A 60,935-nucleotide genomic window follows, 5' to 3' on the forward strand; every position below is an offset into this window, starting at 1 on the left:
GGCCATATCAATATTAGGCCCTATATAAATTTTATAGGCCATAAATAATTTAACACTAAATTATATAGCTATTAATAAAGTACTAATAAGGTAACATAATACTAATAATAATAATAATAATAATATAATAATATGATAATAATAATAATAATGATAATAATAATAATTATATAAAAATAATAAATAGGCCTAAAATAAAATAAAATAGAAATGAAATAAAATAGGCCTAAGTAAAATAAAATAACAAATCAAAAACATAATGAATACCAATCTTCAGTCGAAGCACATTTAATATATTGTAATAATATAGGCCTATTAAATTCAATCGAACCGGAGAGTCCATCAACACATCCCGGGTAAACATACTATTTGCTTTTGTACACGCTGGACTCAGTACCGGTACTGCAAACACAGACAATCAACACTAAACAGTCAACCAATACTATACACATACAACACCCCACTGTACCGCCGGGAGTTGAAGCGATCGATCATCAATCAACAGCAGCACATTACCCGCGGTTTAAAAAGGGGGCGAAAGTGCACGGGTGCGAAATTGAAAGGGGGCGAAAGTGCACGGGTCCGAAATTGAAAGGGTGCGAACCGTCCTGTTTCCGTCAAAAAGTATGTCTATAGCTGAGACGAATAACGTACCGTATCGTCTCAGGTCTATAGAGGGGGTGCGGTCAAAAGGTTTCAGGTTCTCTGGAGGGGGGTCAAAAAGTTTTGACTCCAATTAGTGATTTGTACTAGGGCCTATGAATGCCCAGCCTCTCATCGGGTCTAACAGTGACTCCCGGCCTTTAATAATGGGATCCTTAGGCTTTAGTTTTACTTCTTATTTTCTTTTTCATTTTTTGTCAGAGGGACATTTTTCTCTTCCTTATTTGTCGAGGCACTCACTACCCCACGCTTCCTTTTTTTTTTTTTTTTTTTCTTTTGCTTTCTCTCGCTCTTTCAGATTTGTAGACTATTTGTGACTGATACGCTCTGCGGTATTTTTTTGACATTATACTGCCCCCAACTGTTGATTGGGTGGGGTCATGTCAAAGTCGTGACCCCTGTCATCATCGACGGAATTAGCACTCGTAATTTTGGTATAAAAAGGCAGTTTTAAAGTAAACTACATGATATAAATCTTTGATTTCACGGGGTTAGTTTCGTGATGTGGCGTTGATTGATTTGAGGACAGTATGAACATCCCATTCTCTCTCCCAGGAGAGATAATCAAACTAAATGTTGGAGGAACAAGGTGAGTAAGCTTAAATCATGTCAATAAAAACACGAAAAAAAAATCGACATTGAAGTTGATTTCTAACTCGCTGAACTAAAGTAATATTCAGATTTCTTTTGACAGCAGGGCGAGATGGCCGAGTGGTTAAGGCGTTGCGGTGCCGGCCGGGAGATACGATCGACGAGGGTTCGAGCCTTGGTGGGCTTGCCTTTGGTGAAAATTCTCTTCCCTCCCAAAAAGTTCCTATATCATTATATGTGACTCCTCGCCACAACTGAGCCCGGATGTCGCCAATCATCATATTTGAGATATTCAACCAAAATATTCTGCTTGAAATTAGCTTTAAAATGATGTATATCATGTCTATAGTACTTGACATTTAAGTAGTGAAAAATCAATAAAACAGTCAATAAATCCTTTCTTTCCTATTGTTTATTGTTAAGTTCGATGGAGCATATCTCAATAGTGGCACTGGCGACATCCGGGCTCAGTTGTGGCGAGGAGTCACATATGGTCAGAATCCTTCAATTCAGTTCAGAAATTTAATTTCAGAATTTAATTGAAGAATTTCTTCTCGCCCCCATACACTGCTTATCACGTGCATATAGGTAGTGTATGTGCTATGCGTCGGAAATACAACCAATACAATATACAACAGAACAGGCGTTTCTAACAGTGAACAATAAACAAGAAATGGAATCCAATGTTAACATATCTGCACAAGCGACTGATAGCCTATCTTTAGTATTGGTGCTTTCAGGCTTTAAATGATAGCAAGAAATGGAAATCGCCCCAAAGGAAAGATTTTAATCGTGAAATTGATTGCCACATCTTATGGATTCACATTATCCTCCGGCGGAAATGTCAAACTGTCAATTACAACGTCTACTAGTGGACTGGTTTTGAAATCCACTCTCATCAAACTAATCAAAACTGTAAACTACAATTTTATCGAAAAAATCAAAAGAAGAAATTCCTAAATATTGCTTAGTTTCAATGATGCTTACCGATCGAGTCGCCTTGCTGGTGTATTTCCGATCATTTTGCAACGTGGTTGAAAAATATTTCCAAGACGCAGTATCGACATTAGAATGGCCCGGTAACCTGGATAAAATTTAACGCATAATCGATCGTCAATCCTAGTTCACCTGAGTGATCACGTGGTTTGCGAATGAAACCGAATGAAGCCGAATGAACGGTATCGGTGTCGGAACAAGGATTGTTACTTGTAAACAAATCGTGTCGCCGGCACGTTTCAAGAAATTAAATTTACGATCTTTTGATAATTAGTTAGGGATCGTTTTATTTAAGGCAGTGACTCAAGCCCGGATATTCGGGTACCCGCCCGTTTTTCCCTAACCGGATACAAATTCCATTTACGGATTACCCGAATTAAAAAAAAAAAAAAAAAAAAAAAAAAAATTTTAAATTTTTTTTCAAAGTTTTTTCGGTTTTGCAGGTCTCTGGACCTAGACCTAAATGCTAGGATCATGGTTGACCTAAAAAAAAAAAAAAAAATTGAATTTTGCACATTGTTTTGTAATTTTAATATGAAAATTAATACATAGTTTTCATGTCATGCTCTATTAATGATATCAAAATGCATTCAAATTCAATGCATTTTGATATCATTAATAGAGTATGACATGAAAACTATGTATCAATTTTCATATTAAAATTACAAAACAATGTGCAAAATTCAATTTTTTTTTTTTTTTTTTTTTTTTAGGTCAACCATGATCCTAGCATTTAGGTCTAGGTCCAGAGACACTACAAAACCGAAAAAGGAAAAAAAATTAAAAAAAAAAAAAATTTTTTTTTTTTTTTTTTTTTTAACAATTCAGGTACCCAGGTACCTGCCTGAAATTTACCTCGGGTACCCGAATACGTCATTACCCGATAGGTCACAGCCTTAGTTTTATTTAAACCTCTGGCATGAGAGATTGAGAATGTGGGTTAAAGATTGGACACTCTGTGTTCTCATTTTGCAACCGAAATAGGCTTCTCATAAAGCTTAAATTTGCGGGACATTATGCTGGCCTCCCATGTATTTGAAACATGGCGGAGATACCAAGCACCCTCACTACGTTCGGGTCTGTGAGGGACTGAGGGTGCTCGACCAGGCATATGTGCTTCGTCCGTGATTCGGAAGTCACGTAAAGCCGTTGGTCCCGTGTACAGGAAGAGTCAAACCCTGTGTGCACGTTAAGTGTCAGAGCTATTCGAAAAGAGAAGGGGGACCATCCCCGGTTTTGATATCTGCAATCAATCCTAGGTTCCAGGATCGTGCATAGGTAAACTGTGCTGCGTAAAGCTGTGCGCGTTGATACTCAACCATTTGAGGTAAGCACGTATGGAAGGAAGGAAGGAAGCATAACCATCGCGTATGCGCACGCGACGTCAAGCTCGTGCATTGGAGCTTGTGCAAAATACTACGCGCTGGACGGCTAGCAGTACGCTTAATTTGTAAAAGGAAATCTGAATATTACTTTAAGGGAACAACCCAAAAGTTCGATGAAGCCCTACATTGTATAAACGAAAGTCCAGGGAGGGGAGTCAAAAAGTCTGATTACGTTTGAAAAGAAGTAGTTAAAACATCGGTCGAAGTTGATCTTTTTTTGAGGATTTAGTACTGGTATATATTATAATTGTAAAATTTTAGTATTTTCTGAAGTACGATATTGACATTCTCGGTTGCTTCAAAACAATTTCAAATAAATATAGAGTAGGTATGCCAGGCAAACCTTAGTTATCATTAGTCAGCCAAATTCGCCTAGAACACAATACATATTTACATAGAAATTTAAAAGAACAGGCAGGTCAAGGAAACCTACATAAATATGTTGTCTATTCTGTCGGTCCAACATCCGGGCTATCTCTAGTCTCGGGCCCAAACTGCATGTGGCTCACGGTTTGTTATGAACAACAGAAACTGACTGTGAAGGAGGCTACATAGCGATGTTGTTGGAGTGACATTCAATTTCGGAAAAAACAACACTCGACCATGGAATTTAATTTTAAGGGCCATGATGTTTCGGGCTAGGTTCGATAATGAACCCCACAAAACTAACCAAGTAAAAACATATGGAAAATGCCATACGGCCGAGCGGTTTTGCTGGCTCTCTCCGACCATCATGCCACCCGCCGCCTGCTGTGTGTACTACTACGGCGAACCTAATCGTTTCAGCGAAATATGGTCGCTATCATAATTTTCACTCATGTTCAAATTGTGCATGTACTGATGACGTGATGTAGTTACACAAACAGAATGGCTGTGTAACGTAAGGATCGAACATGGTCACATGTCATGAATTGGTCCTCTTTTGTGTTTATGTTAAATGATAAAAATATCACCAATTTTGATTCATTTCAACACAACTTTTAATGAATAGATTTTAGACCATTAGTTTATATTTCTGGAAAGCTTATATTACAAGGACGACAAATCAACAAAGTATACATGTCATCATATTACAGGGTGGGTAAGAAATCTGCAGGGTGGAACATCAACAAAATTAGCATCTTTCTTGTCATGGTAAACCCCATATTTTCTTTTTCTGAAAGTTAAGTAGCTCAAAATAAATATGGATTCAGAAAGACATTGTATGGGCCCTTCAAACAAGGTGAAAGATGGATTGTTCCATTCCACGAGCCGGAATGTAGGACGAAAGAGTTTGGTATCCCTTGCGTTAAACATACAGAGTGGTCAAAAATTGTAAAATAATTTTACAATTTGTATGACATTATCAATCAAAACTTTTTCCTCCATGTCTGGCACTAAAACTAATAGTGCCATTGACACATCTTACATAATTATTGAAGTATAAGTCTCAACGTATTCATTCCAATAAGCGCCCATGCCCCAATAAGCGCCCACCGAGGGTATTTTCAATTTGCTAAAGGGTACCATTAATGTTGAAGTGACAGATAGACGTCGATACAGTGAAATAGCTGGAGGACTACAAGTCCTGTGTAAACTTGCAATACATTTTCAGCATCAGAAAAGCTACTAGAACGTCTCAGGACCCCCTTACGTCAATTTGTCTCTATTAAACGCCCCTTTCGAAAAAATAGGTAAACCTGGTAAAAAACAAGCGCCCACGCAAAATGACTTTGTTAAGCGCCCTGGGCGCTTATTGGAATGAATACGGTACAATAGTTGTCCAATAGTTTTTGTATTTGATAAAGAACATAATTACATGTATCTACAAATGACACCAAACTTTCTACAATAGGTATTACTTTAGATACTTTTAGAATAAACCGAACTTGAAGTGCGAAGAAAGCGTTTTCATGTTACGGCCCCTCCATTGTTGGGTGACCTATTTGTGACATGCGACCATTTAACAAGAATTAAAAATAAAGAAAATATGTCTTATTAAAAAAACAAATTGTGAAAAAAATCTCCCCTGAACAGATTTTTTGCAATTTCTCCATTTACGATCCTGCCCAAAAGTGTCTGCTTTTGATATACCGCATCACATTTGTTGACATTTTTTTTCACAAAACACGAAAGCTGAGAACTTCAAAATTTTGCTTTTATCTGGAGTTTGCACCACGCTTAAAATCATATAATTTTCAAATTGTAACACAATAAGGATATAGATTAAACTCTGCTTATCTGTTATTTTATTTTCTTGACAGATTTTCTACATCAAAGCAGACTTTGACTTGGATACATGATTCATTCTTCTCCAGGTAAGCTTAAAATACAAAATTAACAAATCAAGTATTTGGTATCACATTTTTTTATACAAGTGGTATAATTTACATTGTCACATCATTGCGTTGGATCACAATAATGGTCAATTACCGGTATTTTAAAAAAGATGCAGTTTGGAAAGTTGCACTTTGGTCCATTCAACTAAAAACACTGAATGGACAAATGCAACTTTTAAAACTACATACCGTACTACTATATATATTTTCCCAATTACATCAAAATGTTCTCCTATTAAAATTGTTCACTAGGGTGGGTCCCTGGACCATCGCCCGTTCAAGGCTTTGCGCCAAGGCGCTCGCAGTGCATGCTCGTCTACACTAGGGCTCACATTATTAATTAACTTATTTTACTTAAATTATTATTTTTTTTTACTTCAAGTTTGGACTGGTAACTTTTAAAATCATGCCTAACACCCTGCTGACTGTCCTGATATCCATCCCATGCTGTGTAGATGTTCATAATCTTACTGACATAAGGTGGACTGTGAGGTGGCCATCCTGGTTTTTTTTTTTTTATTATTATTATTCTGATATTGGACCAGAGTAAGCCAACATTTGCAGGCTTTATTGGCTTATCCAGGATTGTAGTAACAATCCACATTTCAAAACAAACTAATAGTACAGCTATTAAGTTCCCAAACAGGGAGCCATTTTGCACTTTCTGGTACATAGAAGCATGAGCATTTCCACACATGCTGCCACTGTCAACAGGGGTCAAATCCAAAATGGCTCCATGTTTTAAAATCAACATTGGATCTTGAACTTGATGTGTGGAAACTAACAAGTGGACAATTGATGCCTTAGGCTAGCAGCTGTAGTATACGCTGTAGTCGCTGTAGAAGTGACGTATTAAATCAGATTAACTACCATAGCAATAGATGAATACAATTTTGACTATATCACCCGACACTACAAGCAGGTTGCACTCTTTTCAAAGATACTAATCTTACAGGTGCGAGTGATCAGCATGATATGGTATGGTTCAATGTATAGGTACTGCGTGAACGTTGTAATGCAGGGCAATATATCGTAAACGCTCGCCTAATGGTGCTGTGGGCTTTCATGACATAACTGAAATTTTAGACATAAACTAAAAGTGCCTTGCCATAAAAATCCCACCAGCAAATAATGGCACATACATGTACACTTTAATCTTGTTGGGAATTTTAGAGGAGGGAGTACATGAAATTTACCCTGAGGCAAAGGAGCCCAGGTGCGCCATTAGGTGAACGTTTACGGTACGGTAGTCAAAAATTGTATTCATCTATTGCTATATGGTAATTAATCCGATTATTACGTCACTTCTACAGCGAATAAACCAAACCGTAACCAAATATTTTTTTTACCTCTTTTGCAGTTTATTGAGTGGCAGGATATCATCAGTGAAAGATGAGACTGGAGCGGTAAGTATTGGGGTATTCCAGTTGAAATCCATACACCCCCTATGGTAGACATGACCTTAATCTCCACACAGGGGGTGTGAATTTCAAATGAGTTGCCTAAATGGGTGATTCCATTTGAAATATACAGCCCCTGTATGGGCATGTATTCCATTCATGTAGGGAGTTTATGGACTTCAAATTTAGAACAGATATGTAATGTTTCAGAAATTGTGCAAATACTGGAAATGGTGTCAGATAAATCACACCAACTTGACGTGGGGAAACAAGTACAGATTAGACAGTATGCGGGGGACAAACACAGCAAATGTAGGCATTAGAAGTAGGTAAAGTTCAATAGCCAAAACTTACCAGTTCCAAGGCCCACAGAAGTGCTGGACCTGCAAAAACAACAAGGATCAATTGGAATACAAAAGTACACTAAATTGATGTCATTAATTGCTTTATTTTTTTTTTCTTGAAAGAAAGTGAAGTACTTGTATTATTGAAGTGGGAAACAAGTTTTGTCTTGCTGACTTGGTATCAAACTTTCACAGACCCATGGGTGGAGAAGCTAGGCATCCCGCTAGCCCTCATCACACAAACATGAAATCTTGAAAAATTGATAATACTTATATGTGATGCGATCAAGCAAAATCAGTCGGGACTCGGAAATATTGATTTTGAGATATAGCCAAACAAAGGAAATATATCCTTTTGTTTCCTCCTGTTTTGGAAACTCTTTGCTCATATCTTTGGAACTGGTTGTTCAATTTCAATGGGGTTTTCTGCAAAATCCAGCTTTGTAAATTTTTTTTACTATCCTGTAAGAAACTGAAAATTTATTATTGCCGAGTTCCGACTGATTTTGCTTGATCGCATCACATATCACGACCGTTTATTGAGATATACCTATGTCCACCAACAACTATTCCAGAAAAATGTTCTGATTTCATCACATGAGGTTTTCACCTTGATTGAATTGCCTTGACACTTGCTTCCCATCTATGAAGTATCATGATTGCATTTGAAAGGCCAACAGAATAGGTCACATGTCATAAGTTGGGTACAATTTCCATTACATGGAAAAAAAATGACAAAAAATGTATTTTCTGATATGTTGTATATATTGACAACCTCTACCAATTAACACCACTTTTAACCTTAGCACATGCTTAATTTTTGAGATAATGCTTAATTACTAATTAATTAATACACAGGCGTCTATGTAAATCTCAATTTTCAAATGCATTTTTCTCAAATCGGACCTCAATTACAAAAATGACTGTAAATTTTATGCAAGAATGTCATCAGATTTGGAGGATATGTTCTCAATACGTTAATGCTTGAAATGAACTTTTTAAAATAATTGTACGTATGTTAATTACATTGTGGAGGTCAATGACCTTTTTACGAGTAATTAGCAAGATGGTTATTCTATTGTTGAGGAAATTAATATCAAGAAGAGAAATGTACATTAGCATATTGCTAAAAATACTGAAATTCAACTAGGGTTTCATTAAAAATGAAAAAAATGGAACATATAACCCTTTAAGGTGCGTATTACACCCCTTGATAAATTTGTGACTATTTTTGCATTTTTCTCTAAAAATAATATCACACTGGTAACAAAAGTTATGTATATTATAGGGGTAAGGAATCCAGTTACTACACTGGAATTTCAGTGACTCAAGACAAGCGGTATGTTATTTATGAGAAGAAAAGAGGTACTGCTAGAATGTACCTCATTTCTTAACATATAATGAACCCCTTGTCTTGAATCACTGAAATTTCAGTGAAGTAATTGGATTCCGTGCCCCTATAATATACATATAACTTTTGTTATCACAGTGTAGTTACTTATTTGAGAAAAATGCAAAATTAGTCACAACATTTATCAGGGGGTGTAGTACCACCTTAAGTAGTCAGTAATTGTTATAGTTGTACAAATTCAACATTCAAAGCTATCAATACATCATACCCTCACTAGATTTGAAAAAGTAACCAGTAGTTTTGACATGCTGACATGTGAATTTTCACATAGGCCCTATTGCACACTCCCGCATCGGCCTGCTCCACATCCGCCTGCTCCTCCACCCCTGGCATTTTTCATTTCAACTGATGTGATTTTTTTACTGAATAATGTATAATTATATGCTTCAGTAGACTGAAAGAGTATAAAATTAGGCTTAAAATGAGGTATCAATCACTGCTGTAGGATATGAGGTTACGGAAAGCCAATCAAATTTGTATCGCAATTTTCAGAAAAGTGTAATCCCTCCACCCTTTTTGCATACCCAACTTATGACATGCGACCAATAGTAAGTTAATGACCGTAAGTCAGTGGGAACTAACCAATTTAGACACTTTATCGTTGCTGTTCTGTCAAAACCTCATGACTCCATAGCTGCTGGGTGCTAATTTTGTACAATATAATATATATTGTATTGTACATATACAGAGCAGGTATTGGAGTTTTGAGGTTTGTATTGTACATGTACATGTACATATTTAACACCTAGCAGCTATTTGAGTTACGAGGTTTTGACAGAACAGTGATGTTATATTTAAAAATCCAAACCAAGACAATCCAATCCAAACCTAATATACTAATTCACAAAGTCAGTGAGAAAATATGGGCTTTCATTAATTCTTCTTTTTAAACTTTATAGCACTAAAGTAAGACATTTTGTGTCTAGATATTTATTGACAGAGACCCGGCAGCGTTTGGACATATTTTAAATTATCTTCGCACCAAAGAACTCAATTTACATGGAGTGGATGTGGAGTCTCTGAGACATGAAGCAGAATTCTATGGTATCGGACCACTAGGTAAGCTGTAGTAAAAAAAAGTTCTTGATTTGATCATAGATGTGTAAATTGAAATCAAAACCTTGCGTGTTACCATCTAGAGGTCAATGACTGCTCATCGGGTATTGTGAAATATCTAAATATTTTGCTTTGAAAATGAGGAACATAACCGGAAAATTTTGGGAATTCAGGAATATCACTGCTGGGAAATTTGGTAATCTGGAGGGAAATTATATGCTTTTGTTGCCAAGGGGATAAAGATATACGTATGAAATGGTGGGAAATCCTGATATGTTGGAGAGAAATCGGTCTACATTCCTGGGAAATTAACATTTTTCTAGGCCTGCCAGGAATCTACAGCGTCCAAAGCACCATTTTTAGATATTGCTTGAGAATGCTAGATTCAAGATTGCCATTGACAACAGTAGAATGTCATTAAATTTACTAAAATTATGGAATAAACTGGATGGTTTATTGTTGTCTCTTCTACTTTGCAGTGAAGAAACTAGCTTTATGTGAAGATTTAGAGAGGTCGTCATGTGGAACAGTGCTTTTCCAGGGATATCTAGCACCACCAGGTAAGATGTTGTTTCAACCAAGTTAGTGCTTAAGCTAAACATGTTTAACCTACGTGGGAAAGTGCTTTTCAAAGGAAATCTGGCATCACCAGGTTAGCTGTTGTTTAAACTAAGTTATTGATTAACCTAATCATGTTTATCCTAATGTAGAACAGTGCTTTTCAATGGATATCTGGCATCGCCAGGTAAACTGGTTTTCAAGTTGGTGTTTACCCTTGACGTATATAAGGAATACATGAGTCCCACATTGTATGGTTAACTTTTAAAACCAAATTAATGTGTTTAGTTAAACCTAGTTAGCCGTACAAAGATTTTGAGAAGCTTCATGTGGGATGTTGGTTTCCAGGAATATCTGGCTTTGGTTAAAATTAAAACCATGGTTAGTGATTAAGCTAAACACGTTTAGCCTATAATAAAACCTGTAACAATGAAGCGTGTATTCATCTTTCAAAACCAAGTTAATGCTCAAGTTCAACATTGTTTTTCTTCTGATGCTGAATTTATCTTCAAAGCTTAATTTTATATAGTATGTGTCTGTATATAAGTGGCTTATATATTATAAGTTAAAAAAGGTTTAGCAAAATTTATCTGTAAAACTAAATTGTTGCACACTTGCATGTACGTTTATACAAACAACTTTCTTTGATGAATTTCAGATTCAATCGTACTCCAATATTATTTTATCTGTAGCATTCCCAGCCAGGCCAGACAGACCTGCAGCAGACCACAGATACAGTATATCCAGTGAAGCAGAATTAAGGCCCAAACCAATGTCGAGAGGACCATCATTGAATAACAAAGAACAGAGACCAGTCTCGGCTGTGGAGCCTAGACATCTTAAGTCAGACTTGGACATTCCACTAGGTAAGGGGCTAGGGGCTATGTACGTGTGCATGATTCCAAGAGGAGGGGGAGATTCCGGAGTGAGGGGTGGAGTTGAGTGGTTCATCGCTGAATAACGAAGAACCAATTTTGGTTGTGGAGCCTAGATACAATGTATCTTAAGTCAGACTTGGACATTCCGCTAGATAAGATACGTCCAGGGACTATGTATGTGTGCAGGATTCCAAGTAGGGGAGTGCTGGAGTGAGGGGTTGAGTTGAGTGGTCTATCGCTGGCTAGCAATGAACAGAGACCAGTATTTGCTGTCAAACCTAGACAGGTTTGTAGCTAGGATGTTTAGTGCTGGGTGGCATTTAATGAAAATCTTGCATATTTAGCAATTTTTTGCTTAAACAGACCAAATTCTTGACTTAGTTAATAAAACTGAGCCATTTTGGCCTCTGAGTGGTGGGCTCCAGTGCTTAAATTGAAGCTGAGTGGTGGGCTCAAAAACCGATTGGTGGGCTCTGCTGCCCACCACTCCCCACTGTAGCTACATCTTAAGTCAGACTTGGACATTCCACTTGGTAAGTGGTGGAGTGAGGGGGTGAAGTTGAGTAGTCTATCACTGAATAGCAAAGAACAGAGACCTGTCTCAGCTCTGCGGAGCCGAAACGTCTTTAAAAGTCAGACTTGGACATTCCTCTAGGTACAGGAAAGTCAGGGCCATAGAGGTGCACAAGATTTCAAAAGATCTGAATAACAAAGATCAGAAAACAGTCGTAGATGTTGAGCATAGAAATTTCAAATTAGACTTGGATATTCCACTAGGTACGAAGGCTAGATATGTGTACAGGATTTCAAAAAGGGCTGGAAGGAGGGGGAGTTGAGTTGAGCAGTCCATCACTGAATAGTTGTATCGGTTGTTGAGCTAAAGTCAGTCTTTAGACTTGGACATACCACTGGGTAAGATAAGGTCAGATATGTATGCAGTGTTTCAGTAAGTCTAAACCACAGCAGCTGAAAGGCGTATCTCATCAAGCATTGCAGTATATCTGCATGCCCCATAGCAAATGTATACAAAATATAAACAAGAGCCGCTTAGATATTGAGACCTATGGATATTTTCACAATACTTTAGGGGTCATATTTTTGCAAACAAAAGTCTAAGCTCCCCTGATTTAAGCGAGTTATTGAAAGTAGAAGTGAGGGATATTGTATTCATTTTCTATGGCACATTCAGTTCTATTATGGTATCGCAATTCCGCAAAGCATAATGAGATACTCCCTTCAGCTGCTGTGAGTCTAAACATACATTATATAGTAAGGGATCCATATGCAATGACATCAAACATTTTCTTGTCTTTTTGACACAGATATGTATCCAGACCCACGGAAAGTGCTCATAGCAACCGGACATCACAATTGGATCGCATTAGCATACGCGCATTTCATATGCTGTTACCGCATCAAGGAATCAACGGGATGGCAACTGGTCTTCACATCGCCGTATCTTGAGAGGACTGTAGAGCGTCTTGCGCTCAACTCGCGGGTGGTGATGGTGAACCAACCCGATAACAAGGAGAAGATGATTGCCATCTCGTATGGCAGTCAGATTCGCCTCTGGAGTTGCCACGATGAAAAGAGTAGTGAAGTTGGTGAGTAATAATCGACCCTGGGACCCCTTGTGTGCCACACACAAGATAACCAACTAGTAGCCATGGGGGTTCCGCTGGCCCAGTTAGTGATTTGGTGCATATGACTAATAGGATGATTGCATCATGGCATCAACATGGGAGGCATGCTTGCACAGTGGTTCTCCTTGTAAGATTTTTCATGGTTAGTGTTAACATAGGCCTAATAATTGAATAACCCTAACACGGCCCATGGTTTTGTTGTTATCGCAAGGCAAAGATGGAGCGAAAAAGGAGAGAAGATGAACAAAGAAGTCACTTACCCCGTTATTGATCCTGGGATCAATCGCTGCCCTGCACAGTATCACCGACCGGTAGTTCCTTGCGTGTAGGACATAGGGTGAATGCATCATGGCATCACATGGGATACATGCTTGTGCAGTGGTTATCCTTGTAAGATTTGTAAGATTTTTCATGATTAGAGTTAATGAAAAATAACACGTTGCAGTACATAGTGTATATCTAGAGATGCAACTTCTCTGAAATTTCTTGAATTCCGGAATTTCTGTAAATAATTGTTTTTTTAATTTCCAGAATTGGATAATATTTCAGTTTCAAAAGAGCAACATAAGTAGGGCCCAGAGGTGATGCCCCATAGCCTTTTCCACAGACAAGCTCCCATAAATGTTCACTTCTGTGCACAAGCGCTTGACCATCTGGCCATGGGCCAGATCAATTTTCAGGACATTCATCAACACCTGTTATATTTAGAGAATAAAGGTATTGTTTTTAGCCGCTGTCGTGCATCGATCGTCTCATATAACACAGGCGACATCATTATTTTAAGTCGAATTGTTTTACGCCAAAAATAATGATGACGTGCGTGTTATATGAGACGATAGATGCACAATAGCGGCTAAAAACAATACCTTTATTATCATTCTTAAACACTTCAATTCAAATAAAAATATCATAAGAACACCAAATTATAATCAAATTAAATCCTACATTTTACACGGAATTACATAGGGCTTAAAATCGACCAGTCCCGTTGTTGCTATGCACCTCTGATTGGTTCTAATAGCATGCATGAGTATCGCTCGACATCCACATGCTAAAGTGTGTAAGAACAAGGGTAAGAACCAATTAGGTTGCAGGAAGCGTTCGCAAATGTTTCAGAATTCTGTATAGTTTGTTTTGCCACTGAACTCTTCCATACAATGTACATGTACGTCATGCTTTATTTCCTGGTATTGTCCATGTCTTTGGGAAATGCAGTATTTCTTGATAAATTTCCTTCCTTTTCTAAAGGAAATTATTATTGAGTATACCTGTGTCTATTTCTCTAATTGCCTCATGTTTTTTTTTTTACCAGGTACATTTGATCTTGGTGTACGGGTAGATTCTTTATTCTTCATAGGCAGTCAACTTGTTGCTACCAGTCATACGGGTAAAGTAGGTGTATGGCATGCCGTCACACAACACTGGTGGGTAAGTACACTGACCTGCATGGATCATATGATCAAAAGCACATTTATTTGTGAGTCTTAGGCAAAATTCATTTGTGTTTATTAAGGCTCAGTGCATGTGAAAATGTTGGTAAGATGGGAAATTATTTATATATTACCTTTGTACATGGGGAAGAAGAACCGTCACACACTAGCACAAATTAACATGAAATCACAATAGAAACATATAACATGCATAAGCAGATAAATCAGAGAAAACATTCCGGACATACCTGCCTGTGCAGGGACATACCTGCCTGTGCAGTGACTTGAACCCCAAACAAGAAAACAAACAAGAAAAAAAAAGGGAAGAGGCCTATGCATTGTACAAACAAGGGAAGAGACCTATGCATTGTAAATTGGAACATAAAAACAAATCAAACATTACAAACTAGCGCACAAGATCAAATTAATGATGGTTAATAATTATTACCTTTGCCTTATTTTGTTGTTACAGACCCAAGATGTACAGCCTATAGCTAGTTTTGACACAGCGGGTTCTTTTCTACTACTTGGATGTACAAATGGTTCTATTTATTATATTGGTAAGAATTTATCACACCATGTATAGGGAAATATTGCTAATATAAGGGACTTCTTAGTTATCAAAGTGTGCATGTAAATGCTCTGTAACTCATAACTATAAGATTAACATTGCTTCATTATATAAAATTACCCTTATGAGGGGATTTTGGCTGCCAGTCCACCATGATAAAAACTATTTGAAGTATTCAATTGTGTAGACTCTCAGTCATAACCATAATCTACAGGGTGTCACTAGTAGTTTCAGTAAGGTTGTAATGTTGTAGACCTGTTCTTCTGGGAGATGACATCATTCAGCGAACAATGTCCTGGTTTGAATGCGGTGTCAATTGCAAGGAAGACATGTGGGTGAGGGCAGAACAACCTTCCCTCAATATCATTTTTTCACATTTTTGCCTGTTGTTCCAAAAAAAATCAGAATTTAGATGCATTTTAGGGTGAGTGTTCTGGTCCAGCAAATCACTCAATAAGCCTTTAATTTCTTATTTTTGTTTGTTACAGATATGCAAAAGTTTCCTCTTCGCATGAAGGACAACGATCTCTTGGTGACGGAGCTGTACCATGACCCTGCCAATGACTCAGTCACAGCTCTTAGTGTTTACCTTACACCTAAAACAAGTAAGATGTCACTTCTGTTTATATCAATTTAGTGGGCTATTCCAATTTAAAGCCATGACCCCTGTGTAAGATGTCTCTTCTATTATATGTTTGGTAGGCTATTCCAATTTAAAGCTACAACCCCTGTGGAAAACGGCCTTCTATTGGTATCAATTTGGTAGGCTATTCCAATTTAAAGCCCAAACCCCTGTGTAATTAAGATGTCACTTCTGTTTAGATCAATTTGGTAAGCTATTCCAATTTAAAGCCATGTCCCCTTTGTAAGATGTCTCTTCTATTATATGTTTGGTAAGCTATTCCAATTTAAAGCCACAACCCCTGTGGAAAACGGCCTTCTATTGGTATCAATTTGGTGGGCTATTCAATTTAAAGCCCAAACCCTGTGTAATTAAGATGTCACTTCTGTTTATATCAATTTGGTAGGCTATTCCAATTTAAAACCATGACCCCTGAGTAAGATGTCTCTTCTGTTTGTATAAATTTGGTGGCTATTCCAATTTAAAGCCATAACCCCTGTGTAAAATGTGACTTTGTATCAATTTGGGGGGCTATTTCAATATAAAGCCACTACCCCTGTGTAAGGTGTCTCTTCTATTTGTATCAATTTGGTTGGCTATTCCAATTTAAAGGCACTACCCATGTGTAAGAAGACATTTCTATTTTAATTCCAATTGATTGAACAATTATGATCAATCCATTTGGAATTCTTAGTATGTTAATTTGTTATAATATAATTATATGAAAATCTAATTGAAAACACTAAAAAATCTACATGATTTGGACCCTATTTGGGACAATTTTGGTTAGGAATTATGAAACCTTTTCCACTGTTCTCTGATGAAAATTAATGGAGATCTGTATCGATTAACCTGTTGAATATGGTCTGTATTGTGATCACACATTTGTACTAGGGGCTCACTTTTGCTTTCTTTCTGCTTTGCCTATCCTTATCTATAATCTGTGACTATGTAGCTAATATGTGGCCTGAAGATTTGAGTGGCAACTAGATACGGATAGCCGACAAGTTTACGAGACAAATATGATCTTTCTTTGATTATAAATCTAGCCACCCACCATTAACAATCATGCATTTATTGATGCTTACTTTTTTCAAACACCCTTTTCGCTGTCGTAGTGCATATTAGTATCCATTGGTTACTGGATCAAGCCTGGGCTCATACACCTGTTCTGAATATTAATATGCTATAGGTTTTGTGTTATGATCGTTTGGATCAGTGGTTCGTAACAAAGATAGCGTGCGCCAGTTGACCTAGCAACGGTCATATTCTAATGTGCTCTACAACAGCGAATACTATCTGCTTTTTCAAACACTATACTGTCTCTGCTATCCTTACTTATAACCGTAACTCTGTGCAGCTAATATTTGGCCTGCAGGTCTGAGTGGCAATTGGATCGAGATAGCTTATGGGACCAGTTCGGGAAGGTACGAGTCATCGTCCAGCATCCGAGACCGGGGACAAGGACCACAGCTTTTCCAGACATTCAGTGTACACAGGAATCCTATCACGAAAGTGATGCTGTCTGAGAAACACTTAGTTTCTGGTAAGTTGAAGATTATGTCACTGGTCTATAAATCATTGAAAGGATCTACTATGGGCAGATATAAAAAAAATTATGAATTGTCAGATCGGCAAACAACACTATTTTAGTTCACATCTAGATATCAATACAGCCAGAGTACATGTTTTCGTATATTTTTCTTTTCCCTATTTACAGTTTGTTCTGAATACAACCATGTGAGAACATGGGGCGTGACACGATTCCGTGGAATGATATCCACTCAGCCAGGGTCCACACCGCTTGCATCATTCAAAGTGCTTTCATTAGAGGATACGGATGCACATGTCAGCTATGCAGCTGGTAATGATATAGGTAAGTTAAAAAAATGAGTCTAACTTGCATTTTTTACAGCCGGAGAGTAATTATAGGCCAGACTCCACCGTGAAATGTTGCTGTGGGGGGATCGCCATACGTCCTCCACAGTGAGACTGTTACCTTCCCAGCATTTCACAATGCCGGTAAACATTTATACACCTGGGTAGAGAGGAGTAATCGTGATGAAGTGTCTTACTCAAGGGCATAGCACAATGGTGTCGCCAGGGCACGAACCCGCAACCTTCAGATTATGAGTCTGCTGCCTTTCTGCTAGGGCACTTTTCAAAGAGGTATTAGAGTGATTTGATGAGACAGGTGCCCTGTTTGATTCATAGGAAATCAAGTCTGTATTGATTGCAGATTTATTTGCTCCATTGCATTCACATACACACACACAAACCTCCTGTTACAGTGAATGGAATCTATTGAGTGCTACGTCACAAGGTGTCACTGTAGCTGGAATGTATAATAGTATGTAGGATGGTGTGTCAGTATGGTTGTGGGTTGGTTGGTTGATGCTAAAAAGATGCATATATCAGCTCAGCTACGTGTATTTTGCTGCTGTTAATATTTGGACCTGCAGAACAAAATTCACTTTTGAACAACTACTTGTACTGGCACAATATCGTCAGCCTACGTCATCATAAGTCCAGATTATTTAGCCAATAGGACCATTGCGAGAAATATTTTTCTTACCATATTGAACAGGTTTTTCAGCCAGTTCATCAATTCAAAATAAGTCCTATGAGCTATTCCATTTGAAATTGTCCATACACCTGTGTGGAAGATTTCAAGAAACATCATCCACAGAAAACTGGGTAGGGTTAATTATTTTGAAACCTGTACTTCCTCTGTATGGTTCTTCTTAAATCTTCCACAACTGGAGTGAGTATTTCAAATGGAAGTTACCCAATTGTCTATTCTATTTGATACCCATCATCCCTCTGTGGAAAACTTTAGCCAAATCTTTCACAGGGGGAGTATGGATTGCAAGTGGAATAGCCCAATGAGGTGCCATTGATAATTGTTTTCTTTTCTTATTAAGGTCCATTTGGTGAGCGAGATGACCAGCAAGTTTTTGTGCAAAAAGTAGTCCCAGAAACGGACCAACTATACATTAGATTATCTTCAACAGGACAGAGGTAAGAAGTATACAAAGATTGATTTATCAACAATTTGTTACACCAGAACACCCTAATATTAATAAAAATTCAGATATTTGTATTTTTTAGAACAATTATAGATGTGCTAATGCAGCAGACATATGGCTACCATGAAAGCAGTCTGGCAAAGACAAAATTAGACATCAATACAAAGATAGAACATACTTTTATTAGGGGTAGACATAAGGAGCAATAATAGCTGGGAAGGTTTCAGGCTGGACCAAGGGCAAATCCACTGGCCCAGACACTACTTCATTGTGTTTCTAATATTGTAACATGTCATAAGTTCATAATCATGCCAAAATCCCAACTGGCCCAGTGGACCATGATAGGCGAGCAATTAAGGCGAGCAAGACCATCGGTGAGCAAGCTGCCTATTCAGCATAGTACAGCTGTAGGAGCAGACGATTAACATTTTCAGGGTGGTTTGTTTGCTTGTTTTGATTTGATCAAATCAGCCTATATGATTTTTAATCATTTGGTGGTGGATTTACATACAGACAAAATATTTTGCGAAGAAAATCTCTGATAAAGCGTTTTAACTGTCTATGAGTGCTATGTTGTTTACAGATAGAGATTATCCACAGTTTGTAATTTGTGTCATTTTTGCTTTGCGCAGGGTGCATGTGATTCGATCAGTAGATGGCTCAGTCATAACATGTTTCTGTGTACACGAATGCGAGGGATCTAGTCGTATGGGGTCACCTCCCAGAAGGTACCTCTTCACTGGACATGCTAACGGTGCTATACAAGTAAGTTATTACATATACATAATATACTCCACACACCCATAAGCACCACAAAATAAGGATATCAAATTTGAATTGCTCCCGCAAAATGAATATAAAGTCGCAAGTTGGCTGCTAAATTGATGTTCTTTGTTTGATTGTGTATGCCATATCCTTTGTGAATGGGGCACAACATTCACAATAGGGCATTCACAAAGGACATACACATACTACTTTTACATGTGTGCATCGAACAAAGAAGATCAACTCAGTAGCCAGGAGGTCTCAAAACTACAAATTTGAAACTTTACGCCCATTTTTTGTGGAGCAGGTCACAATTTTGAACCGGTTGTGTTTTAGCCAGTCATAAGCTCGCAATCCTGAAGGCAATCACCATACCAAGGACTTACACTTTGCACACTTGAATTATATCTGTTCACAACATGTCCATAGAAACACATAAGCTTAACATCACCATTATTTGCCATGAAATAACTGCACCAGTCTTCTATTTCATTAGTAAGTGGTGCAGATTATCTTTCCATTATAAATTCCAATATTCTGATGATGCAATTGCGTATATGGGGTACAATCATATATGGTAATATTTTGATGCAAAAAAAACACAAAATAATGCATAACGTGGTCGCTGAATTTAATATTTTGACTTTATTGTTGTATTGTTTTGTCGACAAATTGTTGACAAATTGCCATCGGATCTTGAGATTTGATGATTGGCGACAACGTAAATTCTACTCAACAACAGCCCTAATAAGTAATGATATAATTTGTATTTCAGATGTGGGACCTTACAACGGCAATGGACCAAATCACTAAGAAAAATAAAGAAGGAAAATTCACTGGTGAGTACTACTGTGAAAACAGGCACACAAGCCAAAAATTGATGTCATCCCTGATGGCAAAGGTCAATAACCTCCATTCAACATGCATAGGGCAAGAATTGACCTCAAGTTGTGGAGTATGAGTTTTTGTACCCAATACACTCAAAGTGTGACTTTACACTAGATTCGTTTAGACTTGATCCACCAGTCCTTCAACTGCTTACGCACGGTCATCGGGTTGTGCTTGCAGGTGAGGACTGGTAACGATTGCGTTCGAAAATTGGAGCATTTATTAGCTCATGAATAATTAATTATAGTTTTTATCACGTGGTCACAGCATCTCCTTTTAAGGATGTAATACTTTATTATGAATGAAATATTTGCATTGTTTACTACATGTTTATACAATCATGACATTTGACATGAAATGTGACGTGTCATGTCAAAAGGAGACACTTTTGGGCAGGTTATGAATTTTGAGTTTTTTACATATCTTAAATAAAGAGATAATTTGCTCCACAATGCCGTTTTCCCGAATGAAATCGGACATTCCTAAGCGAAGATATTGAGATCGAAAGTTTTGGTTTTATAAAATTGGAAACTGAGATATCGGCCTTTAAAAATATTATTGACAATGTTGAGAGTAGGAATTAACTTGAAAAATGTCTCAAAAACTACAAGATGCCAGTTATATTCCGGTCTGAAACTATCAGACAATATTTTAAGCATTATAATAACATCATAAATTCGCAACAAACCCAAATTGTGAAAAATTCACCCACCAAAAGATTTTTGGCTATTTCTCCATTTATGATCCTGCCCAAAAGTGTCTCCTTTTGACATGACACGTCACAAATTATAAATAAAAAAAAAAAATTGTACTGCCTGAATATTTATTCATTCTAATTTCACACATCATTTTCCAGCCCGTTTTCCAGGCATTTTTGAGTTGTCACTCGTCTCCCCATGCTCTTTGACTTGCAAAATAAGCATTATTTCATAAAACTTTTCGACTCGATATTAGGCTTTAATAAGGGGCTGTGCAATAATTGGGGGAGAAAGAATTTTTTGGCAAGCCGAAAGGGGGGGGGGTGCAAACCATTTTTGGCAAGCCGAGAGAGGGGCGGGGGAGCAATTTTTGGCACACATTCATGGGGCACCTTTTTAATAAAATAATTATGCAAATTGTCCTGCTCGCTGCGCTCGCAACATACATCTAGTCCATTTAAGGTTTGCAAATTGGGATCCCAAAAATTTTGAATGTTCAAGAGGTAGGGGGAAACGATTTTTTGGCGGGCTGAGATGGGGCAAGCGTTTTTTGGCGAGCCGTTTGGAAATTTACCCCCGGCTCATAATTATTGCACATCCCCTAGGGGGGTGAAAGTAAGCCAGCGATAGGGGGGTCCTAAAAATTTACTCCGGTCACCGACATGTATGTGACCCCCCTTTCGAAGAAAATGACATCCCCCTTAGATTATACCATTTGTAAGTCATGTATAAATGAGCAGTTGAGAGTGGGCCTAGGAATACGGTACGGGATTGGTAGTCAGTATAGTGGTACGGTACGGTAGTCATAATGTTACGCAACTTACGTCACATAACGTTGCGTAACTTACGTTGCGTTGCATTGTTAATTTACGCAACGTAACGTATGTTACGCAACGTAACTTACGTTGCTTTGCGCAACTTACATTGCGTAACTTACGTTGCATTGCGTTGTTAAGTTATGTGCAACGTAACTTACGTTATGCAACGTAACTTACATTGCGTTGTTAATTTATGCAACGTAACTTACGTTTATACGCAAAGTAACTTACGTTGCTTTGCACAACTTACGTTGCGTAACTTACGTTGCATTGCGTTGTTACGTTACCCAACATAACTTACGTTGCGTTGCATTGTTAATTTACGCAACGTAACTTACGTTTATACGCATTACGCAATGTAACTTACGTTGCTTTGCACAACTTACATTTCGTAACTTACGTTGCATTGCGTTGTTACGTTAGCCAACGTAACTTACATTGCGTCGGTAACTTATGTTGCACAACTTACATTGCGTAATGTAAGTTACGTCACGCAACTTACGTCACACAATGTTACGCAACTCACAATGTTACGCAACTTACGTCACAATGTTACGCATTTATAGACTAATGTATGATGCATGAGGGCCCAGCCATAGACTACGGTAAGTGTAATGCCTAAATGGTGAAATGCGTGCAAGGCCCAGCCGTAGACTTGGAAAAAGGTCAGGTAAATAGGATTACATGTACCGTACATAGTCATGGTACTACTACTACTGCTAGGCCTAGCATGACCAGTATTTTGTCCTACATTCATGCAAAATCATTCTTCTAGGCCTACTCACATTTGAATACTTTGTGGGTAAGCCTAAGCCATGAAGCCCGAGCCTAGGCATGCTAGGCCTAGTCATAATTTTGGGACTCCGTTTTTGGATCGAGTCTTTGTCTTGTAAAATTGAGACTTGAGATCCAACCCATGATTGGCATGAAGACATGAACTTACCTTTTTTAATATGAAGAATACCATCCATTCGATTTCAAGTGCAGTGCAGCGTCTGATGTAGGAGTCGTGCAGTTGCACATCACAGTTCTCGGTGATGCAAGTTACAATGTATGGAAAGGTTGGCACTAAACTTTCACAGCCATGACAGCGGGACTGACAGTCGTGCAGTGACAAGCATACTCAAATTCAGACATGACAAACATTGGGACATCGTATTCGTAATTTAAATTTGTAAACCAGCACCATCACGATCACACTGTTCATGAGTGTTCATGGTTTGATTTAATATGACATGAAGACCCGGGCGGGTTCAAGAACATGACAACATTCTGCTCTTCGTGCAGCATATTTGTCAATTTTGCATGTCTGAATCTGATGTCTATGGTATGCAATCATCATGATCATCACGACTATGAATTTCTTTGTCTGTCTTGAGACCGTGCATGACTGAGTAGTTTTCTTAGTACTTACATGCTTAGCCCGTGCCTAGCCTGCACTGATCAATGAATAACGTACAAATCACGGTGTGTGTACAATCCGTATAGTTGAATTTATCAGGCTGCTTGTTGACAGTAATGACAGTGCACATCTAGAAAATGCCGATCGCCGTTTACATGGCACAAAAATGCCTCCTATTTTGCTCTAAAACAACCCATGACTTCAGATAAACGGTCTAAAAGATAACCAGCAACGTCACCTTCAACTTCTCCAGCCAAAGTTTCAGCATTGACAATTAGGTTTGAAATTAAACATGTTTTGTTGTTTTTTCTATGCACTTTCACACAGACAAGCTGATGGCATCTCTCTGCTCTGATTTCACAAAAAAAATTTAATTTCATGAATAATTAATCACGGTATCATACAAGCCCTTACTGGCCGTACAATAAGTATAGCGCAAGCGTCAACGATAATACTGCTGATGAGATTGAGCTAGTTTCTACGTCATTGATTGAGCTACTGCGCATGCACGCAGGATCCTGCGTAAAAACAATACAATACAAAAGAATTAATCGCCCCACTTTTTTGCGTTTCGTTCTCAGGCCCCGAGCGAGAAGCGGCCATTTTATTCCGCCATTTTGAATTGTTTCGAGATCGGGGCCGAGGGACTCGGGCTAAGATTCGTTGTGGATAGTCGCATATCAAAGGTTTAGGACCAGAAGGTCCTATCTGCAGTAGCTGCCAGATGTCATATTGTTAGCTGTATACAAGATATAATACAGAAATAGTAAAAATATATACAGAGCAGCTATTGCAGATAGGACCTTCATGCCCTAATCCCTCGATATAGGGTTTATAGATTTCAAAGGAATAATACATTTACCTTATGAACTTTGACCCTCCTGGTCAACCCTACAAGGAGATGGGCTTAATTATGACACAAATAGAGTACAGATAGAGAAGGGAGATAGTTTTTTAATGTTTTTTAAGCCACCAAAGTCTGGTCTACCGTTCAGAGATCTCAAAAGCTTTAAAGTATTGATGTACAAGCCAAAATATAAAGAAAAAAAATGTTGTTGGGCAGGAAAAACCTCCCATGTGTCATTGGCCCCTGAACATGTTTAAAACAACACTGCCAAACAGTTACATAAGGGGTTTTGCTTTAAACATGTTCAGGGGCCAATGACACATGAGGTATTTTCTGCCTAATGATGATAAAAAAAAAAGATCAACAAGAATGGTCTTTTATCTTTTTTATTTTTTATAGATGCAGATGCAGCAGCCGGTGGCCCATCGGAAAGAGAACTCATCAAACTCCTGGGTCAGTGTGACGTGACTGCCTCACGTTGCACCACCCCATCCATGAGTCCAGCTTCCTCCCAGATGCTACCGCTACGAATCAACCAATTGCGTGCCTCCTCCAGTACCCATCTGACCAATCAGAGCAGCACTGAGAGCCTTCCACTTGGGGCAGAGGGGGGACAAGAAGAATTTGAGGGGTATTATGAATTGAAAATTACTCACTGTTAATGTTTTTTGTTGCTGTGACTTTTAGTGGTTGTGTTGTTTTACCTTTTCATAGTTTTATAGACATTTATAGACAGAGAGTTATGTAGATTATTTGAGATTCCTTCATGTAGATTAGTTTCTATATAGTGAAGCTTACAAAAGTTGCAGGAGCCAATGTTGAAAAGTTGTAAAAAGTGTTTTCTTTTTCTATGGGATAGGAAACAGTCAAAGAGTTGCAGAGAAAATCTTCAAAAGTAGCCCAAATCTAACCAGACTGGGTTACCAAATCTGCTATTGGGCTGTTGCAGTTGAAATCCATACACCCCCTATGGAAGACATGACCCTAATCTCCTACACAAGGGGTTGAAGATATCAAATGTGTCACCCATTCAGGTAATTCCACTTGAAATCTACATTCCCTGTGTGGGAGATTAAGGTCATGACTTCTTCAGGGGATGTATGGATTTCAACTGGAATAGCGTATTTGGTATAGCCCAATTGGACTACTTTTGATGATTTTCCACACGTACAGAGTCATCGCCTTAAGCCTTATAAAAATTGAGGTAGGTTACCTTAAAAGAAATTTTTTATAAGACCAATGGATGGATATATTGATAGTCTGAGACCTCAGGATTATGAATTCACAAGATTGCAAAAAAATAGATATTTTTTTGGCAATCCTGGTAATCCATTTAAATAAAAGTTCTTTCAAGGTAACCTAACTCAAGTTTCAGAGCTATTTTTAAGGTCTGGGGCTCTGCAGGACTAACAACTATTGACCATTTCCTATCCCATAGAAATCAAAAAGTAAGAGAACATATATTGACTGACTTTCTGACAGAAGAATTCATTGAATTTTTGACATAGACCTCTGCAATTGTCAGAAATGTCCTGCCCCATTCGCAGTAGAAGTGATGACACAATAGGATTAACTACCATAGCAATATGTGAATACAATTATTGAATATATTGCACTGTACTAGTATGTTCATGTGGTACCTCTGCATTGAATCATAGATGTCAAAGAACAGGGATAAAGACCTGGATCGTAATTCTATAGAATATTAATATCATGCTAATCACTCGCACCTGTACGTAAGATAAGTGTCTTTGGAAAGAGCAGTATTGTATTCAATCTATGATTGCAGACATACATACGTGATGAGTGCAACCTGTTTGTAGTGCAGGACTGCAGGGCGATACATTGAAAAATTGTATTCACCTATTGCTATGATAGTTACATCATCACTTCTATGGCAAATAGAAACCATTCGGTCAGGAGATAAATTGGGCAAACTTTTCAGGTGATTTGACTTAATTGCGATTCGGGCCTCCCTGATTGGCTATTTTAAGAGCCCAATTCTTAAAAAAGAAGTCACTCTCTAAGTGCCTTTGTAATCCTTTGTTGTATCCGTTCTAGGAATTCTCCTTTGTTGTACCTTTGCATGCAAAAGTAGCCATAATTAATATAAGTACTGTAAATTTAATGTGCAATTCTTGTACTATATCGCATAGTGTATTTTGTGTATCGTTTAACAAATGTGCAATTAACAATACGATAAATTTAGCCTTTTAGTGGTCATGGTTTTAGCATTTGATTTTGTTAACTTCAATTCGCTGTCTTAATTGTGAACACAAGTGTTTAAAATGTTCTAGATTTTCGCAATTACTGTAACTGAAAATAAGAGCAGTAAGTGTTTTAATTTGCAACGGAGGCCGTGCATGTGACATAGTTACCTGCAATCATATCCTGATGATGCTTAACTCAGCTCAACAACTAAGCATACCAATAACCCTAATATGTGATGTGATCAAGCAAAATCTGATGTCGACAATATTGATTTTGAGATAGAGCCAATAAATAGTAAACGTTTCCAAAAAAGTAAGTCCCCCCAAGACATTTTGGTATAATCCAAAAACGGCTTGATCAATTCTCTTGTTTTAAAGTTTGGAACATAGACTGATTGGTTATGCATCAAGTGAACGGGGTTTCGTTGTTATCCTTTATCATCTTCACTGAGAAATACAGCCATTTATACAATTTTCAGCCCAAAAAAAGTTGCACTTTTCTACATAGGCTTTTTATGCATCATTTTTGGTTTCAGACCTCTTTCACTTAAAGGAAATACATCAAAGGAATGTTTCTATATTGTTTTTTGTTTGTTATCAAATAACTTAAGGTAAAGCCATATTATAACATTTGCTGAGGAGAACGCCCTCAATTTTGTTTTTTAATTCTGGTTTTCACACGATTGTAATGTATGCTTTAGTAAACAAAAATATAACTCTGCAAAAATCCAAGACTTTAGGTGCTGCAGTTTTGTCAAAATACGAGATTTTGAATAAAACACAGGAACCGTTGTTTTATTATTACAATGGAAATATTAGTCGAACACGTATGCGATGCTCATAACACACAGCACGTACACCGCCTGCGGGACACCCCTACACACACACCCCCACACTCCCACACATCAGAGGGTCGTACCGTATTATAATTATGTTCCAAACTTTAAAACAAGAAAATTGATTATACCAAAATGTCTTGGGGGGACTTACTTTTTTTGAACCATTTATTTAACTTGCTTTGTATTTTATTGTTCTGAGCAACACTAAAATGGCCTTATCTCTGGTCTGGAACCTTAAGTCTAATTATGATGGTATTTTTCAGCAAAATAAAGCTCTGAGAGTAAGTAGCTCATGTAATAAGTTTGAAAACTGAATTTTGATTTTGACCAACATCAGACTCGGTTTGCTTGATCGCATCACATAATGCACACTTAGTATATATTAGCGTGTTTCTATTGAGTCCCCTGCATTTTACCGGTAAAACTGTTCGCCGTCAAATAGCGGGGAAAGGCGGATAACGGTCAGTTTCCATTGCACGTTGTTTACCGGTAAACACTCGATGAACAGCGTCAATTGACACACCTTAAAAGTTTGCCGGCGAAAGGTCGTGCTCTGGGGTCAATCCCCGGGTCAATTGCAAAGCATTGTTGATTTTAATATTGTAGTATTTTCTTAATTGTTTGGCTAAAAATGAGGTAGCAAACACGAGAAAAGAAGACTGAAGAATAATGTTTTTTTATTAGCGTTTTCATTCTTTCTCGTACATCAAATTACGCCATTGGGAAATCACCCTAAGTGATATCGACATGAGTACTCGATCAGTATTGTTGCGCAAAAAAAAAATAGGTCTTAGAATTTAATCTTTCACAGTTTAATTTCAGTTAATATTCTTTTTAGCGAATAGTGATTTAAGATCAACAACATAATATTAAATTAATGAAATCGTTCTAATCTTCTGAAGCACACACCGCTGCGGATCCGAATTGATTTCTATTTATTTCGCATGCACAGCTGGATTCATCCGCTGATTTTGTTGTTGTTGTTGTTTTATTTCATGGCTTTTAGCCTTAGGGTCATAAATCATAACTCATGTTAAATATTTAGCATAATATGTATAATGCAGGGATAATGCATTATGAAAAATATTTCTTCCATTTACTTTATTTATAGCAAGTGAGTCAAATATTTGTATGTGATTAGGCCTAAGAATTTTTTCGTATGGAATGGTATAATACATAAACAAGCTAGCTCATTGATGATGCAGAGGTCAATTTTCGCGACCCAACTTCCGTTTTCTTCCCTGTATGCGCATTCAATCTGAACGGAGTGAGTTTCTATTGGCGTTTACCGGTAAGCGTCCCCGCTATGTTCCTTCCTCAAGAAGGAAAACGTTACCTGGAAAAACTCGCCTCTGTTTACCGGTAAATAGCGGGGAAGGTCAGTTTCTATTGAGCAGAATTAATCCCTTCACCGTCTTTTTACCGGTAAATGGTCCCAATAGAAACACACTATATGCCACAAAAAATATAAAATGTGCACCATAAATAGTTCCCAACCATTTATTGACTATACTGCATTAATACGGCATCGGATACTATAGTCTCTGGCAGAGAAGAACGGCACTTGTTTACAGTTTGAGAGCGTACACAGCATAAACACGGAAGTGGGGTTATTGATTGGCAGATTCAATCTGACAATAATAACAACAAGCCAGTAATCTGATTGGCTGATTACGTGGCAAAACGTTTGTCGGCGTATAGAGCAGCGTTTTTGAAGGGAGCATATGCACAAAGCTCCAGATATATGTCACTCATTAACAAGGTGCGCAGAGCAAAAGACTGCCTTACTTCTCCGGAAGGTAGTATTAATAGTTAGCATCCTTTGCCTGAAATAGGTCGATAAAAGTATGCAGGGTATTTTTATATGATGGGTGTTGGCATGGAATGGTCACTTTACAAAAAATGGTGATGCCATTATTTTAAATATATAGAATAATGCCAAATATAATGCAGGCGTGTTATATCAATTCACAGAAACCAATGAAATTTAATTGCAGTTTCAAAGTGTTTACAATTGTTTGATAAATATGACATCTGGAGCAGACCCAACCAGGCCAAAGGGGGTACGTAGTTATGAAGTAGAGAAATTTATCATTGCAAAAACTTTATATGAAAAACAGAATATGTTCCTCTACAGTGAGGATGGCTGTATTTACGCTTGTCAAGCCCAAGCCACATTGGGATGACTTGCACGAAGGAGGTATGGTTAAGTGACCACTTATAGGTTGAATTCCCAGAGGTCCTGGGTTCAATTCCCGGGCAGGATCACTTTTCCTATTTCCTCCTTTAATCATTGCTTGACGGCGAAACTGATAAAATTGCATCATAACAACTTTATAACTGCAACTTTTAACTTTAGTTTTAAAAGTTAAGTTTTTGAAAAGTTAGAAATTAAACGTTTTTACTTAGCAGTTTTTAGTAGCATATAGTTAAAAGTATGCTAGGGATACAAGGATTTTAGCACACTTGTACAAGTTGATGGTGGTGATAATTACTACATTTTCAAAATGCTTCCTTTGGCTTGATTGGATATGTCATATGTGTTGTGTTTTCTGTAAGTGTGATCGTATTTTCACAGTATCCATTTTCTTCAATTTGAACTGGTTTGAAGAAGTTTTCAGTTTCCTTTATTACAAACAAAGCTTTAAAAGCTTATGGGTAACAAATATTTTATATGGATCTGAAATTAACCATGCAAATTGCAAAAATAAAAACTCCTGCTCTCCAGTATTATATGTTGCCCATGACTAACAATTTGGACTATACTTTGTTTCACCAAGTTTGGTAATATATGCAGTTGTGCCTGCCACAAGCATGCCAACAAACCGCCTTTGTATGTGTATATACAGTGTGTGGATTTGTTGGCACACGATTCGATACTGCTACCAGGAAAATACTTGATGTGAAACAATGTATAGTAATTTCCACATGCACAAGCAAATAATAAGTTATTTTGTTGTTTGTTGGTTTTCCATTATCTATGATTAACCATTGGGACTAATTTTTCCTATCACTTTCATTTGTCATTTTTATCCTTTTCAGGTTTTTATAGCACTAGGTGTATGCATGCTAACACCATCTGTATGAAACTACTATATCATCAGCTAAGTATATCAGCTCTTACAATTTGGACAACGGGACATAGCTAGATATTAACAGGTCCTATGAGCAACTCAAAATATTGTGAGTTGCACAAAATCACACTCGTAGCGCAAGTCACATATTGCGAGTTGTACATGGGATGATGGCAGCAATCTTTGATGCAAGGGAAAGAGGAAACATATAATACAATAACTTCATAAACATTTCAAATGATTATCCTATAATGAGTGGTTTTTGAAAATCACCTTCCCTGCACATCCAAAATGGCTGCCATGGTCTTGTGGCTGCCATGGTCTTGTGGCAGGTAGCATATTGCTTCATACATATACGCACTAAGAGGATTTGCAAAATCCAACTTTACTTGCTTGTATCCAGGGCCAGAAGCAGAACTGGTTATGTTCAAAATTGATGAATTTGGATTTTAATTCACTCAGAAAAGCAAGAAACTTGAGCAAAAACAATGATTCTCCAATTCACCTTCATGTAATGCCTCAGAGAACAGGGATAGACTGCTCAGTGTCAGAAATGGGTAAGTGGAATAGCTGCCATGTGTAGCTGCTGTGTGTTAGATAAGTACAATGTACTGTGTATAAGTTGTCAAATGTTCACAGGGCAGCTATTTGCACTTGCTCACTTCTGACACTGAGCAGTGGACATGGCAAAGTACATACTAAACTGGTGGACCAAATCTCATTAAACGACTCTTAAAAAGTGGACATGACCAGTTCTGGCTCTGATGATCCCTTGAAATACTAAACAAGGTATCAATTCAAGATATTATGTACAACAGTGAAGAAACAAATGTCAAGCATTAATTGTAACCCAATTCCCACAGGCTGTTATCTTGTGATTTAATATGTGGTGACACCAGAATTCTTTTACCAGGGATGGGTGGGTGGGGTGGAGGAGGGGTTAAGTTGGATTAAAAAAATGTTTTAGGGGGAAATATTCACAAATTAAAGTTTGTCGTAATTTTGGCTAAAAAATTTGACCTAAAAAAGTGGTAATTTCCCTGATTTCTACATGCTTATGTAACAATTCATGCATAACATTATTGGCATGTAGTGTATTTTAAACACTGCAATTGTAACATTAAATATTTATTATTAGGCCTCGGCATCTCCTTTGTGTATTCGGAACTCGGAAGAATTAGAAAACTTATTTTATATTTATTGCTAACTACTCCATCAGAGGTTAAAAGTTACTGTCAAGTCTTAGAAATTGTATGTCATTGTTAACTTTTAAATTATCTAAATACAATCACAGATTTGATGTAAAAACAACTATGTGGAGAAGATCACAAAACAAAAAAAAATGCCTTAATAATTTTGAGATGCAGTATAAAACATGCATATATTTAAAAGTGTTTTTTTTTTAATCTAAGGACTTGTTTTTCATTTTTGCATTTTGGCCTTTTTGATTTATTTACCAAATATGGCGATTTTGTAACTAAAAAGGATATTTTAGTTTAAAAATGCGTAAACATCACATAGCATTTTCTAGTTGATACATGTTTGTTGGGTCCAGCCCTTGTAGAATTGTTGTAATTCTTTATGTTGGTTATAATTATATTTTGAGTTACTGTATACATTGTATCATCATAATGAATGCAAGACTATTTTATGATTTAATGGTCAAGCAATAGCTGCCTTCTGTATTATAACAATGATCCAACTAGGGACAGGTTGTTGCTCACCAGTTAACATCAATTACACTGTACTGGATGTGCTTCATAAGTAATGCATTTACATGAAGCAGCCATTCAAGTCTATTTCAAAATAAGTTATTCTTGCAGCACGTACAGGAATGTGTACGGAATGTATTGTTACACTTACCGAGGCAATTGTGTTTGAGATGACATGTTGTTGCTCAGCAGGAATTACATCAATTATACTGTACTGGTTGTGCTACACAAATAATGCATTCCCATCAGGCAGCTATTTAGCTCTATTTGAAAAGTTATTCTTGCAGCATAAGACAATATGAATGCTACTCAAACATGTGCAGAAAGTATTGTTACACTTACAAAAAAAAATGTATGAGGTAATTTGCTTTGAGATCTGAACACTCAGTAACAAAATCAAAGGGTTCCACTGATGTAGACATTTGTTCTGTACCTTTTGTTAATACCTTATTTCATTCAATGGTATACCAATTTTTCACCAATACAACTATAACACTTTTCAATACAACATAATTTAAGGACGATATAACAATTAACTATATTAAAGGTAAGATTTAAAAAATTACAAAGTTAGGTAGCCGCTCCTTAAAAACATTTTGCGATGTGACAGTTTAAGAGGCTTTACGCAGTGTTAATCACCCGCTGTGGTCTTCATGAAATGGCAGGCTACAAAAGCCTTGTTGTATGTATGGATGTATTACATTATTGGCATGTTTGAAGGAAAATTCTGACATATGACATTCAAATGGCTATAATTTGGAGGATTAAAGGAGTGCTTTGTGTTCCACAGCCTCATCCCACTTGACTCAACTCCAACAATGTTTAACCATGAAAAACCTACCACATAATGTTTTTGTGGACTATAGTAATGTTTTAACCTTCATTGCAGATTCTTTAAGACGTCATCCAACTTGTATTTTCTGTCTATATATCAAACAAATGATAACACTGGCCTAGGCACTGTAATGCATGCATGCAGCTATGTGTAACTTGCAAATGCAAAGCCTGAATCAACTAAAATTGTAGAAATACAGTTTTTTGTGGATAGGTTTTTCTATTGAACCTTGCCCTAAAGAGGGGGCTAGAATTACGAAAGGAGATAACAAAAATATGCAGAACAAATGTATTCATTTATTACCCTCTTTAATATTCTTGTAGAAATTGCCTCTCATTAAAGAGTAATGATATTTTTGGTATGCTTTGTTTGGCCAGGGTTATTGAGAATTAATCACATTGTTAATACAGATAAGTGGCCCTTTAAAATGATATTTTATTATCGTAATTTATTATACATGTAAAGATAAAGTATATACTTGTGTTACTATAGAAATTACACAATTTATTGTATTGTATGATATATGTATAAGGAGATAGTAAACATTAAATATATTTGATAATAACGATACTTCTGTAGTTGTATGACGCTTGCTTTTACCATTGTTATCCCTTGGCTTTAGCTGTAAAGAGGGAAAAGTGGGTAATGGTGAATCCAACGGACGAGGACACAAAACACATCAAGGATCAATAAATGATTCAAGAGGATACCTTGAATATGAACAACTGGAAAGAAAAAAAGCAAGGTACACCAACTTGACGAAGTAAAATACAGACTAGACAATACGTAGTGGGGGACAAAATAGGCATTAAAAGAAAAAGTGCACTAGAACAAGTGATGAAAATCACTGTGCACATAAGCAGACATGAAAAACCAAGCAACCAAAGTATAGGCCTAAAAACAGGTAAAGTTCGATGGCCAAAAATGGCCAATTCCAGAACCCACGGAAGTGTCAGGAAAACAGTACAAAAGTACACTCCAGTGTACTTCGTACTGTTTTCCTGACATTTTCACAAGAGTTCAGTTTGGCTTTTTTTTCAATTTTTAAACCAACCTTGTCTGGGGCAAAGTAATATATGCAATTATGTGTATTATATTAACTCACAAATTTAATCCGTTAATTAACTGAAATTTTGGAAACTATTTTTTTGGTGGTTATATATATCTATTGTATCAGACCCTGAACATATGATGCTAAATCACCAAATGACAATGTCCCTTTAAAGTGTACATATTGTTTTTAATCCTTATCTTTTCACAAATAGTTTAGGTGTATACTCATATCAGAGGACGCCATTCAATCACCTATATGTTTCTGAATTGATAACTTGAATTATGGTATAAAATTGAGTCCGCATTGTATCAATAATTATCTATTGGGTATAAAGGTTAAAAATTATTTCATGTTTGATAAAACTGCAATGTAAATATCCCCTGTATTATATTCAAATATTAAGAGACGAATGGCTAGGTAGGAACAAACTACTGCGTGCAGTGCATGGGCGCCATTTTGATTACATCTTTGACTGAATATAAAACAAGGAACAACATCACTACATGTTGAAGCCAACCGTCTATATGAAGAATAGTTTCCATTAGAAGGTAAGTGCTACATTATATCCCGCATTATATGAATCTCTAGGATTACTAGAGGTGATCTCTTTTGAGAGTTGAGATTGGTTTATGTATACATTCATGTTTATTTATATGATGCCGTATTTACACTAGTTGTGGAAAGTACACTGTGTTACTGTCATCACATTTGACAAAGTGTAAAGAAAACAGCGCGTGTCAGGCTATATGTGCCTGGACACCTCGAATAAGCCGTAAAGTCCCCCTCTGGTCATTTTTACTTTTTTACATATTTGCAAAGATAATGTTTCAGGGATTAAAATGACACCTCAATAAACTTCATATGACAATCCGAAGCGAAGTTATGGCTTGTTATAGGTTGTCATGAATCAAAACGCGAAACCGAGAAAAACGCGTTCAAAGTTAGGGAAGCATAATGATCATTCATCAGATGGGCCTCAGAAAATGTAGATTATTTCATATTTCCACTTATTTCTTTAAAATAAAACTTTGTATGTGTTTAGAAGAAAGCTTAAACATTTCAAATCTGCAAAAATCTCAACCGCCAAAATACTAGATTTGCATATATTTTCACCTGTAGCTCGAAATGAAGTTTGCTGAGTTTACGGCTCATTCGCCGCGTCCAGCCACATATGATCTGAAGAAAAAGTTGGACATAAGCTTATTTTTTTGCCTCAAGAAGAGTTTCTTGTATTTTTACTATCGCTAGGAGTTCACCTGTCGTGCAAATGCATAATTATAGAGTTTAGATTGCATTGTTGTTAAGATTTATATGAAATCTTAATAGCCATTGGAGGATAAGTTGCTGAAGGCATCAGTGGAGTAAACCCCTCCCCATACATCCCATGCAGAATAAAAGTCCCACAACTGCACAGTGACTAAAAATGGGACTACTGTTAACTATAAACTCATGAAACATCTATTTTAGCTTTTAGATCAAACTGATCTGTATCTGGTTACTGCCAATTGCTTTCCATTTTCTAAGTACAAAAGTTAATCTTTCAGAATACGTACGGTTTACGGCAATATGTGTATAACTCTAATGTACATTTGAAATTAATTATCAATTTTATCTCAAAATTGCAGAACACAAAAATGAAGTGGAAAAAGCACTTTGTAATAACCTTATTATTTACAATTCATCTTTCAGATCCAAAAGAGTACATCAAGCAACATATCACTTAACCTGTTAGTCCACCAGAAAAGTGTAAGGTGAGCACATTATTTGTAGGCATACAATGAATTTAGTTATATATGGTAGAAGACTAAATATTAAATTCTCTAAAAAGACACATAAGATATGGCTATCCAACACAAGTAAGTTCAATCTCCACTGTATTCAGCACACTGTATTCAGCATCGAAGTGGTTAGGCAAACAAAATTGTTTGCTTGCCCTCCACCGACCGATCCAAAATCAAGGTCGGCCCGTTAATAAAAAATTTTAGCTTTTAGTTCATAATTTTAATAGTTTTTATTACTTTTTCTGTGTCTAATAAATTTCATTTCAAAGCTAAATTTGGCCAACAACATTCTTATAAGAAGAAAATCATTACTGTAAACTCATAACATTTATAACTATCCATTCATGCGTCAATGTTTCCAATAAACTTCGCGTCTTATGTCTGTAAGGGCGTGTTCACACTATGCCTGTTTTGCCCTGGGTCCCGGGTACAACCCGGGTTAGACCCGGGCTGGTTATAAGTGTGAACAGGAAAAAACCTCAAAAAAATCGACCCGGGTCAATTTTTTTCAACCTAGGAAAGAGTAGGTTAAACCCCGGGTCAATTGTAGTGTGAACAGAAATTCACTGTTTGACCCGCATTACTAGAAGTAAGCATAACCATTATCACCCCATTTCTATTGTTTCTGTCTGCACTGGGAAAAGAATGATTCAGTTCTTTGGCAATAAAATCAATAAACATCTATTCCTGAGATAAGAAAGTTATTTTCATGCAAACAAATTACTAGTATTATCGAATCAAGAAGTAACAATTATTTTTGTGAGTTTTTAACCCAAAACAGCAACAAGAAGCAACTAGATAAATTACATATTAGTGGAATTAGAAAATAAAATTAAAAAAATTAGCATAATTAGGCCGGGAGCCTGTTATATATACCGGTAATAGTCAATGACAGAATATGTATATGCCTGCATCATCAGTAGGCTTAGGTAAAATAACCAACCCGGGTCAATTTTCTTCATGAGAGTGGCTATAGTGTGAACAGAAATTATTTGAACCCGGGACCCGGGTACAACCCGGATTAACTCGGGTCCCGGGTAAATAATTCATATGTGAACATGACCTAAGTGTGCAGTCGTTCTAATTGAATCAATTTCTATGATGTATCTTGTGTATTAAAGGTCTGAAATGAAGTATGTATCTTTTCACATGACCAATGTTATTTGTTTACATGCCTATATAGTAGTGAGTCATTAAAAAACAAAAATAGAAAAAACAAATTCCGACCAACCAACCCACCCCAAAAAACCCACTGGAGGGCAAGCAAACAATTTTTTTCCTTGGCTTTACATTACCGGATCACACTATTTTGGTATACCTTCAGATCAAAAACACGTCTAGCTACTGTCACCCTTTCCATGCTTAAGTATCATAAGTACAAAAGGTAAGCTGCCAGAATATTGTGTATTGAATTAAAAATGTGTATAGCTATATTAAAGGATAAAAAGGTAAAGGAGACGATCCTGTATAAACAGTGATCGGAGTGCCCATCTCTCTTTCATTGGCGATTGGGCCACTGAGACTCCTCCATGTAATGTTGCTATAGGGGGATCGGTACACCTCCTCAACAGCGAGTCTGTTTCCTTCCCATAATTTATGAATGCCGGTACCCACTTATACCCCTGGGTGGAGAGGAGTAAACAAGAAAAAGTACCTTACTCAAGGGCACAAAACGATGGCGTTGCCGGGGCTCGAACCCGCAACCTTCCGATTATGAGTCGGAGCCAGTGCTCCCACAAATGGATATACATTAGAAATGATCAATTTTAGCTCAATTATAGCAAATGCAAATTAAAGCCATATTATAACATTTGCTGAGAAGAACGCCTCAAAAAAAAAAAAAATTAATTCAGGTTTTTACATGATTGTAATGTACTTTAGTAAACAAAGATTCTCTGCAAAAATCAAGACTTTAGGTGCTGTAGTTTTGTCAAAATCTGTGATTTTGAATAAACCAATGGAACCGTTGTTTTATTATTATGATAGAAATATTAGTCAAGCGTGTATGTGTGTTGTTCATAACATAGTATACTCACCACGACATACACGGCGTCTGGACACACACACATGCCAGGATCGTACTGTATAAATTACAACCGCTGGCGTAACATGCATTGGCGCTATTAGTAAATTGCAATTTTTTTGCTTTACCTCACTTGTTCGGCTCAAAATTAAAAGGGACATATCTGACAGTAAAAGCTAACATTTTATGGAAAATAAATACTAATCTATTTTTAAAGAAATGTTATAATATGGCTTTAAGAGGCAATGCCAATTTAGGAGCTTATATTTACAAAATATTTATACTATTCATCTTTCAGATCCAAAAGGTACATCAAGTAAAGTATTTGATTCAACCATCAGTCTACCAAAAGGTGTTCTGTCATAAGGTGAGCATAATTATTATTTGTTAACTTTCTATTGAGATTGTTGACCACATTAGTCCACTCGGGCTAAATTACGGCAAATACTAAACTGAGATATAGCCAGAAATAGGTTATCGTTAGTCATACTTTAGACTATGAACATGTAAAAATGTGTAACTTTACAACCAAATCAGCTATAAACGCGGGGTTTCGACTTATAGAAAGGTAATTACTTTATATTAACTTGATAATAACTCAAAATATGACTTTAGCCTGGGTGGACTTTTATGCAATTGTCCAAAAAGAGGTTGTGTACATGTAAATATATAACACATGCAATCATATAATTGATCAAATAATATTGTAAAGAGACAAAATGTTTTTGTCCCAATCTTTTCCATTAATCACACAATACTTGACACTTTTATGCACGTATCGAAACCCTATACAGATAGATGGTGGATGAAGATATCAGTTCAACATGGCTGAAGGTGGTGATGACATTGTGCCCCAAGAATTACAACCATATGGTGGACACGGAGGTACGTGTAAAGGATTTAGTAGATTTAGATTTTAGTAAAAGCACCCATCATCCCTCTAAAGCCTACCAAAGTCGATCAGTGATGATGACTGACAACTAGTGATGTTTAAATCCAGATTGATTATTTGCTTTTAACAACTTGATATGCACTATGTACATTCACATTACTGGTGGGCCCTTACCGGGGGTCTTCAACATTTTGTATGATGTGCCCAATTGGGCGCGTTGGTCTCCACTGTAAACCCACCCATCGATATACCTAAGTCGCTGAAATGTGCCCAAAAACGTTGGCACATCCCGTATACCTTTAACCAGGAAGACCCTCCCAGGCCCTTTACATTAAATTACTAAAGACTCACAAGCTACCCAGGGGAATAACCCTTGTAAGGATGCTGAAAAAATAGGCTATATAACGAAATCGATAATACTCTGTGGCATATAGCCAATAATTTCTCGGTAGGAAGGTAGATGGGAAGTTTTGTTAGGGCTAAACTTGACAAATATGGTCAAAACTGCCTAGAAATCTGACAGAATCCCATAGGGCAAAAAGATGAGCAAGATGTCACACAACATGTATAACAGGCACTTGATTCCTACAAACCCCCCCCCACCCCAACCCACACCTTTACTATTTGCTGTCATAGTGCACGTTAGTAACCATTGGTTACTGCTCCAAGCCTGGGCTCATACACCTGTTCCGAATTTTGATATGCCATAGGCTTTCTGTTGTGATCATTTCGATCAGTGGTTCGTAACAAAGAAAGCGTGATCCAGTTGACCTAGCAACGGTCATATTCTAACGTGCACTACGACAGCGAATACCACTGATTAGACTTTGGGTACAACATATTACTACATGTGTATAGAACTTAAGTACCTTGTGGAAAAAATATAAGTTTAACATCCTTGTAGATACCTCATTCCTTTTGAACACATTTTAACATCCCACAAAGAAAAAGGTGGTAAAATATAAGATATGCTAATTAGCATGGAATAAAGGTAGGCCTAACTATCAAAATATTACGCTTCATTTTGTAAAAGTCAATATTAAAAAAAAAAAAAAAAGGAATTGATTATAACCCAAGCCTGTAGACAGGAATTTACAAAATATAGACGTTAAAAAAAAAACAGAAATACTTTCATGCAGTAAGTTTTTACTTTCATGCCCGGACCTTGATTCAGGTGACCAAACGCTGCATTTGGTCATAGTTTTTATAGATATCGATGCATTTTGCACCAATATAATGAGATGATTTATTCTCGCTTTTAATGCAACAAGTAAAATGCTGATGTAAAAACTTAAAAAGGTGATCCTTTGGTTTTCCCACCCACCAACTTTTCTTTTTGAAAATATTTTAACGACAAATCAATTATTAAAATTATCTTTGCCACACTCAATTATTATTAACAACTCAAAATGCTGATTGTGATGATTTTAACAGATTCTCTTAACAATAGTAGCAATGGGGATATGGTTCATATGACAATTTAGCGTCTAACAACAGTTTTATCATTTTGTACAAAACCAAAAGCGCTTCTTACCAGCTGACGAGCTGCATTATATTTTGGTACTAATCAATCTGAAAATCCCAATGACTCCTCATTGTGTCTAGGTTTAAACCACCCTTTATACATGACATATTTATACTAAATAAATTAATATTTCATGTGTTTATTACAGGTGCTGTGACAGAAGGTACCAAGCAACAACAAACCCTCATCCCATCTATTCAAGCAGATAATGTTAACTTAGGACAAACTCAAAATGTTGTTTCTGGAGACCAGACATACATCCAACATGTTGACAGACATGTTGAAACAAAGATTGAGAAACAAGTTGTTTATAACATTGGCAATCAGGGAAATACGAAAGGTTAGTTGTTTAGCTATAAACTTCAGCAACATGGTTGCTAAAAATGTGTTTGCTTCTAGAGGTGACACAGCCCAGGGGGCACATCATAAATTTTTGGTGGGTTTGCCGCCCTGGAATTTTAATGTTTTGGGGCTTACCACGTACCGGTAAAAGGGTGTCTATTGGAGCTGCAAACAATAAAAATCAAGGCTCTTTCTTTACTTTCTGGTTGCAAGTAGCCTGATAAAAACAGAAATGTGAAGAATGAGCAACTTAGGGTTTTTTTAGAGCTGATATTATCCAAATCTAGTGTCTTTCTACACACCATACCTAAGTTGTGTACCATCCTTATCATACTTATGGAGACGTCGGTGCTTGTACACAAAGATAAACTGTGTAAAATATACAAATTTATATCAATTTATACTAATATTATTGAACAAAGCTGATAATTAAAACTTAAAGTGTCCAACTAGTGAACCAAATCATCTAGATTAAAGTGTGCTACTGAAACTGTGTTGAAAAGGAACCTCAACAGCTACAGATAAAACAAGTGACATTTATGAAACTTGCAATTCTCTTGTGTTTCTAAAAATCAATTTTATGACATCATTGCCTTTCATTTATGATAGGGAATACATTTACATTTGAGGCCTGAACATTTTGTGAGGGTCCTAAACATTTAAAGGCAGAAAGCTCAATTGACATAAATTGGGCTTATTTCATGATATTCATAAAGTATTTGGCTATTGTATTTTTAATATTGTCATAGCATTTTCTTCTGCAATTGTGTTCAATTTACAGATATTTCTGACTTTGATTTAGAATCTGTAAGAAGGCAGCTGAAAGATGAATACCTAGAAACAAGAGGTAAGCTACCACTGCTGCCGGGTGTGCCAGAGGAATTTGCCAAGATGGAAGACATCTTTGTTGACCTGGACATCATTGAAGAAGACAAGAAACCATGTGGAGTGAAACTAAAGAAACTTAAATCATATGGAGACATTGTATGTATTGAACGACAAATAGAACAGGGTATGAGGAAAGAAAGTCAACTAGTCAAACGTGTTCTTGTAAGGGGAGGACCTGGGGCTTGAAAATCATCAACAGTATCAAAGCTAGCATATGACTGGGCATGTGATAAACACAACTCACCTATTTCGAGATTTCAGTTATTATTTGCTATCACAATAAATGAAATTAATACAAACACCGATTTGATTGATATCATCAAAGACCAGCTTTTGCCAAAAGTTTCAAGGCAAGGCCTTAACGATTACCTCCAATCAAATGCTAGCTCTGTTGTTATTTTATTTGATGGGTATGATGAGGCTTCAGAACACTTTCGCCAAACAAATGATATCAAACATGTATTGTGTAGCAAATGGTTGGCTGAAACCTGTGTAATTGTGACCACAAGACCTAATCAAGTGGGCAGATTTAGTGGCACTTATGGTTCTTATCTTCAAGTGCAGATACAAGGGTTTTCTGGCCATGATAGAAAAACTGAATATGTTCAGAAATTCATGGGAGCTCAAATAAACAACGCATCTGCCTTTTTAAGTCATCTTCATAAGTCATCTCGACTTTATCAGCTTGCATCCATACCTATCATCCTGTCCATGTTGTGTTTGCTTTGGGTTGAAGATGGAGAACTTCCATTAACTATCACATCCTTGTACAATGAGGTAATTATGCACTTAGCAAAACATGCACAATATGCCAAAAAAAGTAGCAATGTCACAAGTGATCAAAAATGGATTGATAGGGTGCTTGGTTATATTGGCGAAGTAGCTATTGATGGATTGTTTGAAGACAAGCTTGTTTTTAAATCAGATGAATTTGAAGATACAGTATTGGAAGAGGCTTGTTCATTGGGCATAGTTACAAAGGAAAGGAAAAGATCTAGATTGAATGTCACATATCATGTCACATTCCTACATAAAACGTTTCAGGAAACATGTGCTGCTTATTACTGGATAAAATTGATTGATACAGAAATGGGGAAATTCAATAGTTACCTGAAACAAGTGACTAATGATAATATATTTGAGATGGAATATTTGTTGAGGTTTGCTTGTGGATTGAGTGTGAAGGCTGCTGAAGCCATTTTGGCACATGTTGTGAAAATTATGTGTCATCATGATCAATTGAAAAACATTACTGGTAATATCAAAGGTATTTATGGTAATGTTTGCCAGACGATGCCTATTTTTCTGCTGTATGAAGCTGAATCAAATAATGCGGAAATACAGCATTGCAATAAGCTCCATGTGCATTTGAAGCCATTGTTAAAAACTGTGCTGATTGATTCACTAGACCTTCAGAGATCAGAAGAGTTTAAAGAATACATCACTTCTTATATTTCCACACCACCTGTAAAAAGTGTTAGCACTTTTCATGCGGGATATTCTTGGTTAGATGATGTTGAAGAAGTTGAAGTTCCTATCAAAGAGATCAGTGATGATATAGATATGGTATTTAAGTTGCTTTGTGCAATGACAAGGATATTGATATTGCGGCTTCATTATAAACCGTATGCCTCATATGCCTCAAATGATGTTACATCATTCCTTACCATGTTGTCAAGTCATTTCACTTCCACAACACTCTCAGAGTTACATTTCACATATGCTGCATGTGATGCTAAGACATTTTCACATTTTCTATCTACCATGCCATCTCTTACTAAACTTGAGTTAGACAATATGTCTTTGCAAGGTGAATTGGCTAATGTACTAGTCCTTCCAGCACTGAAGGTATTACACATTAACAGTTCACAAGAAGCATTCAAAATAATACTAAGTGGGTTTTCTCAGGCAGCTGATATGATTAAGCAACAAAATGTGAGTCAATCTCACAGTAGTCAGGAGTCAAATGCTGTGATGACTTATGATAAGAGTTTGTTACTCGAGGAACTTAACTTGTCATACGTCAATAGAATAGGTGATTCAATAGGCACATTTGCAAAGGCGTATAGTTACATGCCACATCTCAGATGTCTGAGGTTGAGTTTAGCAGCATTGAAACCCCATCAGTGTGAGAAACTATTTGATGGGTTTATAAAAGCTGGTCAAACAAGAGATAATGGTTTATTAGCATTGGAAGTTCTAGACCTATCTCACAATGAGATAGGTAATTCAGTGGGAAAACTTGCTCAGGCATATAGATACATGACATGTCTGAGATGCTTATTTCTGGTGTATACACACATTAATCCATCTCAACTATTTGATGGTTTCCTTACAGCAGGAATGTTAAAAGAAAATCAATCAGAAAAGAAACCATGTAGTATGCAGTCAGATATGCTCAGGGAGAATGGTTTAATGCTTGAAGAGTTAGACATGTCAAGGAATGATATTGGTGACTCTGTAGGAAAACTTGCCCAAGCATACAGGTACATGACTAGTCTGACATACTTAAATTTACAGTCCACAAACCTGAATCCATCTCAGTGTGCTGTGTTATTTGATGGGTTTATTACAGCAGGCAAGATGTTAACACAACAAGATGAGACAAGGAGCAATAGACAAGGTGATGCATCGAGTACATCACAGAGTGGTTTGAGAATAGAAACTTTGAATTTATCGTGGAATGAAATAGGTGAATCAGTAGACAAGTTGCTTGAGGCACTCAGATATATGACTCGCCTCAAAGAGCTCAGATTGATGTGGTGTATAGTTAGAAATGAAAATAGGGAAATGATAGAGGATGTTTTGAAAACAATCAGCAGCAAATTCCAAAGGGATCGTTATTACGACAATTGTTGGAGTAGATGAGAAAACGATTAACCAATATGTAAGTGTTTTTGGTTAGATTATAAAGGTAGGATTCAAGTTGAAAAACAGGACTCCCTGATGGGTGTAAAAATCACAACTGGAGAGGGTATCAGGTTTGTTGTAAATCTAGAAGGAATCTTGTTCGGACATCCAACAAATCATGGTTAAAGTCTTGGAAAGGGTATCAGCAAAACTGCAACATCCTGAAAATGGTTGGAAATTGTGTTCTTTTTGTGGTTTTTTAGGTCCTGTCTACCATTTTGTCATGTTTAGGGTGACTTCCGACATGCATAAAACAAAGACCAAAAAACTCACTGGGCAATGCAGCAGATACTTGTAACGCTGCAGTAGGTTAGGTAATTGTATTTTATCACTCAACTGCAGGCAGAATAAAAGTGGTCTGTTAGGGCCTTGAAAGTTGATTGTGAGTTTCTAATGCCCGAACTTTTTATGTCACCTCAGAATTATGTAATTTTGCAGAAATGATAAATTATTTTGCTATTTTATTTGAAACTGTTCAATTTCAGCAGTATATTGCATTCACAAATACCTCCTGCAAACAGTTCATAGAGCTCAATATACTAAATAAGCTGTAGTTTATTGTTTGGATGGTTGCAATTAAAAGCCTAATAAGCATGTGTTAAGTAATAAAAGGTTTAAAAATAATGAAAGAGTTGCCTTACATGTTGCAAAAATAATGAATAATGAACGAATCGCCTCATGACTTGGCAACAAATGTGTGACTGCATTTGAATTGTTTTACTAAGTTCTGTCTGTGCATGCAGTGCGGATAAATTCAAAACAATCCCTGATCAGGGATCAATAATGTCACAGACGGTGGTCGCGCCAGGAATTTTTTCGTGGGCGAAGTAAAATTGAAGGAAGGAATCAGAAAATATTCCTAACATTATATGTTCATAGCCCAAAAATGGTGCATTGTTTTTGTGATTTTGACTAGACTGAGGGCAACATGAGAGGGTGAAAATTATGAACTGTTGTCTTTTAAAAGACATTGTTTACGTTGAGCTGAAGGTATTAATAACTAGCTGAGAAGTCTGATGGTATGATGGTATTGATATTTAAGCCAGTGGCACTTTGAGAATTAGCCTATATTAGTTCATAACATTTACCCCCTTACCCTCCCCATCACACTCTATCATTTCATAACATTCCATCATTAACCTATATTATATCATATCAATTTCACATTATGCTTTTCAACCACACATAATGTCATCAAAGTGTACAGGGATTGCTGAGCTTTCAACATTTTTTCCTTTTGGTATAAAACATTTTACATATTATGGAATTATTTTACAGTCTTATTTTTGACATTCAAATAAATGACTATAATTTGATGGAATTAAAATTGGCATTGTGTCAGATGAGATGCAGATCGGCCCTAATAAGCCTATGGTAAATAGTGTATATTTACCTCAACAACATGTTATTTACCATATCTTTTGTCAACTATGTTTAATCACCCTCACATGGTGAAAGGACGTAACTTGAAAAGGACAAGAGGCAGATATTTTCTTTTGCCAAATTATATGCCAAAGAGTTAACTAACCTATTGCAAAAGACAGTTAAATAAGAGGAAATAAGGCAGTAAGAGGATGATACATTCATAAGCCAAAGTTTGTGCAATACAGTTTTACCAACCTATGGCAGAATACAGTAACATATCGTCGGTCGCAACACATAGTGGCGTAGAGTGATTTTCAAATTGTTCCGTTTCACATAGTGGCGTATAGGCCTAGGGTTAGAGCTAGCTATTATCCTATGATAGTTATTCCTTGTTAACAGTTAAAGATACAGTTTCATAGTTTGGATTTTCAACTTCAATTACAAATGGAATCGGGCCACTGAGAGATAACAGTGGAGGAGTATCGACTCCATTACTAGTAGCATATCCTTCAAAAACGTTCTGATCGGAAACGTATTTTGTTCTTCACGTACGCCACTATGTGTTGCGACCGACGATATATTTAATCTCTTTGTATGTTTAATGTAAGTAAAATAAAAAATGTTAATCTCAATCATTGCTAAATGAGTTGTTAGTGTAGTAAGTATACGATACACCCTTTTACCATATTAAGGCCGCAAATTATAAAGAACAAGTGTATCCATTTATATCCTCTTACACTCTTATAACACATGTTAAAATTTTAACCAACACAGATTATCAGGTGAACCATACAATTGCTGGTTAAAATTTTTAACCGACAAGTTTAAACATCTGCATAAGCGTGTTTTAAAAAGTTTAAATTTGTTGGTTAAAAATTTAAACAACAATTGTGTGGTTACATTTTAACATGTGTTATAAAAGTGTAAATGATACACTGTTTGTGTTCAGTTTTTTTCCAGGGGTAATCAGAATGTATCACATTGAGAGTATGTATGCAGTGTTTATGTGTCATATGTTTATAGATAGGTGGCACTTTAAACTGATATTTTATTATCGTAATATTATACATGTAAAATAAATTATATACTTGTGTTAACATAGAAATTTGCACAACTTTGTTGTATTGCATGGTATATGTACAAGGAGAACGAAAACATTAAATATATTTGATAAAAAATACAAGTTTAGTTCGTGGAATTCCTTTGCCGTTGTTCCATTGTTTTGTATAATGCAATTAATATTCACCTGGAGGGAGGGGTTATTTATTGATGGTGTACACAGGCTTGACTAAAGTTTTTACACAACGTCACCATTAAACGAGTTTCACCCTATACCAGCAGAAATACAAATACAGGTCTACAAAATGTTGGCCCAAAAGGAAGTCCCAAATGTTTGGAAAGCAATAACCTAACAAGTTATGATGAGAAAAACTAGTCCTGCATATGGAAAGGGGTGTTATAGGGGGCGCTCAATCGACCAATAGTACTCCATGGATCGAAACAGTGGAAAAGTGCCTATTTTGCATAAATCCAAAATAGCCGCTGATCCGACCCTGATGTAGGGATGGAATTTCAACATCGGGTAAATCTGGTTAAAACTATATGTCAGAACTTTCCAGAATCCGTATGATGAGATCAATATATTTGTATGAATTTTAACCAGATTTGACCAACTTTGAAATTTCACCCCTGAATAAGTAGCCATTTTGGATTTATGAGTAGTAGGTACTGTTCCCTACTAAGCCTTTCTAATGTTTTTGTATGAGCGTTTTGGAGATTGATACGTGTGAAATTAGTGATTGGTTCACCCATGTATTTCCTTCAGTAGACTTCCCTATATAATTGAAAACATTCATTAACATGACCAACTATTATTTATTTTTCGAAAATTGACTATGGCGTAGTCTACCCTGTAGTTCGATGCAATAGTTTTACTGTAAGAATGTCGTATCTGCATATTTTTTATTTTGCAGGAGCGCCATTTTTGTGTTTCAATTTCTTTACTTAGTTATTATTTTTAAACGTGTTGTTTATTTAACTTATATTTGACCAATTGCTTTTAAGACTTTTAATATTTCATTATCCATTAATAACTGAATTTCACCCAAATGTTAGTACGACCATCTTGCCCTGACTTGGCAGCAAATACGAAAGTGTTTCTAAAACGTAAGCTTGCTATAACACGTTTTGGTTATGGTAAAACAGTTTTAATAACATTTAGATGTTGAGTTATATAAAGATCATAAAATTAATGGGGTTTTTTTTAACGTTTTATATTAAAAAAACAAACTCCACAATGTATTTAAAATGTTGTCAAAATGTTATTGCAAATTATTTTGTTTATAATGTCACAAAATATTTTGTCAACACTGAATAACAGTGCTTTCTCACTCTTAAAAAGACTGGAAATGAAATGACTCTCACTCCAAAAAAGTGGTAATTCACTCTTAATTGAGTGAAAACTAATCAATCTTTTTAGAGTGAATTATATTACTCTCTTGTCACTCGAATTTTACTCGATAAGAGTGAAAATCAGTTCACTCTTGACAGGGAGAGTACCCTAACTACCCTTTATATAACCCGACATATAAACGTTTTCTGTAAATTGTTTTGTGTTTGCTGGAGTAGCCCTTGTGCAGTCGACTTAGGCAAGTATGTTGGTTTTAGCAGGTGGTGGTCGCATTGCATTCTCTAAATTCAGTAAATTTTCATCGTCAACCGTGTAATTGAAAGGGATTATTTTGAAATTTTAAAACGCTTGAAATATCACAAACAAATAGGCCTTTGTTAATAAATAATATAACTACATGCTAAAACCGTTGGGGTTCGATAATGAACCCCACAAAACTAACCGAGTATATGGAAAATGACATACGGCCGGGCGGTTTCACAAGTTGCCGACTCTATCATGCCATTCGCCGCCTGGGTTTTAGAAGTGCCATGAGCTGAGCTGACGTCAGGAACAGCAAGAGTGATGAAAGACATGTAGAAGCTATCAGTTTAGTCGTAAAGATATCCTGAAAAACGTACGAAGACAAGCCGATCAAGTGCTAGTTGACGGTTGTTCTCCTGCTATGGTGACGTGAACGGTAAGGAAAACACAAGTCGTTTCCCCTATACTCAAACCTATACGGGATGTCCCCAGCAAACACAAAACGTTTTCGACATCATTCGCAAAAGGTTATAAAAGGTTGTCAGAAAACGTTTAAATGTCGGGTTATATAAAGGGTATATTAAGAGTATAAAACGTTTTCATAACCTTAAAAAACATTTTTGATAATCTACTGCTCAGCAAACAAAAATGTTTTACAGAAAACGTTTAAATGTCGGGTTATATAAAGGGTATAAAAACGTTTTAATAGCATTCCAAAAACATTCTTGAAAACTTAATACAAAACATTCTAAACAGAATGTTATTTTGGGGTTGAAAAAATATTTTGCGAAAAATGTTTGCCCAAAATATTTTCAATAACGTTTTCATGACCTTTATATAACCCGACATTTAAATGTTATTAAAAGGTTTTGAAAAAACATTTTAAGAACATTTCTGTGTTTGCTGGGTTCAAACATTTGGACATAATGTTATTTAAGTATTGACACAATATTTGGCAAAAATGTTTGCAAAAATAGTTTGCAATAACATTTTTTGAAAACATTTAAAAATATTGCTGTAGTGTGTTTTCATACAAAACGTTTTAAAACGTTATCATGACCTTTACATAACCCGACATTTTAATGTTATTAAAACGTTTTTACCTAACCAAAAGTCAAAATATAATTTATTTAAAACGTTTTTAAAACGTTTTTGTGTTTGCTGGGTCAGTTGAAATCGGAGTGAAGAAGACTGATATATTTATTTTTATGATAATATTATTATATTTCGAACTACATAATTGATTTGAAAAGCAAAAACCAAGATATATTTTAATTAACATATTGTGTGTATTCGTGACTTTATATTGGGTTATTAAACTGGAGATCCCAAATAGAATGAGCTCTTAAGAACCAAACCCCACCCTCTCCTATTTAGAGCTAGCACAGGGTTTGGTGAAATAAAATGAAACTTTGTAAGTGACTTTAGGGTATATACATGGTCAGTTGCGTCTAACTAGCTGTTAGTTATTTTAGTTAGTTGGTTAGTCATCAAACATCCTATCTACTGAAGATAGCAACATATTTATGTATTTTAAACAACATAACTATCAGACAATTGCTATCTACTAAGCATAATTATAAATATATTCATGTATTTAACACATCATAGCTGTCAGAAATAATGCTATCTACTAACAATATAACCATATTCATGTATTTAACACACCATAGGTATCGGACACTACTGAAGCAACATATTCATATATTTAACACAACATAGCTATCACTATCAGATAATAATTTTGTATGCTGTCTACTGAAGATATAGCAACATATTCAAGTATTTGTAACACCATACCTAAAAGACAATGCTAACAGACATGTTATCAACCTAAAGATAGCAACATATTCATATATTTTACACAACATAGCTATCAAACATAATGCTATCTACTGAAGATAGCAACATAGGGCATATTCATTTATGCAACATAAAATTGCTATCATATACAATGTTATCTACTGAACATAGCAAAGTATGCATGTTGTGTTATAAAAATGCATACATTGTATCTATCAGACATAATGCTTTCTGCTGAAGATACCAACATATTCTTGTATTTTACACAACGTAGCCATCAGACATTTACTATCTACTGAAGATAGCAACATATTCATGTATTTACACAACAAAGCCATCAGACATTATACTATCTACTGAAGATAGCAACATATTCATGTATTTTACTCACCAAAGCCATCAGACATTATACTATCTACTGAAGATAGCAACATATTCATGTATTTTACACAGCAAAGCCATCAGACATTGTGTTATCTACTGAAGATAGCAACATATTCATGTATTTTACACAACATAGCCAACAGACATTATGCTATTTACTGAAGATAGTATACAAATATATACTGCCATGAGAGGTTGGTTAAAACTATGGGCCCGAGGTGAGATCAATAGTACTATTTTCCTGAGGGGCGCAGCCCCGCAGGAAAATAGTATACAAATATTTACTGCTCATGAGGGATCTGGTGGAATCTATTGTCCCCGAGGTGAACTGGAGACCGTGAGCCTACTATTTTCCCGAGACCGCCAGGAAAATAGTAGGCTCACGGTCTCCAGTTCACCGAGGGGACCAATAGATTCCACCAGATCCCGAATTAAAGCAGTAAATATTTGTTTTATATCCTTCATTAATATATTCTTTGTTCATTAATTGGTTAAAATATTAGAAACGCAAGGCCTTTATCATAGTCATAGGCTTCGGTATAAATCTAGGCTAGGCCTAGTCAAGGCTAGGCTGGCCTCGCTTTGTTTTGATTGAATGCACGTAGGCCTGCATGCACAAAACACGCACACAGTTGAGTGGCTAAAGCTTACCGTGAAAATGTTGTTACCTCTCTAGTCATATATATATCTCCGTGAAACGAGTAACCATGTTCTCTGTCAGTATTTTGCCGTCAATATTAAGATACTAACGCCGTATTTTAGTTGCACTTCTGTGCTGCTTGTGTGCTTCGAATAAGACAACATGAGTTGCGACACATTAATACCCCAGAGCCGGCTGTGATATCCCGTGTATGTGGCGAGTTGCACGGACCACTAGGAACTGCGACGCGGATATGAGGTCATACGCGCTCAGAGGGAGATAGTAGAGAGATTGCGAAATTTACGTGAAACGTAACACGGGAACGCGAACGGCAAGCTACATTAGTCGAAAATCGGTTATTATGCCCTCTAGAGGGTGAAATCTATTGTGAATTGGTCAATCGTGGAATTACCGTAAGGCGATTAGGCCTACGTTGCGGTTGGTAGCAAAAAATGACGTTCCAAAATGACAAAAAAACGCATTATGAAATGCAGAAAAATGTTATGTTTATCATGTTATGAAACGAATCAAAGTATCCTAATAGAACAAGTAGAGTCCGACATGTAATAAAATCCATTTTGGGGGTTAAAATTTGATCTCGTATAGACAAGAAGAAGTGAACAAATTTCGATTTTTTTTCGACGCGAATTCGAACGGGCAGATTGCCTATTCATTTGTGTGTGGAAAATGCCGTCCAAAAATCAGCTTGCGAAGAGGCGTTTTAGGCAAGATTGTGTCGTGTTACGGCATAAATGCGGTATAATTGTCTGTTTGGGACGGGGAACAGAAGTTCGTGCAACGCTATTTTTCGCCTTGCTTTTTCGTTGTGCATTAAACAGCTGTCGAAGTGTTTTGCTTATGGATACTATTCAGCAAACTCCAAAATGTTTTTAAAACATGATAATGCATGTGTTTTTGGTTTTAGTTAAAACGTTTTGATAACATATCGATGTATGTTTATATAAAAATCATGAAAACTCGTGTTATACTGAAAAATAATACAACAACATTTTAAGCCAAAATTCGAAATGCTATAGTAAAATATCATTTGGCAAACATATTTAAGTGTCTATTGTGTTAGAACGTTTATCAGCAAGTTTAGAACAAAGGGTTTTTTGAATGTTATTAAAACTTTTAATGCCCTTGACCCTCACATAACCTTTAACCCGACATTTAACGTTTTCTGTAATATATTTGTGTTTGCTGGGTAGTAATCGAACTAGGCATATTAGATTATCTATTTTCATTTTGCTTTAGAAAGTAAACAGGGTATTATTTATATGATAATGGAGTTTGTTTCTTGTTATTCGAATAATATACACCAAGACTTCCTAGGCATCCAAAACCAAACTCTGTTTAGATTATTTAGACAAATAGCATACACGTGTGAACATAGGCCTATACTCATTTTCCAATAGCCCGCAAAACTCAATATCGCTAATCTGGACTGAATGCTTAGAGCATTATAGATACAGCCAGTCGTATTTGCATATCAATACCGAGGAAAGTAGTTCGATGAAAGAAGATAATCTTCTCTGGTTCGATGCACCCAAGGTGAATCAATGGGTGCTTCCTATTACCTTTAGATTATTTGTCTCAGCATAGCGCCATCATGATTGCAATTGAGTTTACACGTAGTCTTGGTTCAGACTCTATGCGGCTATCACGAACATACTAGGAACGACGAGCGTTAGGACCGACACAAACTGGCTGTGTAGGAGGCTAGTTTGGATGTGAACGGGACTATGACGTTCTACCGCAAAATGCAGAAACCCGTAACCCGTATGGCGTTTGCAGTGAACGCCTCTCCGCAATCTCTCTAGTAAAACTATTTCCCGGGGAGATAGTACTTTGAATAGTACCTCGTTCCCTCATCAATCGGCTTTTTGACTGTTTTGTAAAATAGCAAAACTATTTTTGGTCACATGATACTTGTTTAACCAATTAACGAACGAGAATATATTAATGAAGGATATAATATTAAATAATTATTGATGTCAACGAGGGACCATAGTTTTAACCAGAACTTCGAATAAAGGCAGTATATATTTGTTTTATATACTTCATTAATATGTTCTTTGTTCATTGATTGGTTAAAAGAAAATTATTTGACGTTTTGACTTCCAGCTTCTATCCCAATTTAAGCACAACCTATATTTTGCCCTTCAAAAAAATCGAATAGGCTAAAATCGGGCTAACCAATTACAGCAGCGCGAAATCACGCTATGGCAGTTTCGCGTGCGTGAACTGTTCCGTCGCATCGAATGCGCGCACGCGGAAGGCATGGTCAAAAGTACTATTTACGGATTGGAGGTACTATTTACGGCTCATCCGAGACATTGAAAATACTATTTGCGGCTTAGAGGTACTATTTACGGATAGGAGTACTGATGGTAGAACTATTTTTGGTCATGTGATCCACTTTTAACCAATCAATGAACAAGAATATATTAATGAAGTATATAACAACATATTCATGTATTTTACACAACATAGTTATTAGACATTAGACTATCTACTGAATATAGCAACATAGAGCATATTTATGTATGCAACACAATATAGCTACTGAAGATAGCAACATATTCATGTATTTAACACGCTATAGCTATATACCAACATTTTTAGGTATTTTACACAGCATAGCTATCATACATTATACCATCAACTGAGGATACCAACATGTTCATGTATTTTACGCAACAAAGTCATCAGACATTATATGCTGTCTACTGAAGATAGCAACATACGCCATATTCATGTATGGAACACAATATACTATCTACCAAAAAACGTTTCAAAACGTAAAAAGCGGCCAAAGTTTAAAAAATCTTTCCTGTGTGGCTTTTCACCCTTTTTAAACTTGGTCCCATTTATGAAAGTTTTAAAGACCCATACGAAGTCATCTATAGGCTACTTGTTGGTTTTCTTAGTTGTCAATGTTTATTTTGTAGAGCAAATGAATTAAGGTTCGTGCGTAATTGAAGTTTTTTCCGTATAGACGTTATAATGTATTTTGTAGCAAATACTCACTTTGTTAAATTCTTCATCGTCATGTGCGATTCTGCGCCTTATGTACAGATGTAGGGCCTGTATGTAGCAGGTTGACACACAGTCAATTTGCTAAGTATATATAATACTCTACTACTCTTTATGATCACGCAATATAATAAAACATAAACCTTGAAATGTTTTTGATAATACATACGGTAGCCTACGTCATATTGCACCGCTTTTGAACAGTCTTAAAGCTATAAGAGTACATTGTTGCATGTAAAAATTAGGACTCATTCTTCATGTTAATACTACTTTACTAAATGGGACCAAGTTTAAAAAAGGGTGAAAAGCCACACAGGAAAGATTTTTTAAACTTTGGCCGCTTTTTACGTTTTGAAACGTTTTTTGGTAGATATTAATTCTTTTTTTGAGGTAAAAAAATATTGCGCGCTAAGTGGTTCTTTGTAGCCATGCGAGGTGAACTAGTTGGATATCCATATTTCGCGGTTAATGGTGCTTTGTAGCCCTGCAGGGCAAACTAGTTGGATATCCATATTTCGGGGTGAGTGGTTTTTGAAGCTCCGAGGGCAAACTAGTTGGATATCCATATTTCGCGGTTAGCGGTTCTTTGTAACCCTGCGGGCAAACTAGTTGGATATCCATATTTCGCGGTTAGTGGTTTTAACGACCCGTAACCACCCCAATCAGCTGCATACCGCATCCAGCTATTTTATTTATCAAAATACTAGTTTTTAATGCTATGGGGTTAACAGAATTATTTAAAAAATTAATAGCTGAACCCAATAGTTCAGCCAAGGATTGGAAACGACATATTGATGACTTTATATAGAGTGTATTCAATAAACCCAAGGCGGAACGAGAGTTGCTAAGTAACCGCTATCCGAACCATAAACACACATGCATGATCAGACAACGAGTATTCAATTTCCTCATAGCATCCCACGTTGTTCACACGTCAGTCGAATTTGGCGGTGTTGGTTTGTTAGCCCTCCAAGTTATAACATCGTTCACTTTGTGTTGAACATTGTATGTGAGCCTCGCTGTAATAACATAAAGATCAGTCTGATCAGTGTGATATCACAGAGCAGACCCTTGAGAGGGCACTTGGCTCATTTGCATGGCAGTCGGACTCTCCATTGTATTTGATCATTTGTGTATGGAGTGCAATGGAGACCCGTCATTGTATTTGTTCATGTGTGTATGGAGAGCCACTCTTGGAGCCCATGGGACTTAGGCTAGGTCCTCAGGTAGAGTCAGACGCTGTATGTACTAGAAACGCCCATTCTTGATTCTGCGTTCATTCAATGTTAGCATTAAATTTGTATTGCCCGGCGGCCCCGCGTAATGGAAAAACCTGAATTTGTTACATAAAAAGAAATGAAAATTAAAAAGGCACGGTTCCACCTGAGTACATATTAAATGGGTGTAGAATTTTTTTTCAAATATATATATGAATTTAGACAAACATACGGGATATAATGAACCTTTGACATGACGCCATGATGACATGATTTTATTAGTCGTTTTATATATCACCTATACCGTGTATCATAATACCAGTATTTGTAATTTTATATTATATAGAACTAATATTTTGCATCATAAATGCGCAGTTCATATGCACAGACGATTACTAATCTTCACGACTTCAAAATAACATGTTACAAAGCAGGTAATAGGTGCTGGCCTTGTCCTATTGTACTTGTTCATTTGTGTATGGAGAGCTCACTGACCTGTTAATAGAGGTCAATGGAATAGCTTCGTTATGGGGCACCTCTCCATCGGTTTCAGGGCGCAGTTCATTGAACTCAGCGGGATTCTATTGCAAGTGCTTTTATATTATTACAAAACGGATCGTGGTTATTGCCTTGACAAACCTAATAAATAATTCATACCAGGGATGAATAAATCCAGGGGTGCGAACATTTCATTGGTCGCAAACCACCGGGATTCGATACAAGTTTGCGTTGTAAATGAATTCGTGAATAAGAGTGTCATCCCCTTGGCGCGATATTTGATTTCAGAATATACTCAAGTTGCCGTTGAAAATGCCTAAAATCATCAAGATATTGCAATACTGTCTAAAGTGATGTAAAATTGTGGCAAATTTGTATGATTTATCGCACATAATTTCTGCGTAGCGTGGAGAATCATTTACATAGGATTTTGGAGAAAAAATGTGATAATTTTAGGGAAATATAGAATGGCGGAAGAAAGAAATAAAACATTTTCCTGGAATGTGTAGACCATACTCTTTCTGTTCCTATTGATTTCTATACTGAAATAATTCTTAAAATGAAGTTGTTGGATGATTTTAGTTGGCATTTCTAGAACGTAAACATGTAGGCAGATAGTAGAGGCGGCACTCTATTCACGAGATTTCTTTTCCAACGCCAAAATAGCACGAATTTTGGTGGTTTGCGAGTGAAGAGTGTCCGCACTATCGATGGACTATGTAACTGTTCAATAGGTTTTTGTAAATGAGCTAGTATTAGTGGGTAAGCTGTACATCTCTTTTGCATTGTTAAGACAACCACGCTAGGTTTTTCGATCAACGTACTATGCGTGTTTGGTTAAGCGAGGATAATTTGTAAAGCAGCAAGTAATGGTGAGGATGTTGCCCTTTTTAACTACTTCTGACTTTTGATTTAGCCCAAAATGAATCAATAAAATCGTGTATAAGATATTTGTGGGAATATTTGGGCGCTATTACAACAATTTGAATAAATGGGCACTTCTGGGTTGGATATATTATAGACTCTATAGAATTTAAGTATGATATATTTTCGATGGTAAATATATTTTCACTTTCAAAGTTTGTAGTTTTCATAATTGCAATTTCTTAATATTATATAAAAGGTGAGAATAAGACTATAAATGTAAGAGTATGGGATAAGTTTGATTGTTAATAAATGCGAAACGCCGGCGGTAGACATCAGCAATATCAGGGATTGCCGCGATTCTTGCAGTAGCTTTTATGAATAGAATACAATAGTGGATACAATAGCGGATACAATAGCGGAACAATAGAGCTCTCTTACGGGCAAATAAACCTCGTCGCGTTTTGCTAAATTTCACTTCTTCTTTTTCATGAACTAACCGTTATTTTTTAAAACTTGTGGCAAAACTTCGACCGAAGTTTTTAATCTACTGAAGATAGCAAAATATGCACGTATTTAACATTCACTGTCGCTAAGAATGTAACATGTAGGGTGTGTGTGATACAAGTCGTTATGGATTTTTATCGAAAATGTCATCCAAATTTTTAGCGTCCTGGCGATTTCGGATGTCAGATAAAAATTCCTAAAATTTTAGACAAAAAAACCTAATGAAACGATTAGCACATTTGCAGTGAATAGAAAATTGTGCGCCAACATTATCCCAAATGAAAGTAAAACAGATTTTGAAACTTTCAATTAGTATTTTTAATTATCTTTTGAAAATTCCCTTATACGGCCAGCATTTCGGTATACAGGAGGCTGTCACACGGTATAATAGTGGAAATGATTATACATATATCTGGTATGAAATTGAAAATGTCCTTGCAAATTTGTCACGAATAAGCGTGAGCTTCATAAATGATAGAAGCTATAGTGCGCCAAAGATGTATGTGAACATTGGAAAAAATCCTAATTTTAAACCGAAACCATATTTTGGGTAAATACATTTTTTTTTCAATAGATGCATTTCTTATCCTGCGCATTTTGAAGCCTCTTTGCATCTGATGCAATCTCTACAATCATTTGCCCCGAAGGTCGGATTTTAAAAGTGACAAACTGGCCTATACAAGGCGCAACATAGAGACAACACACTCAGTTTCCTTTTGTCAAGCTTTCTTTAAGACTTCTTTAAAGTAGTTTAAAGTTTAAAGTTTTTATTTCAGTTTTTTTTCTGAATTCAATTGATGCACCATGCTTCACACATTAAAAAAAAAAAAAAAATTTAAACAACAAAAAAGTCGCCCATAAATTATGGATCCACCACTCTCAAACCAGAAGTCTAGTCCGTGACTTTTTGAATAGGCCAGTTTGTCACTTTTAAAACGGGACCTTCATCTAATCAAATAAGCCTACTTGTAACTTTACTTTCTGAGGTCTCATCGGATTCAATGAGGTGTCATAATGTGTAGAATAATTTACCCAAATATAGTTTAGCTTTAAAATTGAGAATTTTCCCCCAAGTGTTCGGATACTCTTTGGCTCACTAGTCCCTAGTTGCAGTTTGTGTAGTGATAAGAGCTTGTCTTGTCTTGTCTTGTAGTTGTACTACCCAACTCCCCTTGGTGAGGGGTAATGCGACATTTGGATTTTCATGTCTTCTCTTACATTGTTACCGAAAAAAATCTTTCTTCGTCTATGATTAAACTGGGAACATGCAAAGTAAGAAACTTAAATATTTATAATAATCGAATGACTAAGTAGCTAATGAAAATCGTTTGCTGTAGCTTTATTGAGCGATTTGCATTGGTGTATATCGCCATCTCTTGGTAGGTGTATGAAAAATATCATACCACTGTGTAGAGGGAGACTGGTAATTGCCGAAGCGGACACTTATCATGTATGCCTTATTTAATTCGACTCGGATAACGACGTATTCACGTATTTTTTGTGGGACCTGAGAGAACATTAGACATATCGAATTGCATTTTGAATATGAGGAATGTCCTTCTGATATTATTTTGGTTTTGAAATCCCAGCTACACACACTTTAAGGTGGTAACCCCCTGATAAATTTTGTGACAAATTTTGCATTTTCTCAACTTGAAAAATAACTACACACTGGTAACAAAAGTTATATTATAGGGGCAAGGAATCCAATTACTTTACTGAAATTTCAGTGATTGAAAACAAGTGTTTCATTATATATGTTAAGAAAGGAGGCACATTCTAGCAGTACTTCTTTTCTTATCATAAATAACGTACCGCTTGTCTTGAGTCACTGCAATTCCAGTGTAGTAACTGGTTTTCTTGCCCCTGTAATATACATAACTTTTGTTACTGTTAACTATCAAAAATATAGCCTAAGAAGTATCAAATTTTAATAATTTGTTATAAAAATTTGTATTATATCGTGAATTTCAAAAAATCAAACTTATGACCCTCCGTAACACAAATAATTGTTTGTAAAATTGTTCGAATACCTAATACATTATTGAATTATATTAATTGTATGATAATAAGTGTGTCTTGTCTCGTAATGAAAGGTGCATCTTTTCATTTCATGTTTCAGCTGCAAACATTTGGAACAATCTAAAATTTTCTGTTCGCTCTGCCAAGAGCTTGTGTAGTTTCAAAACAAATTTGAAAACACATTTGTTCCAAAATGCTTTTAATTGACTCTATGCATATCATGAACTATACAACACTGATGAACTCTTTTGCTATTAATTGTTATAATATGTTTGTATCATTGTACATTGACTATTTTTTACAAAGCGCCATGAGCGTCTCTCCACGGATACCGGCGCTTTATTAAGTGTACATTATTACATTTTTTTTTTTTTTACCCATATGCGTAGAAAGTTTTCATATCGTTATCCATATCTTCTGATCTCAGTTCTCAGATCAATACATGATATGCTCAAAATTATGTTGCACGTCGTTCAATCAGGATTGTACCCAAATACGATTTCTCAGCCCCTTTGCCAGCGTTCGAAATAGGGCCGGTCAGCCGGCCATTGGCCTGTAACTTTTTGGCCTGGCCGGTAACTTTTCTGACTGGCAGTCTAGTTGCCGGCCCGGCTGGCCGGTAACTTTTTAAAGGTCAAAGTATTAGTTTTTTAAATATTCAAACACATGATTCATGAATGCACCTTCAATCTGTCCTGTCATTATTTATTAAACCACAGCACGGTATAAAATTAATTAAATTTCGATAAAAAAATCGTGATCTTGCCAGAAACATTTATATTATATATACAAGTTATATTCTGTGTATTATAATCGTGCCAACGTATTTATATCACACTCGATTTGTAGTAATGAGATGTCCGTTTTGAACAGCCCAAGTCAGACTCTTACATCAGTGATGTGGATTATGGTGATTAAATGACGTTACGATTCCGGGGAGGTACTCGAATTACATTTTGACAGGGGTGTGCCGCTGGGACTGCGAGTTTGAACCCCAAATTTAGGGATTTGTTTTACCTAAAAAACGGCTGATTTGGCAGTTTTTGACCATTTTATTTCTCAAATAGGGAGCCATATTTGATTTTTTGCCTAAAAAACGGCTGATTTGACTTTTTTCTACCAATTTTTTTCAAATCAGGACCCATGTTTAGGGATATTTTTCTCAAATTCGGAAGGTCCCATTTTTAGGGATTTCTTTTTGCCAAAAATCGACCCGTTATAGACATGGTACAGGGGCACATATCTGTATACCTTATGCATGAGTACCCGAGTGAGGAGGTGGGCTGGGGGGGGTCGATGGATGTACTGGTAGCAGTTGCCACTTTAGTTTAACTCTAATTTCTCCGTTAGTTACAAACTTACAGCTGGGACAAATACCCAAAAACTGGGGTAAAACTATACACATAGTAATATATATACGTCCTTAGTTACCTGTTCAGAATTAAAACAAATAACATTATCTTTTTATCAATATAAAATGTATAATTATAATTTGCAGTTCATTTTAAAAACGCATGACAAATAATTCCTTGGTTTAAAACGTCA

At 36.4% G+C, this 60,935-nt stretch overlaps 1 protein-coding gene and 1 long non-coding RNA gene across 3 annotated transcripts; both read left to right on the forward strand.

Annotated features, from left to right (window-relative positions):
• The first annotated feature begins 1,046 nt into the window (after positions 1–1,046).
• Positions 1,047–33,553, forward strand: LOC140146003 (BTB/POZ domain-containing protein KCTD3-like). Of its 2 annotated transcripts, XM_072167742.1 has the most exons (17): positions 1,047–1,252; positions 5,879–5,932; positions 7,314–7,359; positions 10,035–10,167; positions 10,644–10,724; positions 11,415–11,588; positions 12,923–13,204; positions 14,556–14,671; positions 15,146–15,233; positions 15,733–15,849; positions 17,227–17,412; positions 17,587–17,742; positions 18,791–18,887; positions 19,528–19,660; positions 20,436–20,499; positions 24,713–24,944; positions 30,405–33,553. In XM_072167742.1, the coding sequence occupies exons 1-17, from the start codon at positions 1,194–1,196 to the stop codon at positions 30,412–30,414; spliced, it is 2,028 nt and encodes a 675-aa protein (XP_072023843.1). In that variant the 5' UTR covers positions 1,047–1,193; the 3' UTR covers positions 30,415–33,553. The 2 variants fall into 2 exon arrangements, with proteins under 2 accessions (XP_072023843.1, XP_072023842.1); XM_072167741.1 differs by lacking the exon at positions 30,405–33,553 and having other exon boundaries at positions 24,713–25,489.
• Positions 33,554–35,704: 2,151 nt separating this feature from the next.
• On the forward strand, positions 35,705–38,728 carry LOC140135682 (uncharacterized). The gene is made up of 3 exons (XR_011856555.1): positions 35,705–35,788; positions 38,140–38,208; positions 38,636–38,728. It is a non-coding gene; the product is annotated as an uncharacterized lncRNA (long non-coding RNA).
• Positions 38,729–60,935: the final 22,207 nt, after the last annotated feature.

This window comes from Amphiura filiformis, chromosome 2 (genome assembly GCF_039555335.1).
Source record: "Amphiura filiformis chromosome 2, Afil_fr2py, whole genome shotgun sequence".
Classification (NCBI taxonomy): Eukaryota; Metazoa; Echinodermata; class Ophiuroidea; order Amphilepidida; family Amphiuridae; genus Amphiura; species Amphiura filiformis.

Excerpts from the sequence above, each read along its gene's own strand:
- LOC140146003 (XM_072167741.1), top strand. The coding sequence starts at position 1,194 with ATGAACATCCCATTCTCTCTCCCAGGAGAGATAATCAAACTAAATGTT. Across the intron at positions 1,253-5,878 it reads CTAAATGTTGGAGGAACAAG|ATTTTCTACATCAAAGCAGA; the intron begins GTGAGTAAGCTT and ends TTTTCTTGACAG. Across the intron at positions 11,589-12,922 it reads AGACTTGGACATTCCACTAG|ATATGTATCCAGACCCACGG; the intron begins GTAAGGGGCTAG and ends TTTTTGACACAG.